The 72,089-nt window shown below is 35.4% G+C and overlaps 1 protein-coding gene and 1 pseudogene across 1 annotated transcript; both read left to right on the top strand.

The window, feature by feature from the left end:
- The first annotated feature begins 30,603 nt into the window (after window positions 1–30,603).
- TLP18.3 (thylakoid lumen 18.3 kDa protein) lies at window positions 30,604–51,770 on the top strand. The gene is made up of 3 exons (XM_089830878.1): window positions 30,604–31,082; window positions 31,156–31,348; window positions 51,165–51,770. Exons 1-3 carry the CDS (start codon window positions 30,624–30,626, stop codon window positions 51,410–51,412), a joined length of 900 nt encoding a protein of 299 aa, XP_089687004.1. The 5' UTR covers window positions 30,604–30,623; the 3' UTR covers window positions 51,413–51,770.
- On the top strand, window positions 42,693–43,653 carry LOC149578662 (fasciclin-like arabinogalactan protein 7; annotated as a pseudogene).
- Window positions 51,771–72,089: the final 20,319 nt, after the last annotated feature.

Here is a 72,089-nt window from a genome sequence, read left to right as displayed (position 1 = left end):
AGGTAAGGAAGGTGAGTCTTGGTTCATAGATTTTTTTGGTTGATAGATAATACTAACATTACACCATATGAGGATTGTTGCATACTAATAGGATCAAGTGAGTTGCACTCTTTTAGAAGCTCTGATGTAGGTTTATAGAGTATCTACACACAAAAAATAACATGCTTTTGTCCATCATGTGCAGAGGAAAATTGGGATGAGTGTGAGTTGACTAAATGGGTGGACAAATAGGATATATGGGTTTTGGACCCAATTGACACCTATCGTCCCCCGCAAGCACTGGAAATGGTAGAGATGGATTCATCCATTGACTTTGACTGCTTGTCTGATCTAGTGCAATTTGGTAATAAATATATGTATATATATATATATATATATATATATATATATATATATATATATATATATATATATATATATATATATATATATATATATATATATATATATATATATATATATATATATATAGATATAGATATAGATATAGATATAGATATAGATATAGATATAGATATAGATATAGATATAGATATAGATATAGATATAGATATAGATATAGATATAGATATAGATATAGATATAGATATAGATATAGATATAGATATAGATATAGATATAGATATAGATATAGATATAGATATAGATATAGATATACATATACATATACATATACATATACATATACATATACATATGTAATTTAATGAATTTGACCTAAGTATTTGTTGAAGTAATGACTACATTTTGTACGTTTATCACTGCAGGACATATTTTTGTTATTATTGCATCTAGAGACAATGAAGAAGGGATAGATTATTAGTTGTATCGTTGTGTCCAAACCGATTTTTTTTTTTGGATTACTCGATTATAGATGGTGAGGGTTTAGAGTACCATATAGGTGCTATGGTTATAACTGGCACATGGCTTAGACATTATTCTATGAAGAACCCTAACTTTGTGGTTATTCGAGGATTGGCAAACAAAGAGGAAGATTCTTCATTATTCAAACCTTGTTTTCACATCAAATGTCCACTTGATAAAATATGGTGGGAAACCACATAATAAAACTCTTTGGAAGGTTCGTGAGTCAAACCATAATGCAATACTTAGAGACATTAAAATGTAAAGCAGATCCAGTTAGTTCATTAGATTGATATAACTACAAAAAGATGGACCTCTCTCACTTTTTGTGATGTAGAGTGCACAACTAGGTAGCTTCAAATGGACTTTCCCACTCTTTGGTGCAGGGCACCTCCCTTCTTTTTGGTTTTTGAAGTTTGTTAAGGGTTAGTTAAGAGGTTGTGTGTGTCTAATAAGTTCCAAGAGTCCTTTGAATGCAACTAGTCTTAATGTGTTTGTAAAAGAGCCAAAATTGCTCATTAGGTCCTAAGTTGGTCAAAAGTTACTCAATGAGCCAAAAGTTGCTCAATAGGTAAAATGTCCTTAGGGTTGGGCAACTAAGGTATTTGGTTACCTAACAGGTCCTAAGAATCCTAACTAGGGTCCTAGAATGGTCCTAGATGGACGCATTTGATCAAAATATGCAAAGTTGCAAAAATTGCTCAAAAGTTGCATTTGATCAAAAGATGGACTCCTTTCCAACCAAGTTGCATTTTTGAGCAACTTTTACAATTAGGCACAAAAGTGCAACTTTTGCAAAGTTCGCTAGATTTCACTTATATGACTTGGAAAAGGTTCCAAATTATTAAAAAACAACTAAAAACACCTAATCTAGGCTATCTTGACCAAAAACTCAATAAGACCCAATTTTGCCTAATTAGCAACTTTTGCTCATATCTTGCACAAAGTGGCCTAGGCATACATATCTTCCTCATATCTCTCTCACCGTTCATCGTGGGATCAAACTTTCTACTCTGTCAGCTCTTAGTGGCTAGGTAAAACCTAGTTCAAAGCTTGTCCTATCCCATTGACTGCTTGAATGTTCTTGGGCATGTCGAACAAAATTGACTTTGAGATTCACTAAATGACATAGGGCATCAATCTTTGACGGGGCATATCTTAGAGCTCATGTGAGGTATGGATGCAATTTTGAGTGCTACAAGATCATGTTGTCGATACCCATAATAACATCTCTCTCTTTTTGGAGATTGGATTTCATTTTGATTTTGTAGCCCTATCTCAGCTAATCCTAAAACTTGTAGTGTTGGCCAGTACAAAGTCACCAATTGGTGAATCTCTCTAACCGTTCATCATGGAATCAAACTATTTGTTCCATTAGCTCTAGGTGGCCAGTTAAACCCTATTCCCAAGCTCATGTTATCCTATTGACCTCTCAAATGTTTTAGGGCATGCCGAACAAAATTGACCTTGAGAGTCACTAAATGTCATAGGGAAGCGATCTTTGATGAGGTATATCTCGGAGCTCGTGTGAGGTATGGATGCAATTATGGGTGCTACAAGATCATGTTGTTGACACCTATATTAACCTCTCTCTCTTTTTGGATATTGGTTTCCATTTTTTTTTTTGGCCCCATCTTTGGTGAGTACAAAGTTACCAACTGGTGAATCTCTCTAACTATTAATCATGGGATCGAATTGTCTATTCTATTAGCTCTGGGTAGCTAAGTAAACCCTATTCATAAGCTCTTCCCATCCTATTGACCACTCAAACATTCTTGGGCATGCCAGCAGAATTGACCCTAAGAGTTACTAAATGTCATAGGGTAACAATCTTTGACAGGGCATATCTCAGAGCTCGTGCGAGGTATGGATGCAATTTTGGGTGCTATAGGATCATGTTTCTAACACCTAAAATTAACTCACTCTCTTTTTGGAGACTGGATTCCATTTTGATTTTTTGGCCCCATCTCGAGTGATGTTGAAACTTGTAGTGTTGGCCAGTACAAAATCACCAACTAGTGAATCTCTCTAACTGTTCACTATGGAATCAAACTATCTATTATGTTAGCTCTAAGTGGCCAGGTAAACCCTAATTCCAAGCTCGTCTCATCCCATTGATCACTTGAGCATTCTTGGGCATGCCGAATGGAATTAACCTTGAGAGTCACTAAATGTCATAGGGCAATGATCTTTGACGGGGCATATCTTGGATCTCTTGCAAGGTATGGATATAATTCTAGGTGTCACAAGATCATGTTCTCGACACCTTCAATAACCTTTCTCACTTTTTGGAGATTGGAGTCTGTTTTGATTTTGCAACCCCATCTTGGGTGATACTAAAACTTGTAGTTTTCGCTAGTACAAAGTCGCCAATTGGTGAATCTCTCTAACCATTCATCGTGGGATCAAACTGTCCATTTTGTTAGCTTTGAGTAGCTAAGTAAACCCTAGTCCCAATCTTGTCCCATCCTATTGACCACTCAAATGTTCTCAAGCACGCCAAACCGAATTGACCCTAAAAGTCACTAAATATTATGTGTCACTACTTGGAAGAATGAAAAAGATACAAGAAGTTGAACACTTAAAGGAAAGTTTAATGAAGTAAAAAGTACTATACAAACATGAACTAACTTAACCCAAGGTAAAACTTCAATGTCTATTGCAATTTCCTCTTTGGCCCCTCTCACGGAGATTGTGTTTGACATTCTTCTAAGTTGTCTGATTAACACTGCTTCTACTCAAGCATTTCACAGATAGTGTTGCATTTCCATTTCCTTTTTATATTACTATAGATAAGAAACTCAACATTGTGATTATTTCTCCATGCAAGAAGCCCCACTTCAACATACATTTTGTGTGCAATATTAGTTTATTGAGGACTTGACATGAAAATAGGTGAACCATCACCAAAAGGCCACTTGGAAATATTTTTCCCTACCACGACTTTCAAAATCAGATTTCTCATTCTATCATTGTCATTACAAAGATATATTTTGAGGAATATTGGAGGCACAACAATTGTAGAAACCCATGACTGCCAATTTGAATCCATGGGCACGAGAATTTATTCCTCCCGTAGTACAATGCATGACTCTCCCTCCATGCCCATCCACTTTCCCAATTGCCCCTCCAATAGTGAATGCAACCTCACTGATATCATATAATATTGTTCTAGCTCTATTCCAACCGCAAATAAATTATGTTCCACACATCATGAATTATATTCTAGAAATCTCTCCATCGAGTTTCCCTCTCATGGGTTGCCCTATTCCTTTTCCTCCTATAAATACTCCCTTTTCTAGTGGAAGAATAGTGGTACCATCTAATTGTCTGCCCAATTTTTCGGTTTACCCTCCTCATCAGCAACAAGGTTTGAAGGGTCCTCCTCCACAACATGATTGTACGAACTTTGATCCACTTTAACCATCTAGCGTCCCTCCTAGTGTTTATTAGCTTGCACATACCTAAACAAGGCTTAATCAAACCAACTTGATCTAAGCACACCAACACACCACGCTGACTTGGCTAGAGTCACAAGAAGTCTCAAAGCAACAACAACACAAACAAAGCCAAAATAAGGGTTGTTAGGTTCCCTGCACCAGGAAAATGATAGAAAAAAAGATATACAAGAAAAAATGCAACAACTATACCTATAGGAACCATAAGAAGAGCATATATAATGTGTTTCCATGAATGAAGCTCTCGAAGAGATGGATAAGCAAGAAATATTGATATCAAATTCCATGAATACATTAAAAACTTTATTTCAAGTCTTCTCGTGTTTTGAAGATAAAGCATATAATATAAATTTCTTTAAATGTTTATGATGCCAATAAGATTCAAGCTCATTCATTTACATAATGCAACCAACTGAAGACTCAAACTTCAATGTTAATTATATGACAATAATAAGAATTCAAGTTTCATTGTTCTCATCCCAACAAAAACTCCAAATAAGTTACTCATAATCAAAAGTACTCATAACTTATACAATTTAAATACAAATTAATATCATAGCTTTATTCACATGTCAAAATGATTTGGGGGATAAAAATTAGTGGAAATTTAAATGTCCCCAATGCTCCAAGAATCAAAATCATTGCAAAGTGTTCAAAATTATTACTCCAATGCAACTTGAACAGGCAAAATTAGAGACCAAATGACCAAGTTATGACTGGTCAAAGTATGGTCAAACTGAGAATATAGGCTATAAAAAAGGTGAAAAATTAATCATCTCAAAAGTGGTCAACGATGGATTTCAAATTAAAGAGCTTGTCAAAAGCCTTCCAACGGTGTTTGTTTCTTCAAAAATGAAGTCCATTTGTTTGAATTTCAGGTAAAAAGGGGTCATTTGGATGACATCAGCATGACATCATCATGCTAATGTGGTGCATTGGAAATGAGGTGGCAAAATTATTTGGGGGAGATTTGAACTCATAACCTCTTTGTTCAAACTGTCCACCTTTGCTGCTACACCATGAATGACACTTGTTAATTATAGGTGGCGCGGTTTTATATATCCTCATTTACACCACCCATGTTGGAAAAAGGAGGCCGGTGGGGGTTGAACCTCAACCACTAGCCTCCCAAAAATATGGTTAGCTATTGCACCATGCACACTTCTTGGGATTTTAGTGGACTATAATTTATTTAAACATTTCTAAGCCTCCAATATTATTAATATGGGTTGTTTGTTTAAATAAATCCCTAAAAATGAAACAAAGAGACATACCCAAAATTGATAGAGGGGTTATTACAAAGACAAAATTAGTTAAAGGGATTATTTTTACAATTAGTGGTTATAACCCATTTATGGCTAATTTTATGTATAAAAAGAGGCATTAGTCCTTTGAAAACCATCTAGGTGATGAGAAGGAGATTATGAACTTGAAGGCTTGTTGATTATTCTTGCACATTAGAGAATGATGTTGCCATTTTGGTTGAAGCGAAAATCTTGTAAACACTTGTAATTGATTTTAGAGCTTATTGGGTCGGTCCCTCTATTGGAGCAGGATCCGGAGACGTAGTCCAACCTGCGGATGAACTCTATTATCAATTGTGTTTTGTCTTCTATCTCTCTTCTCTCTTTCTTTCAATCATTACCTTATTATGCTTTGTTCATGTAAGTAGTTAATTTATGTTAATTCACTAAATAATGCTTTGAATTAACTTTATGTAATTATGTTAAGCATTCCTCTATAATCATCCTAGATCTTAATAAGATCAAAATTGGTATCAGAGCTCTTGTGTGACTAGTATTGTAGATTTGAATGCTAACAAGAACCAGGATCGAGAAAGGTGAAGGAAAGCTTGAGGAATACAATCTTGAGATTAGAAAATGAAGGATTAAACCATCATCAAAAATGGTAGATGAAGGTGGTGGACAAGTTTTTCAAGATAAGAGTATCCAAAAGACTCTTTAGAATTTGTAAATAATGGTAGAAGTTTTGGTATAGGAAAGAGAAGAAAAGATTTGAAGACATGCAGCTCAGAAGGATAGAGGGAAAAAGAAAGGAGATGATTGTGATCCTCCAAATACACCTCCCTCTTCTCCTCCTTCTCCCTCTTCTCCTTCTTCCCCCTCTTCTCCTTCTTCTACCCATTCTAAGTCTTCTAACATTTTTAAGGGTGGACATAAGCCTCAAATCAAGTTGGATGTAAAGTTTGACTTACCAAAGTATTATGGGGAGTTAAATGCAGAGAAATTAGATGACTAGATTCAACAAGTAGAAGTTTGCTATAGAGTTCAAAACCTTTTAGATGATGTTGATAGAATTCAATTAGCCACTCGGTTAGGTGGTGTAGCTCTAACTTGGTGGGAGAGTAGGGCTCGGGATGAAACTTCATAGCATGGTAACTTCAAATTATCTTGGTTAGAATTTGTTAGTGCTTTAAAGAAACAATTCTACTCCCCTAGGCCATATGCAACAATTAATGATGAATTTACAACATTTTAGGCAAGGGAAAGGTCAAACTATCCAAGAGTATACCCATGAATTTCATAAAAAGGCTATTTCATTAAATGTTTCATTGTACACCCAGGATACTTTACTCAAGTACATAGGTGATCTTCATTCTTACCTTCGACATTCTATTTTGGTTTTGAATCCATGTAACTTGGACGAAGTAAGTGTACAAGCAACACGCTTAAAGTCAAGGGGTAAGGGTACTTTCATTGATAGGGTTGAAAAGAAGCCATCTAAGTTTGAAGGTAAATCTAAAGACAAAGGGAAGGGGAAAAAGACAACTATAGTAAAGAAAGAGGGTGAAAACCCACATGCTCACATTGCAAGAAAGAAGGGCATGATGATTTTAAATGTTGGAAGCTACATTCAGAAAAGAGGCCAAAGAAATATGTTGGAGACAAAGGCAAACAAAAGACTACTACTATAATTCAACAAGATCTTGGATCTGACTTCTAAGATGAGACAAAGATTGTTGCTACTAGGATCCAAGGTAAAGGAAAAGGTATATCTCTTTCATCAACTATAAGTTCTTCAAATATAAGTGCAAGTACAAGTAAAGAATCTTCTCCTAAGAATGATAAGCAAAGGAATGAATTATTTCATATTGGGGTTGTTATCAAACATACTAAGGTTGATACTTTGTTTGATACAGGGGATAAAAATCAGTGGAAATTGAAATACTCCAAGAATCAACATCATTACAAAGTGTTCAAAATTATGACTAACACAACTTGAATAGGCAAAATCAGAGTCTAGATGACCAAGTTATGACCGGTCAAAGTTTGGTCAAATTGGAAATAGAGGCTGTAAAAAGGTGAAAAATTAATCATCTCAAAAGTGGTCAACAATATATTTCAAATTAAAGAGCTCATCAAAAGCTTTCCAGCGGTGTTGGTTTTGTAAAAAACGGAGTCCATTTGTGGAAGTTACAATAATTTGAATTTTAGGTAAAAATTAGTCATCTAGATGATGTCATCATGTTGATGTGGCACATTGGAAATGAGGTAAAAATTATTTGGGGGAGATTCAAACTCATAACCTCTTTGTTCAAACTGTCCATCTTTGCCGCTACATCACACATTGCTAATTATAGGTGGTGTGGTTTTATATATCCTCATTTACACTGGCCATGTTGGAAAAAGGAGGCCAGTGGGGGATGAACCTTGACCACTGGCCTCCCAAAAATATGGTCAGTTGTTGCACCATGCACACTTCTTGGGATTTTAGTGGACTATACTTTATTTAAATGTTTATAAGCTGCCAACATTATTAATTTGGGTTGTTTGTTTAAACAAATCCCTAAAAATGAAACAAACCCACATCCCCAAAATTGATAGAGGGATTATTACGAAGACAAAATTAGTTAAAGGGATTATTTTTTCAATTAGTGGTTATAACCCATTTATGGCTAATTTTATGTATAAAAAGAGGCATTAGTCCTTTGAAAATCATCTAGGTGATGAGAAGGAGATTATGAACTTGAAGGCTTGTTGATTATTCTTGCACATTAGAGAATAATGTTGCCATTGTGCTTGAAGGGAAAATCTTGTAAACACTTGTAATTAGTTTTGGAACTTATCAAATCGGTTCCTCTATTGGAGCAGGACCCAAAGACGTAGTTCGACCCATAGACAAACTCCACTATCAATTATGTTTTGTCTTCTATCTCTCTCCTCTCTTTCTTTTAGTCATTACCTTATTATGCTTTGTTCATTTAAGCATTTAATTTATGTTAACTCACTAAAAAATGCTCTGAATTAACTTTATGTAATTATGGTAAGCATTCCTCTATAATCGTCCTAGATCCTAACTAGATCAAATTTGGTATTAGAGCTCTTATGTGACTAGTATTATAGATTTGAATGATAACAAGATCTAGGATTGAGAAAGGTGAAGGAAAGCTCAAGGAATACAATCTTGAGATTAGAAAATGAAGGACTAAACCATCATTACAAATGGTAGACAAAGGTGGTGGACAAGTTTTTCAAGATAAGAGTATCCAAAGACTCTTCAGAATTCACAAACAATGGTAGAAGTTTTGGTACCGAAAAGAGAAGATAAGATGCGAAGACATGCAACTCAGAAGGACAAAGGGAAAAAGAAAGGAGATAATCGTGATCCTCCAAACATGCCTCCCTCTTCTCCTCCTTCTCCCTCTTCTCCTCCTTCTCCCTCTTCTCCTTCTTCCCCCTCTTCTCCTTCTTCTGCCTATTCCAAGTCTTCTAACATTTTTAAGGGTGGACATAAGCCTCGAATCAAGTTGGATGTAAAGTTTGACTTACCAAAGTATTGTGGGGAGTTAAATGCTGAGAAATTAGATGACTGGATTCATCAAGTACAAGTCTACTATAGAGTTCAAAACCTTGTAGATGATGTTGATAGAATTCAATTAGCCACTCTTCGATTAGGTGGTCTAGCTCTAACCTGGTGTGAGAGTAGGGCTCGAGATGAAACTTCACAGCATGGTAAGTTCAAATTGTCTTGGTCATAATTTGTTAGTGCTTTAAAGAAGCAATTCTACCCCCTGGGCCATATGCAATAGTTAATGATGAACTGACAACATTTTAGGCAAGGGAAAGGTCAAACTATCTAGGAGTACACCCATGAATTTCATAAAAAGGCTATTTCATTAAATGTTTCATTGTACACCCAGGATACTTTACTCAAGTACATAGGTGGTCTTCATTCTTACCTTAGACATTCTATTTTGGTTTTGAATCCATGTAACTTGGATGAAGTAAGTGTACAAGCAACACACTTAGAGTCAAGGGGTAAGGGTACTTTCATTGATAGGGTTGAAAAGAAGCCATCTAAGTTTGAAGGTAAATCTAAAGACAAAGGGAAGGGGAAAAAGATAGCTATAGTAAAGAAAGAGGGTTAAAAACCCACATGCTCACATTGCAAGAAAGAAGGGCATGATTATTCTAAATGTTGGAAGCTACATCCAAAAAATAGGCCAAAGTGATATGTTGGAGACAAAGGCAAACAAAAGAATGTTGATGTAATTCAACAAGATCTTGGATCTAACTCCAGAGATGAGACAAAGATTTTTGCTACTGGGATCCAAGGTCAAAGAAAAGGTATATCTCTTTCATCAACTACAAGTTCTTCAAATATAAGTGAAAGTACAAGTAAAGAATCTTCTCCTAAGAATGATAAGCAAAGTAATGAAATATTTCATATTGGGGTTGTTATCAAACATACTAAGGTTGATACTTTGTTTGATATCAGGGGATAAAAATTAGTGGAAATTGAAAAAAAATGAAATGTCCCCAATGCTCCAAGAATCAACATCTTTACAAAGTGTTCAAAGTTATGACTCCAAGGCAATTTGAATGAGCAAAATCAAAGTCCAGATGACCAAGTTATGATCGGTCAAATTTTGGTTAAACTAAGAACAAAGGTTGTAAAAAGGTGAAAAGTTAATCATCTCAAAAGTGGTCAACAATGGATTTCAAATTAAAGATCTCATCAAAAAATTTCAAATGATGTTCCTTTCGTCAAAAATAGAGTCCATTTGTGGAAGTTACAACTAAATTGAAATTTGAATTTTAGGTAAAAAGTGGTCATCTAGATGACATCATCATGTTGATATGGCACATTGGAAATAAAGTGGCAACATTAATTGGGGGAGATTTGAACTCATAACCTCTTTGTTCAAACCATCCACCTTTGTTGCTACACCAAACATTGCTAATTATAGATGATGTGGTTTTATATATCCTCATTTACACCGTCCATGTTGGAAAAAGGAGGCAAATCCTCATTTACACCTCCCATGTTGGAAAAAGGAGGCCAGTGGGGGTTGAACCCCAACCACTAGCCTCCCAAAAATATAGTCAGATGTTGCACCATGCACAATTCTTAGGATTTTAGTGGACTATACTTTATTTAAATGTTTTTAAGCTGCCAACATTATTAATATGGGTAGTCCGTCTCTAGACCCGATTTCTAGATTGGACTTTGCTCCTGTCTTTGTTGATCTGCCCTCTCATGAATTCTTGTCGATGGATCCACTTTTGGCTCCCTCTGTTGTGGCTGCTGGTCTTTCTTCTGGTGTTTCCAAGGCAGTTCCTCCTTTGATACCTTTGCTGGGTGCCACTGTTCTGTCTCAGGTTTCTGCTGTCACTTCCACTTCTTCGTCCTTTTCCCTGGCCTCTAGGGTTTTAGGTTCTGGCTATGATGGTGCTGATTTTCGATGGCAGAAGGCTGCCGGTTTGGTGGAGGATGGATGGACTACAGTAAAAGGAAAAAAGGGAAAGCCACCCATTCCCTCTTTTGGCATGGCACTAAGGTCTAACTTGAAGGGCTCAAAAGAGAAAGTTTGACTCACCTGGCTTTTGGCCAATTGTTCCCTGGCTCTTTTGGCCTTTTGCTCTTGGCAGTGTGTCTCATTTTGGGGTTTTAGGAACCTGTTAAAATCCTATTTTTGTGGTTGTTATTGTCTTGTTTTTTGTTTTGCCACACTGGTCACCTTTTGTTTGGTGACTTGTTTCTCCTTTGTTGACTCATATAGGGTTTCAGGAACCCTTCAAAACTTGGTTGTGTGGCTGATGTGTATTGTTTTATTTGTGATGCCACTCTAGTCACTTTTGTTTTGTGACCCGTTCTTCCTTAGGACTGTAGTTTGTTTGGATTGGGCTTCATTGAAAAATCTTGATTTGTAAAGGGTTTCAGGTTCCCTTCAAAGCATGTTTATCTTATCAAAAACATTATTAATATGGGTTGTTTGTTTAAAAAAATTCCTAAAAATGAAACAAAGCCACATTCCAAAAATTGATAGAGGGGTTATTACAAAGACCAAATTAGTTAAAGGGATTATTTTTGCAATTAGTGGTTATTGTAGGGCCCATTTGCCATTGCACCAAAAGCCATGACTGTTAGTGAACATGGAACACCACATAATTAACCACCTGTGGGTAGGGGAGCGCGTCGCATCACCCAAAAATCTCCCCCTCGACGCGCATACCAAGTGCTTACACGGGTCGGGAAGGCACCGGAGAGATTTGAACCCATGACCAAGCCAAAACTAGGCTCTAATACCAATTGTGGGGCCCATTTGCCGTTGCACCAAAAGTCATGACTTTTAGTGAACATGGAACACCACATAATTAACCACCCGTGGGCAGGGGAGCGCATCGCATCACCCAAAAATCTCCCCCTTGGGGACTGATCAGGCTCCACACTAAACAACAATCTCCCACTTGGAGACTGATCCTGTAGCAATACAACTACCACATGGGGCTCCCACTGGATCAAACCACCCTGGACTCTGCTGTTCTTTTATTCACATTTAGTCTAAAAGACCAACTGAAGCTGAAGAGGAGTTCAGCTTCTCCCTTGTGACAACCTTTGTCAACATATCTGCTGGATTTTCATTGGTATGTATCTTCTCCAGCTTTAACTGTCCATCCTCCAAAACTGACCGAATGAAATGGTACCGCAACTGTATGTGTTTGGTCTTAGAGTGCAGAGCTGAATTCTTAGCAAGATGAATGGCACTCTGACTATCTGTGAACAAATAATTATCCTTCTGAGGATGTCCCAATTCTTCCAAGAAGAACTAAAGCCATATCATCTCTTTGGCTGCCTCTGTAGCAGCAACATACTCTGCCTCTGTAGTGGAGAGAGCATTAATCTTCTGTAGCCTAGAAACCCAGGTCACGGCTGCCCCACCAACAGTAAAGACATACCCTGTAGTACTCCGCCTGGTATCAATATCCCCAGCCAAATCTGAGTCAACATAGCCCTGTAAATCAGTAGTAGAGCTCCCAAAGTGTAAACACTTATTGGATGTTCCTCTCAAATATCTGAGAATCCACTTGACAGCATTCCAATGCTCAAAACTTGGATGACTCATATACCTGCTAATGACTCCCACTGCATGTGCAATATCTGGCCTAGTGCATACCATAGCATACATCAAACTTCTTACAGCTGAAGCATAGGGTACCTTGGACATCTTATCCTCCTCTTCCTGTGTCTTGGGACACATCTCCTTAGTCAATTTCAAATGACCAGGTAAAGGTGTGCTGACAGCTTTAGCATTCTCCATAGAGAAACGTTGTAGCACCTTCTCAACATAATCAGCTTGAGATAGCGTCAATGTTCTGTTCTTCCTATCTCTGCAAATCTTCATACCAAGGATTTGTTTTGCTGCCCCCAAATCCTTCATAGCAAATGCATGTGCTAATTGGCGTTTCAGCCCCTTAATATGGTCCATGTTAGACCCAGCTACAAGCATATCATCAACATATAAACATAAAATAATGTAGCTATCATCATCCAACCTCTTAAAATAAACACAGTAATCTGAATGACACCTATTATATCCATGCTCATGCATAAAACTGCCAAATTTCAGATACCATTGCCGAGGTGCTTGCTTCAAGCCATATAAACTTTTCTTCAATTTGCATACTAAGTTCTCCTTACCTTTGACCTCAAAACCCTGTGGCTGAGCCATATATATTTCTTCATCCAAATCACCATGAAGAAAGGCTATTTTAACATCCATCTGCTCTAAATGCAAATCTTCAGTAGCCACAAGACTTAAAATAGTACGAATAGAAGTCATTTTAACAACAGGAGAAAATATCTCATCAAAATCAATTCCCTTTTTCTATGCAAATCCTTTTACAACTAACCTGGCCTTAAATCTTTTCTTACCTCCTTCCTCTTCTTTCAACCTGTAAACCCATTTATTCTATAAAGCCTTTTTACCTGCAGGCAACTTGCACAAATCCCATGTTTTATTTTTCAGCAAAGAGTCCATTTCATCTTTCATTGCAGACTCCCACTGAATCTTAGTATCCACCTGCACAGCTTCATCATAACTTCCAGGTTCACCAGCATCAGTAAGTAAAATAGAATACAAAGAGGGAGAAAACCTTTGTGGAGGTCTAATTGGCCTTGTTGACCGTCTAACATTCACTGGTGTGTGTGGTATTTGTTGTTGCAGTTGTTGCACATCATGAGGAATGGCTGGAACATCAGCTTTTGGAGTATCATCCAGCAATACATAATCATCTTCTTTCTTCTCATGTTGCTGCAATAGATCTTTGTACAACACTTTTTCATTGAATATGACATCCCGGCTTCTTATAATTTTATGATTTTCAAAATCCCAAAGCCTATAGCCAAATTCATTAATGCCATATCCAACAAAGACACATTTCTTTGATTTAGCTTCTAGCTTGGTTCTATTTTCAGAGTCTATATGAGCAAAAGCTTCACAACCGAAGGTCTTGAGAAAAGAATAACTCACCTTCTTACCAGTCCATGCTTCCTTTGGAATACCACAGCCCAAAGGAGTAGAGGGACCTCTATTAATCAAATATACTGCAGTATTGATAGCCTCCGTCCACATGTGTAAGGGCAACCCAGCATGCAACCTCATGCTCCTTGCGCGCTCCATTATAGTCCTGTTCATGCGTTCAGCCACTCCATTTTCTTGTGGAGTCCTTGGAACAGTTTTTTGTCTACGAATACCATTGGTGGAGCAATAATCTTCAAATTCATGACTGCAATACTCACCACCATTATCAGATCTAAGACATTTTAATTTCTTACCAGTCTCATTTTCAACCAAGCATTTCCATTTCTTAAAAGTTTGAAATACATCAAATTTCTGTCTAAAGAAATAAACCCATACTTTTCTAGTTGCATCATCAATAAATGTAACATAATAATGAGAGCCACCAAGGGAAGATACTTGAGCCGGTCCCCATACATCTGTATGCACAAGCTCTAATTTCTCCTTTTTGTTTTCCTTCCCTGTCTTTACAAAACTCACTCTCTTTTGTTTTCCATACACACAACTTTCACAGAAATCCATATTCACACATTTTAGACCTGGTAAAACTTTCCTTGAATGAAGTACTTTCATACCTTTCTCACTCATGTGCCCAAGTCTATTGTGCCACAGCGCTGTATCAGAATCTACAGCAGCTATTTGTTCTCCCTGCTCAACTGCAGTAATTGTTCCTGAATATTCATTTTTCTCTGAAACAATCAAAGTAGAAGGAACAATATGACCTGTACAAAGATATAAGGTTCCTACTTTCACACCTTTTGCTACTACAAGGGAACCTTTTGAAACCTTCCAATTTTTATCATTAAAAGTAACTACACAACCCTCATCACCGAGTTGCCCTGCTGAAATTAAATTTCTACTTAGTTTTGGAACATGTCTTACCTCATGTAGTAGCCAATGATTCCCATTCTGCAACTTAATCTTAATTTTTCGTTTCCAACAATTTGACAGGGTTCATTATCCCCCAAATAAACAAGCCCAAAATCCCCTTGGACATAATCAATGAAATAACCTCTATGAGGTGTAGCATGAAAAGAGGCACCAGAATCTAAAACCCATGAATCATCAACACTCTCTAAAGACAGAAGCAAAGCATCCTCTTCGGATTTTTTACTTACCACATTTGCCTCTTTGTCTCCATCTAATTTATCTCCTTCATTTTTCTTTCGAGTCCAGCAATCTTTCTTTTTGTGCCCATTTGCCGTTGCACCAAAAGCCATGACTGTTAGTGAACATGGAACACCACATAATTAACCACCTGTGGGCAGGGGAGCGCGTTGCATCACCCAACAGTTATAACCCATTTATGGCTAATTTTATGTATAAAAAGAGGCATTAGTCCTTTGAAAACAATCCAGGTGATTAGAAGGAGATTATGAACTTGAAGGCTTGTTGATTATTCCTTTACATTAGAGAATAATGGTGCCATTGTCTTTGAAGGAAAAATCTTGTCAACACTTGTAATTGATTTTGGAAGTTATTAGATCGGTCCCTCTATTGGAGCAAGACCTGAAGACGTAGTCCGACCCATAGATGAACTCTGTTATCAATTGTGTTTTTTTTTCTATCTCTCTTATCTCTTTCTTTCAATCATTACCTTATTATGCTTTGTTCATTTAAGCATTTAATTTATATTAGTTTGCTAAATAATGCTTTGAATTAACTTTATGTAATTATGTTAAGCATTCCTCTGTAATCATCCTAAATCCTAATAAGATCACAAAAGATACTATCAAAGTTTATTATAATGATTCCCACCCTTATTTTGGATGCAAATTACATTAAAATAAAATACATGAAATACTTAAAAAAATAAACAAGAAAAATAAGATATATATTATGATAACTAGTAATGTCATACATAAACAAACCGACGCATCAAAGTTGTAAATCTAATAATGTCATGTACCAAATATATGTCATACGTCAAATATAAAATGTCATATATACATCAAATGTATGTCGAATATGTCCACTAACATAAAATCCAAGATATATCTCCACTAATGCCTATACATGCATGTCCATCCCTATATCTTCTCCTTCCCATGAGGAGAAGGAAACAAATCCCTAGAGGTCTTTGTTCGTTGTGTGGAGGGAGATGATGGGGATGATAGGGTCTTCTTCACATGCTCACTCATCCTCTTGTTTAGGCTCCTCTGTGCTGCAGTGGCAGAAAAGAGAAACGCTATAGGGGACAACATTGTTGAAAATGTAATAGGAAATTTAATGTTATGTTTTAAATGCTTTTAGTTTTTGAAGTTTGTAATAACATCCTACATGTGGTGGCATACCTAGAGTAGCAGTTCGATAAGCTCTCCAGATATAGCCACCTAGGACCAGGTGTGTGGATCTTAAATTAGAATAGTTTTTTTTTAGTTCGTAAGTGGAGTGTTTAATGATTTTTAGAATCCAATAATAGGTAGTAGGCAGTTCTTGGAATATTCCTGACTTAGAAAACGACTGTCTAATATTGGTAGGAAAAATGTTTCAGATTCTTATCCTTTTTTTGGATAGAAGACGTTCTTCTTTTCTAAAATAAGAAGAAAACATTTCACATCCTTTAATAGGAAAAAGAAAGTCAGTTTTAAGGGGAGCCAGTCGGCTATGTAAGAGACGAATTGAATTTGGAGAGATATGGAATTTTTTTTATCATTTTTTCTTTGTGCAAGTTTTCGATGGTCTGAGTTTTGAATGAATTTTTCTCATCTTCTCACTAGAAACAAGTTGATAGTTTCTGAAGGTTGTAGATGCCCCTTGAAGCAACTTAGTTGAGTGACTGAATCCTCCTGAGTTTTCCAAGGTGTGGCTCTGCATCATTTTTGGTATCAGAGCTCAGCAAAAGGTTTGGGAAAAAGTAGTTGTGTATATGTTTGTGTGATTGTGAAAGATTGAGAGAAATAGTCTGAGAAGAAGTCTAGGAGACTAGATAAGAAGAAAATAACCTAGCTGAGGAATGATGGAACAAGAAGAAGCAACTTTATTGTATCTTTTTAGAAGATATCGGCAGAGAAAGGATTCTAAACAGAAGGAGATAGAGGAAAAAAAGAAAAGAGAGAAAGAAGAAAGGAGAAAACAAAGAGAAGAGCTAAGCAAGATAGAAGAGGAGATAAAAAATTTGAGAAGGAGACTTGAGGAGAATGACGCTAAGTTGAAAGAGAATAAAGCTAAGTTGAAAGAAGTGCAGCAAGAACACAAAGTGCAGCAACAAGAAGTGCAGCAAGTATCTCTTGATGAGAGTAGTAACAAGACAAGCCCTATTGGATTTGAATGCAAACAATCTGTGGTTGGAACAGTAACATGTCCTTTGAAAATAGAGAAGAGCACAATGTTGGAAGGTACTCCTATGGAAAAGATTTTGGAGACAACTGATGAAGCCTTAAATATGCATAATGAAGAAAAATGTCAAGAGGAATGGCATGAAGATGAAGCTAAGAAATGTGTAACAGCAAGTTCTGAAGAAGAATCTAATTTATGGGAAAAATTTGCAGCCATTGTGGGAGAATGGAAAAGGCATGGCGGTAGCACGGAAACTCAGCTTGAAGAAGAAAGGAAAGAGTGCAATACTGTTATTGTTCTTGAGAAAAGTTGTAATAAGAAAGAGATATTTGAAAGTGAGATTACTACAGAAGATCAAGATGATGATAAATGTTTAATAAAGGAAGAAGAGATAAATACGATTCTTAAGATTCAAGATGTGAAACTGGTCGATAGTCAAGAAGCAGATAAGTTTATGGTTACTATTGATGAAGATAGATATGATGCACATTACATGGTGTATAAAGAAGCTCATATTCAAAAACAGAACTCAAATAATCTTAATGCTGATGATATGTTTTCTTCTAATAATGTTTATGCAAGGATGCAGATTTCATGTATACTGAATCATGCTGGAGAATTTTCTATGACATTTACAACATTAAAGAATCAAAGCTACAATGTGGAGAAGTTGAATATTATCTTTGTTTTTCTTGTAGATATGCTCATCCTAGTTCAAAGAAATTGGAAAGTTCGAAAGAAGAATGAGATTAATTTCTACAACACATCATCTCAAGAGGACTTGAGATTCATTCTACAGGGGAGTATGCTGCAGCGGTAGAGAAGAGAAATGCTATAGGAGGCAACATTGTTGAAAATGTAATAGGAAATTTAATGTTATGTTTTAAATGCTTTTAGTTTTTGAAGTTTGTAATAACGTCCTACATGTGGTGGCATACCTAGAGTAGCAGTTCGATAAGCTCTCCAGATATAGCCACCTAGGACCAGGTGTGTGGATCTTAAATTAGAATAGTTTTTTTTTAGTTCGTAGGTGGAGTGTTTAATGATTTTTAGAATCCAATAATAGGTAGTAGGCAGTTCTTGGAATATTCCTGACTTAGAAAACGACTGTCTAATATTGGTAGAAAAAATGTTTCAGATTCTTATCCTTTTTTTGGATAGAAGACGTTCTTCTTTTCTAAAATAAGAAGAAAACGTTTCACATCCTTTAATAGGAAAAAGAAAGTCAGTTTTAAGGGGAGCCAGTCAGCTATGTAAGACACGAATCGAATTTGGAGAGATATGGAATGTTTTTTTTCATTTTTTCTTTGTGCAAGTTTTCGATAGTCTGAGTTTTGAACGGATTTTTCTTATCTTCTCACTAGAAACAAGTTGATAGTTTCTGAAGGTTGTAGATGCCCCTTGAAGCAACTTAGTTGAGTGACTGAATCCTCCTAAGTTTTCCAAGGTGTGGCTCTGCATCACTCTGTAACCGGAGTTGATACAAACAAAGTATATATGAATTAATAATTATTATACATTGAAATCAAATATATTTACACACAAAATTAATTATTTTTTTACCGACATCAAATAGTCATTCTGTACATCCACCTCAAAGGCTCGTAGATGATCGGGAGTAACAAGGCCCTACAAAAGTTCAATCAATATAATCACCCGATCATACTTATAAATACCATTTGAAATTTCAATACTAACTATTATAAATAACAACTAAAACTCTCTCATACCTCGATCAATGGCTCTGAACTAGCCATCACAACAACAACTCCATGATCGATGGACTAGCGAAGATGAGGAGTCTCAGACGTCAACAATTGCAAATCATATAATACAATTAATTTTTTTTTAATAGAATATAATATAATCAAATGAGTTAAATTAACATGAAACAAATGTACCTCTACGAAGCTTGTATCATGCCTAGGCTCAAAGTCCCTTGTGAATGTCGATGGTCCAGTAGAGAATTAATGCACATGGATAGATTTTTTTTGTCAATCCTTCATATGATTACTCAATAAATATATGTATTAATTTAAATGATTAAATCGATACATACCTCTAGACTCGTCGATGGGACATAAAATGGGGTCGGGGAATTTGTACTAGGGCCATCAACACTCTTACCCTAAATTTTGAACAATATCAAGACATGCTAATTAATTATTCATTCACTGTACATACGAAATGTGATCAAATTAGTTTATTATAATTGTAATTTACTTGTGTTTCAATGCTAAATGTGTCACTTAGGAACTCATCAGTAACTAGCCCATCATCCATAGTGTCTCCAACATGACTGCCAGATATGCATAAGGGTCCACATGTCACCATGACGCAAAGAATACTCCTCCTCAACTAATGGACTAGCACAATGAATGAGGGTCTGTGTTAAAGCATTGATAGTCCCTAGAGTACTGGTCTCTACATGTTCCTTCACAACTAAAGGAATAATGACATGCTCACCCTGTGTCTTGACAATAGGCACACTAAATGCATTAGGGTCACGATGTGCCCCTGACCTCTCAAATAACGACCCCCATCTCTACCTTGAGAATCTAATATGTCAAAATAATTGGGGATCTCCCCATGGACAAATTAATGATATAATTTCTTTAAGAAATACATTGGAACCTTGTAATTATTGCAAGGAGGGGCATCAAAGACCATCCACCATCTATCCCAAAAGTTATTTCTAATATCATTGTGTATGCACCACTAGATGAGGAACCTTTTAGTTGTATGTTTAATAATGTATTGTTCTCCAGGATTTTTAAACAATGCACATATGCTACCTTTCGCTATGTCCTTTTTTCTTACATATTTTATAGGATAATTTGTTTGCCTAATATCTTCTTTGTTCTTCTCTCTTAACACACCAAATATCCAACTGGCCATTAACAGAAGCTACATGGTGCATAATGGACTTAAGGGAGGATGCCAATTGCACTCTCATAGGATTAGTTTTCCCACAAGATTTCAACCTACCAATGCTTCTAATTCATTTTTCCCTCTTTCTATTTCATTCATTATATTGTCTTGGGTGCCAAAAGGAGGTCTTTCAATCGGTGGAGGTTGTAGAAGTTTTTTCTCTTCTCATAGAGGGTTTTAATTTTGATCTTGTGGAGGGTTTTCATTTTAATTTTGTTGATTAGGCTAGGGATTTGGTCTTTGATAATTCACATTTCTGGATAAGAAACCAATTGCATTTTAAATAAATAATTTTTTTTGAAGAAAAACTACAAAAACATACAAAACAATGCAAAAAGAGAGAGTAGAAAACATACTTGATGATCTCGATCTTGATCTTTGGCAATGAGGAGGCATTTTGAGGAGGAAAGTGAGCAAATTCCTCAACTTCTACAAACCACGTGCATTTTGTTGAGGGGAAAGAAGACACCAATAGAAAGAAAGAAGAGAAAATGGAATGGGCCGCGAGTTTGCAACCCATATATAGAATTTTTAAAAAGTGTGCACGCGCTTTGTCTTGGTCTTATACGCTTGTGGAGCCCAAGCCTAACTGCTTGCTGGCTTTTGGAATTTTAAAATTTTAGTTGTGTGTCATCTTTTTGGAACCACAACTTGGTACATTCAACCACAAGTTTGAATCCACATAGAAGTTGAGTCATGATTATCTTTATGCAATATTTTGTTAAAAATGTGTTTTCAGTGATAACATTCACAGTAGAAGAAGGATCAACCAAAGTACCACGAGAAGGAATATGAGAAACTCTAGCAGTGATGTAAAGAGGACCATTAGGTGCCTTAAAAATAGTCGATAGACTAAAGCTAATAATAGGAGGTATTTGTTTAGGATCAAGTAGAGAAAAAATTGTAGGTTGAGAGTCTAACTCAACATGATTAACCACATGATTTTCTTTTTTGATCTTCTCATCATAATCAATATGGTGATTGGACAAAGAATGTTGATTGATAACATTCGTTGAGTGTGAAGGTAAAGGATTAGTATAAATCTATAAATTTTGATTAGGTGGTAAAATAGACTAATTTGGGTTATTAACTTGAGCATCAACATAAATAGCTTTAGAATCAATAAGGTCCTAGATAGCATTCTTCAAACTATAACACTTTTGAGTATCATGACCTAGATGATGATATCAACATAAAGAATTAAAATCAAAAGACTTAGGAAAAGGTTTACCATGAGCAATAGGACAAATAGAATGAACATTAAGGACATGAGCACAAATCAACTTAGTCATCACCTCAAACAATTGAGTATATTGATGATAAGGACGAAATATAGAGGAAAAAGTAGTTGTACCTCAGGACATAGTAGCCACTTGATTATCAACTATATTTGGAGACTTGATTTTGATGAAATTGTTAGGTTTAGAAAACTTGTTTGAATTTCCAGTGGCATCGCTCTTATTACTAGGAATAGGAGCCATTAGAGTAGAGCTCTCGAGTTGACTTACTTGTAATTGGTAATGGTGAAGCACTGCACATAGGTGTGAAAATGAGGTATAGTCAGTAAGGAGGATCTTATCCCTAATGCCTTTTTTTTAAATAAGAAATAAAGATGCCTTGAATATCATGATCATACATAGGATAAGAAATCTAAGCATACAAACGTTTAATCTACTAATAAAATTAGTAGCTTTATCTTTAACATTTTGCTTACAATGCATTAAATTAGTTAAAGAAACTTGTGGACCAATATTATTCGAAAACTATTGAATGATAGCATTATCGAGAGTTTGAAAATAAAAAGTAGAATAAGGAGGTAGAAAGAATACCACTGCAAGGCTTTATCCCTAAAAGTATGCAGAAACAACTTAGCCATAAGCCTATAGTCATGAGCAAAATCTCTACATATAGTCTGGAAAGTTTTAACGTGAATTATAAGATCTCCTTTACCATTGTAAGTCTCAAGACAAGGTACCTCAACATGTTGTAGAATAACAACATAGAGAATATCTAAGGAAAGGGGATTAGCAACAACACATAGGAATATTATACTTAGATTGAGTTAAATGTGTGAGTTATTGTTGTAAAGAAGAGACAGTTTGAACCAATGTACTAAGGTAGGATCATAAGCAATACTAGTATCCAAAGGTATGCTAAATGGAATAGGAAAGGTATAAGAAACGGAAGGCATATGTAAAGATGTTATCAAAGGATGAGAAGGAATAGGTAAAGAGTTCACATAGGTAAAAGCAACCACATTACATGAAGATAATGAAGAAGGAATGGAAGTAGGATCCTAGAGGAATACTCACGAGAAGTGAAAGACTAGGAAGACCAATGCTTAAAGGAGTAGACATTTGTGTAGAAGTAATAATCAAAGGTGAAGCATAGATAGGTATGCTCAAAATAGTGACATAAATCAAGATAGAATGTTCAACAATTGTGGGAGGAGGATATTCTAACTCTTGAGCACATTTTGTCAAAGGCTTAGCATGAGTATTAATAAGGTGAGATATACCACACAAGATAGAAAGATTATTGTCATCATTATTAACAAAATTTTTAAGATCTTCAACAATAGGAATGCTATTGGGATTCTGATTTATTTATCAATTTCACTAGAAAGCCTATCAACTTGCGAAGGGGGAATTCTTAAAGCATTGTCATCATTGTGGGATGAGTGTGAAGAGTTATGCTCTAGGACATGATTAAGATCATGAGAAAAGATGTGAGTATCATCATGAGTCCTAGGAAGAAAAGAGGAATCATGATCAAAGGAGCCCACAAGTCTACAATTTTTCCTAACAGAAATGCTATAGGTTGGGCTTTGTGTAGTTAAGCTCATAAAAAGGGAGATCAAAAAATGAAACCCTAATGAGATCTAACCATGAGAATGTAATAAAGAGCATAAAAGAGAGATCTAACCACACACAAGATAGCTAAATCTAACTCTAAGAAGAAAGAGGTTAAGAAGGTTGGGTTCACCAAAGGAAAGGTAAACACCTAATGAAATGAAGAGAAGCAATCTAACACAACAAAAGAAAGCATTGATAGAGTTGGGTTCACCATAATGTTCAGTGGTAAAAAATAAGTACTTTAATAGGACTGCAGACTTCTACTTTACAAGGACACTAAGCCATTCAATTGCAATGTGAAATGGAAAGAGGGGATGCAATGCCCCACCCTGAGATCCTTGGAACAAGGATTCAATACAAGCCAAGATGTTTTTTTTACAAGTATGAATGCACATGACAACATCGTACAGGGATCACAAAGATCACAATGGAAGACTTCACCACAATCCTGGCAACCAACGAATCTCCGAAAACCACTACCAAACTAACACACGCAAATAAAAGCCAACAACGACCACACACAAGATGAGGGCTCGAAGAAACGAACACACATCAAAAAAAACACCAACCTGGAGTAGAATGCAGAATACTAAAATTTGGCTAAGTCTGAAATCCTGAAGCCCTGAAAATTGGCTAAGTTTGGATTTCTGAAGCCTTGAAATCTCCTAGAATCTTTATCTTATCTCTGAGAGGTTTGAAACCTATCTCAAAAGATTCACCGCATATATTAAAATATATCTTAAGTATAAGGTTCTTATACTTAAACAATATATTTTAAACCCCAAGAGACTAACTACAGAAACACACACAATTGAAATCAAAATGCGACACCGTAGGGTTGAAGAACACCGAAGAGGGTATCCAAATCAACTCTCAAAAAATTCGGACCACACTGAAAAGTGCCTACTGCCTGCCCGCACAGGTTTTTACAAAAACTAGGAGATACTTTAATACAGCATAGAAAAGTATCGCCCGACATTTCTAAAGAAGGAGGGCGACACTTTCAGGGATTGGGCGATACTTCTCCCAAAGGTGTGTGACATTTTAAGGGTGTTGTATGACATTTCTTACAAGGAGGTGTGATACTTTCCAGTATCGCACGATATTTCTCCAAGAGGCATGCGATAGAATCAGGGGACACACGATAGAGTTTCAATGGGAGTGCGATACATTTTTGTGTCGCACCATGCTGATAAAATGTCACCCATAGAAACACAAAAACACTTAAGGAAAACACAAAAGGGGAAAAACAGAGAAAAAATGAGTTCAGAACCTCCACACCGGGGAGTACTAGATCCACATCGATCCTGGTAACCACTGGCACAAACCTCAGTGAACCATAAATCACATCATAATCTCATAACTCAGCCATAAGAATAATCAAAGCAACTACTAAAGAAACATGCATCAAATCACCTCAACGGTGTAGACCACTTATGGTCACAATCATGATCCATCGCAACAAAAGATCAGCAAGGTTGCATCCATCAGGACGACTTACAAAAGTCAAATGGGAGAGGCACTACATGGGAATTTACAAATATGATTCCACTTCTAGCCCAAATTAGATTAGCTAGGACCCAAAAGAGAAAGGGTGCTAATAGTAAATTCAGATTATAGAGGAAATACAATACAAGGAAATGTGCTCTTTGGCCCTTTGATAGGATATCGTGAATGTGGAATTGAACTAATTGCTTAGGAAATATAAATCTAGATGCTATGTGAATGCAATCAACCCAATTAAGATGCAAATATAGGATACAGATATGAAAGGAAATTAAATACGAAAAACTCACCTTGAAATGTATAAAGGAAGATGTATTTAAGCTCAAGAACTTTTAGATCCGAATATTTTCAAAACTTTCGACTACAGATCTTGGAATAAAATGATGAAAGGAACAAAACTTGAAAATCATCCCAGAATCTGAGACCGAAGGACTAGGTTGACTTGGGAAGACATCTTTCCACCTGGTTGACATAGTCTATGATTGAAATTGATGACTCTAGAAAGCTTGCGAATTGTAGGTTCCAGATTTGTAATCCTTTTCACTCCCAACATGCAAAGCAACATAGAAAATAAAGGTTTGTGGGTGGTGGTTTGATGAGGGATTTCCCTGGTCAAGCCCTAGGTTAAGGAATTAATTGTAAATGAGAAATGTAAATGTAAATGATTGTAAAGAAAAAGATAAATGCTAGGATTCACATTGCCCGTATGTATGTAATGTAGTTGTATTGTAGATTTTAAATTAGGGATGTAGGGTATCTCCACTCTTTGCAACATATCTACCATAATTCCATCATGGTGCCATTAATATGAATATACATCAATGAAGAAGAAGATGAATGCTTCAATGTGAATCTCCTCCCTTGATGACCAACAATACACTAGATCTTGAAGAGGAAATGCTCACAAAGGATTTTTCAATGCTAGATAGAAATATCTTGCTTGAACTCTTTGAATGCAAAATGCATAAATCTTCACCAAAGAGCAAGAGCTTGAATTAGATGCTTATTGTTATGAAATGAAGCCTCCAAGTCTCCTTATATGAGTTTTTGGGCAGAAAAACATTATAAGCTGATGAGATAACAACCATAAACTAATTAAACCCCTAAGGGCGTTCGGGGCCCGAGATCTAAAACTATTGAAGACTAGGTTGACTTGGGTTGACTTGGTCCATGAGGATATGTCCTGGGTACCACAAAAAGCCAAGGCATTTGCAAGAAAGATAGGGTGGAAAGATAGAAGAGAGAAGAGGAAAAGAGGAAAGAGCATATGCATATCCATGGTTTGAAGAAGGAATCATGAAGAGGAGGGAGCTAAAAGGTTTTAAAAGGCAATTGCGTCCATTTTAAGTCAGTACATGTTCATGTGCTTATACTTTCACTTCTTGGAGGTAACAAAATTAAGGGCATTATTATAGGAGACTTTCAAATATATCAATTAATTAGGAAGACAAACACATTTTGGGTAATCATTCACTATTTATCTCTACATATCATATTAAGTATACAAAAAATACTTGATTAAGATGTATAAAAATGTTACTAATGTTCTCAATCTATAATTACTAGTTTGTAATTTCTTTCTTCCACTCTCTTTTAGTTACCAATATTTACTTCTTTCAAATATATTTCTTAGAAATATTTTAATTATTATTTAAAATATGTTTACTCACATTATATATTAGCTAGCTCTTCCAATAGAATTGGTGGGTGAAGATAAAAAAGGAGGCGACTGTTGCTAATGACGACAGGTGGTCTTTATTTGACATCACCCCTAATCCTACTAATGTATGATGCAAATTGAACCAAAAAGATCGTATGCTACTACCTATCAATATCATTCTTTTCACTTAAGTGATTTTTATTTATACAATTTAATCTAGATACTTTACAAATACTTCCAATATGATGTAAATTAGATCGTATGCTACTACCTACCAATATCATTTTTTTCACTTAAGTGATTTTTATTTATATAATTTACTCTAGATACTTTACAAATAGATAGATATTTTATTCTATTTTCAAATTAATAAATAGATTACTCAAAGCAAACAAATTTCCACAATCCATGAATATTGTATTAATTTCTGGGGAAGATTGTGTGAGAGTTTTTTCATCAACGTTTCGGATCATACTGTATGATCCATCATCAGGATGCCACTGAGTCACTGAGAGCAAAAAATTGGAATGCAAATCTAAGAGAGGGGATAAAAAGAGGATGGAGAGATGGAAAGGGCACAGAGACTGAGGAGGCACGGAGGACGGAGAGGGTGAGAAGTCAAAAGAAGAAATTTTTGAGGAAGAAAGGATTAGAAATGAAAATGATAGGAAAACAAAAATAAAATATAAAAGTATAAATACGTAAATAAATAAATAAATAAATAAATAAATAAATAAATAAATAAATAAATAAATAAATATATATATATATATATATATATATATATATATATATATATATATATATATATATATATATATAATGTCCCCTCTTTAGTTCGACATGGCATTGATCATGGATTTGCCTATTCCAGACTCTCGTAGGCAAATGGTGTGGAAAGAGAGTCAATTCTGCGGATCAGATAGTCATATCTTGCTCTTGAAGAAGTGTTAAGAGGTTATATTTTATCATTATGTGATATTGGGGCCCACATGTTATAATTTTAATTTGAGTTGCACTTTTTATTTTATAAAATTACTTTATTATAAAAAAGTGCATTATAATGAGAAATTATAAAGGATGTTTCTAGAAGTTCTAGCAACTTCTTAGAAAAGTGAATAAATAAAGGGCTGGGCCTCTCATTTGGACATGCTTGGATTGGAGAACTCTTCTACTTCTTCATTGTGAAGACATTTGTGGACTTTGGATCTGCAAATTATTCGATCTTTGGGAACGAATCACTCCCTTGGATTGGCGACTTTGAGGGTGTGAAATATCACCTGAATTGTTGCATAATTGGAGTTGGTATTCAGCCATCTCATTGGAGCTTATTGAGAATTTGTTGTTAGGGTTTGTTTTTGGTTGGAATAAGGATTTCAGATTTGCCCTATCATTGGAGAAGCATTTGACAAGAGTTTGAAGACAGAATAAGTGCATTTTCAGAATTGGCAAAGCAGGGTTCAGAACCACAAAATTGCTCATATCTCCTCAACCCCTTGGAGTTATTTTTTATGGTTTTACAAGGTTACTACCTAACCCTAGGCACCCATTTTTCTTACATTTGGGGGTCCCAAAACCCTAATATTATTTTATTTCAGCAGCTGTACAGGTACGGCCTGGTACGACCCTGCTAGTTTGGGCAGCAGCAGCAAATTAAGGATAGTTTGGGGGTGCGGTTGGAGGTCTTCATCAACGATCTGCAGCAAAACGTGGTGTTCTTCCATAGTTCTTCAAACCAGGTTCTTGCATTCTGAAATATATATCAATTTTTGGGTAAATTTGCTGTCATACGGTCATTGTAATAATAAGACCAGAATTGGGAATAAAATAATTTCAGAATTTATGGCATTGTAATTGAAATATAGTTCAATGACTTTATATATATTGTAATTCTGTGATTATATTCTGAAAGTATCAAATCTGAAATTTCCATATTCTGAATATTGTTACTGTTACATGCCAAGTGTTTGACAAAATTCCTAAGTTCAGTTTGAGGTTTTCTGTGACCTTTATAGAGAGGGTCATTACAATATATATGTATATATATATATGTATATATATATATATGTATACACACACACACACACACACACACACACACACACACACACACACACACACACACACACACACACACATATACACACATATAAAATCAAAAAATCCAAATCAATCAACAAGAACAAACAATCAATAAATTAAATTTATATATATTTATATATAAATACCCAAGCCGGTTAATCAAGCAAAAAGAACAACAAAAAACAAAAAATTATATATATATCTATATGAATAAATATATATCTATATGAATATATATATATATATATATATATATATATATATATATATATATATATATATATATATATATATATATATATATATATATATATATATACACACACACACACGAATGTATATCTATATGAATGTATCAATATGAATATATTCGTATCGATATATATACGAATATATATATATATATATATATATATATATATATATATATATATATATATATATATATATATATATCAAAAATACCAGAAGCGAAAGAACACAAGTGTAAAAACTAAAAAATAAAAAGAACAAGAGAAATAAAAAATAAAAATGATAAAAAGAAAAAGAAAATGGGGTGAGGCAATAAAAACATAAGAGCCTATATTAAAAAATAAAAAATAAAATAAAAATAAAAAATAAAAATAAATAAATAAATAAATAAATGGAATGCGAATAACAAGTAATAATAAATAAATAAGTATAAAAAATCAGAAAAACAAAAATAAAACAACAAGAAAAAATTATACCCACAAATATATAAAAATAAAAATATAAAAACCAAAAATATGTAAAACAAAAATAAAAATAAAAATAAATAAATAAATAAAAACAATAAAAACTAATCAAATAAAATAAAAATTAAAAATAAAAATCAACCAAAATAAATTAATAAATAATAAAAAGATAAAAAGGAAAGAAGACAGCGAAACGAAAAGAAATATAAAAATTGGAAGAGAGAAATTAGAAAAGGAAAAATGAAAAATAAAGAGCATTAAAATTTAAAAAATAAAAATAAAAATAAAAAATAAAAAATAAAGAAAATAAAAAATGAGAGATTAAAAAGAAGAAGAAAAAATGGAAAGTAAAAAGAATTCAAAATAAAAAATAAAAATAAAAATAAACGGAAAGGAATACAAAAATAAATAAAGGTAAAAATAAGTGCAGACCACAAAAACTTAAGGAAATCAACAAAGAGAAGAACAAAGGAACCCGGAGGAGAGAAACATGAACTAGGGTGACGAAGGGGGAGGGAGAGGGAGAAAAGAGGGAGAGAGAGGGAGAGAGAGAGAGCGAGAGTGGAGGAGACGAGGACAGGCATCCACCCAGAGTTGGAAAGCGAGGGGGAAGGGGGAGAGACGGTGGGGTGTAGCGGGGAGCCAAGAGAGAGAAAAGTGGAAGAAAAAGGGAGGGAAGAAACCCGAGCTAGGAGGGAAGAACGCGAGGCGAAAGAGGAGGGAGGGAAGACAACAGAGGATGCCAAGAGGTGTTCAAGTTCCAGCCGCCATCGCGATTGAGGTTAGAAGGGTTGTTGAAGATTTCAATAGCCTCTTTGAGTTTCCTCTTGAAGAAGTTGTCTTCCCTGCACACAACATGAGTGTTTTCTAGGAAGACATGATGCTTAGTGGAGGTGGAGTGTTCTGCCAAGGCTGATTTGGCCACTCGTTCATGCCTAATGTCAGTAGCATGTTCTTTGATCCTCATGTGAATAGAGCGACCTGTTTTACTTATATAAGGAGTGCCACAAGAGCACTGGATCTTATAGACGCCCGATTCCAAGAAGACATCCCTGGGGTCTTTAAGCGAGGGGATGCAAATATATTACTTCCTATTTATCCCATTTTTCAATTAATAGATATGTTAATTAAAATTGATATTTTAATAGATTTTGTAAATTTAGATGAATCTATGAACAACTAGAAAAAAACTTCACTTTTGTTTTTCATCTCACATGTAATAATAGGGTTTTATACGAGTCAATATCTCTCCATTAGGTAATGTTTTCTTTTTGAGAAACACTCTTGCACAACGGAAGGAAATTTATTCCAGTTCCAAAAATTCCAAATGGGCGCGGAGTGGACAAGCTTATGCTGAGTCCACCAATCCAAAGCGCACTCCGTTATCCACATCCCAAACAAAATGCCACCCATTACTTTTCTCTCTCCCGTCCTTCCTCAAACTCATCCATGGACATCTCCCGCCACTCTCTTTTCACATTCAACACCAATTCCACTTCAGCTCTCTGCCCACTAAACAGAACTTCTTCCCTCTGTTCGCTAAACAGAACTTCATGCTCCTACTTACCCTCCTTGTCTCTTCAGAGGAAGAGAAGTAGAACAGTGTCATGTAGATTCAGTGGCTATGACAATGACAATGGCAATGGCAATGGGGGATGGACGAATTGGAAGGGTGTGCGTGTGGGAGCCCTGGCTGTTGCAGCCGCGCTTCAATTACTCTGCGGGAGTAGCAGTGCGAGTGAATTTGACATATTGAATTCTGCCCCTCCCAAAGAAGGGGAAACATATGTTGTAGATGACGCAGGGGTTTTGAATCGCGTGACCAAGTCCGATATCAAACGCCTTCTTTCTGACTTGGAGTCTCGCAAGGGCTATCACATCAACTGCGTGACGCTGCGCAAACTCACTGTAAGTCAATGCCAATGTTGAGGTTCATGTTTCCTTTTTGAGTATTTAAGTTAACGGAAAGAGGGTATTGCAGAGCAAAGCAGATGCATATGAGTTTGCGGACACAGTGTTGGAGAGATGGTACCCGAGCGTGGAAGAAGGGAACAAAAAGGGCATTGTGATGCTGCTCACCAGTCAGAAAGAGGGAGCTGTAACGGGCGGCCCCGCCTTTCTTCAAGCTGTTGGAGACCAAGTTCTTGAGGGTGTCGTTTCACAAAATCTCCCTGGTATTTCCTTTGCCTAATCAGTTGTAATGATTGATGGCTTGATCAGAAAGTAGGGGAGCTAATCGTAGATTCATACATTGCCCTACTGGGTATCGCTAGATTGACAAAGGCATTGCTGCTATATTCTTTAGCTGTAGTAATAGCCAAGAGCTAAACATCAAACTGTATGTACAGCATTAGCTTCACGTTTAAAATAGCAAGAACTGGGCATCACTAGAAAAGACGAAATATCTCATTTCAATCACTAATTTATGCCCAATAATACTCCATATATTTCCTTAACTATAAGAGCTTAGCAGAAATCCATGTACCCAAATCATTTTAACATACAAAAATCCATCCTATTCCCTTCATATGTGGCCTTACGTCTCCCTTTCCCCAAGAAGAAAATAAGAGATAGCACATCATACATTATAAGAACTGTTGATGTGTGTTTTATGACCCACCAAATAGTAGAACAAAATATCCTCTCTTGAATAAAGTCTCGTGTATGCTAAGATTGCTAGAAGATCATACAATGACTTCAAGGTTCCTTTAATGCCAGGTCTTGACTATGGATAAGATCAGTGGTTGATGTGATTTGCTGATGATCACAAGGGGCCTTACGTGTTTATTTAGATTCATTTCAAGCCATATTGGATGTGGGAGCTATCTTAAGGTTTTGTGATGAAGTACTTTTTGGAGTTCTCACAAAATATGCAGAAATTAAATAGGATAGGGTTTAGGAATTCTATTCTAATTCGAAGGGTAGCGATGACATTAAATAGTACTCTAGTGGACAAATTCCTCAAATTACCAAGCTTCGCTTTGCCAAGTTATACTACAAATATACATGAACTGGCAATCTTCAAAGGTTATGCCAAAGATTTTTATACCACTGCATATGCCATCATAAAGAACAATGTATACTAATGATAGAAGTTAAGCATATGCATGAAAGGGGTTCAGGTTAACTTTGCACAACGAGTTAGAATCACTAAAACGTCAAAATTGTGAACCAGAGGAATTCATCAATACACCATCATAATGTGGCTTTGAGAATGGAAATTGTTTGCTTGTTTGAGAATTGAATGTCTTGACTTACTATTTTTAGTAAGTTTCACTGCCTCTTAGATTGACTTTGTTTTGACTTTGGGACAACTTACTATTTTTAAAAAGTCTAATTTTTGCAGGTTCTGTTTTGGCAACCAGTGACCTTTGGTTGATAAAGAGCCAAAAGGGTACCTGTTTCTATATCAAAAAGAATGAGCAAGCATGATAGTCAATCAAAAAAATGGTTAAAGTTTGGAATCACCCTTGAAAAATCCAAAAGTGGAAAGGCATGAAAACATTACGAAAAATGGTTGTTGTGGAATTCTTCCATCATGGACAAAATCCATGATCACTCAAAAAATCCTACCATGGAGAAAAATGGTTGTTTCAGAATTCTTCCATCATGGACAAAATCCATGATCACTCAAAAAATCCTGCCATGGAGAAAAATGGTTGTTGCGGAATTCTTCAATCATAGACAAAATTCATGATCACTCAAAAAATCTCGCCTTGGAAAAAAAAATGGTTGTTGCGGAATTCTTTAATCATGGACAAAATCCATGACCACTCAGAAAATCTTGCCATGGAGAAAAATGGTTGTTGCGGAATCCTTCCATCATGGATAAAATCCATGATCTCTCATAAAATCCCACCTTGGAGAAAAATGGTTGCTGCGGAATTCTTTCATCATGGACAAAATCCATGACCACTCAAAATTTCTGCCTACAAGAAAATTAGAAATCTTGGAAAGAATGGCCAAGTGTTGGAAATTCCTCCTTCATGGAAGAAAAATTCCAAGTGTTGGAAATTTTTCCTTCATGGAAGAAAAAATGGCTGAGTGTTGGAAATTCCTCCTTCATTGAAGGAAAAATTCTAAGTGTTGGAAACTTTCTCCTTCACGGAAGAAAAATGATAAGTGTTGGAAGTTTATCCTTCATGGAAGAAAAAATGGCTAAGTGTTGGAAACTTTCTCCTCCATGGAAGAAAAAATGGCCAAGTTTCAGAAAATTTTGCCTTCGTGGAAGAGAAATGACTAAGTGTTTGAAATTTCTCCTTCATGAAAAATGAAAAGGGATTAAGTGTTGGAAATTCCTCCTCCAAATCTCAAAATTCACCCTCTTCAAGTGTGCATCCAAGGCTGGAAAAATGATTGACGATGTTAAACAAAAAGGGGGAATTCTCCAAAAATGTAAGAAAAGACGTAACAATGAATTTAAAGCATTTGAAGAGAAAGGAGGAGAAAGGCTCTAGTTCTAGAAATTCAAGAAAGACGCTCAAATCCAAAATTCTAGTACCAAGATCAAAGTACTAAGTGATCCGGTCCTAGACATTCAAGGTTCAAAGATGAAAGTTCAAATCTAAGAATCCAAGAACATGGCGAAGGAAGTTCAATATGAAGAAATTCTAGAGTAACATAATCATTAGCAAGGGATTTCTATCCATTTTAGGGAGATAAATTTCCAAGCAAGTACATGGAAGACGAGAATGTTCAAGGAGAGATTTTCAAAAAAGTCAGTCAAAGTTGGATCTTAGATAAATTATGTAGTTGGAAAAGACTCGAACTTACATGGTCTCTATCATCATTTCATGGCATCCAATTATTTTTGATGAAGAACTAAGGTCTCCAAGTCAAACTTCTATGCATTCAGGGAATGGAATCAAGAATAATTTATTCAAGGAAGACAGAGCATTTATGGAGTAACGAACATGCATAGTGGATATTTATTGCACCCCACTCTCTTTCTGTGCAAGCATGCATAGTGGGAATTCATTACCCACTATGGTAGTGGATTTCTTATTGCATTAATGTAGATTCCTTTTCTTTGCCCTAACCCTAATTAGGGCTGATGTGGCACGATCTTGGCCAGCGGTTACTGTGATCATTCGGGCCACCTGTTGTAATTGAGGACCTATATAAAGGCCTCACCTCTCATTTGTAAAGGGGGGATTTTTATGAGATTGTTGGTATGAGCTACGGAGATAATAAAGTTTTCATTGGAGCTTGGTGAATACTTGATGTGTCTTAGTGCTTGCTTGTTCTCTTAAATTCCTTCAATTAGATTAAGTTTAGCCTAGTTAATGTGTGGTGATTACAATGAAAAATATGATGGTGTATTGATGAATTCCCATAGTTCATACTTTTGACATTTTAGTCATTCTAACTTGTTGTGCAACGTTAGCCTGAACTCCTTTCATGCATATTCTTAACTTCTATCATTCATATACATTGTTCTTTATGATGGTGTATGCTGTGGTATAAAAATATTTGGCATAGCCTTTGAAGATTGCACCAATTCATGCGTAGTTGTAGTATAACTTGGTGAAGCGGAGCTTGGTAATTTGAAAAATTTGTCCACTAGAGTACTATTTATTGTCATCGCTACCCTTAGAAGTAGAATAGAATTCTTGAACCCTATCCTATTTAATTTATGCAGATTTTGTGAAAACTCCAAAAAGTACATCATCGCAAAACCTTAAGTAGCTCCCACATCCAGTATGGCTTGAAATGAATCTGAATAAACACGTAAGGCCCCTTGTGATCATCAGCAAATCACATCAACCACTGATCTTATACACAGTCAAGACCTGGCATTAAAGGAACCCTGAAGTCATCATATGATCTTCTAGCAATCTTTAGCGTACACGAGACTTTATTCAAGAGAGGATAAGATATTTCGGTATTTTGTTCTACTGTTTGGTGGGTCATAAACACACATCAACAAGAACCATGTGGACTGTCAATTAGACCAGAGGTATATGAAGATTTCAGTTTTGGAGATCTGTTGATTGCTAGAAAGCTACAAACTTTTAACAAATTGCTAAAATTTGAATTTGTTGCCTTTTTGCAAAATATACGCTAGTGACTCTCCCAATGGACAATGGCAAATTTCGTTACAGACATGGGAAGATCACCTTGAACATAGTTACTTCTTCTTATGTTATAAATGACCAGCTCTTTCGTACAATGGGTGGTTTGTATATTTGTACATGTTTTACCAAATAACACAAAAGGAGCAGGAAAATGAAAGAAATTTAGAAAAACTGAAACCTTGTGGTGGACTGAATATGCAGAGGAAAACTCAAAAAAGAGGGAAAAAAAAGGATTAGAAGCTCCTCTCCTCAATGGTGATGAACATACGGATCCGCACAATAGGCCAATTGATTTCTTATAGAAATATATTGTTTTTATCAGGTTCCCGTAATATACAGGCGAGACAGATATCCACCTTTCAAAACCAAGCATTGCTAAGAATAAGCGAGGGAAGTACATAAATGGGAAAATCACAAAGAAAATTGCATAATCCTGCTGATTCCAATTGGTGAGAGTAGAAGAGCCTGGCCGCATATGGACACACACTTCTAATCCCTAGCAGCATTTGTAGATTCTTCTTGCTTCCATAAAATTAATGAAATTACTAACCTGTGACTTTTACAAGTTACTCTATAAAACTTATTTTTAGAACCCAAACTACCCTACCCTTTGTGAGGAATGCTGCCTACTGATCCCAATTGGGGCTTTGCTCCAAAATTCCCACAAGGTTCACTACCTTTCAAACCCGTTATGCACTTTGGTTTAAAAAATTTTAAAACATCAAATTATTTTTCATGCTCCCCTTAAATTATATATTGCCACCCATTAGGTTCTAACCTGGGTGATTCAGATTTAGTAAAGATGGTAGTGATTTCTAAAATAACAAAAAACATTTAAAATTAAATTAAGAGCTTTTTATGGCAGCAATTAGAGATGAAGGGTTGTAACTCTTCCAAGGGCAGTGGCAGTGACAGGTGGTGGCTCTTTCACTGATATGGTATAAAGGAGAGATCATTCTATGAGAAAAGGATATTAAGAAAGGAAGCAAATGACCAGTCAATCAATTTGAATGGCAAATTTGAAGCGTGGTGACTCCTCCAAGAAATGGATATTGTTGGTGTAAATAAGTATTTACTTATTACACTTACTTAAGTTTTACTTAGGTTAATGCATCATTTAATTATTTTGCATTATTTTTTTATTATTTTAGATGAGACACTTAGGAGTTTGTGAACTCTCATTGAGTTACACAACTCTAATTATGCATATGGTGTCTACAACACAGGAGTGTGCATCATTCACTAAGTTGTCATGATGACAACACAGTTTTCCGCACTCATTTAGCACATGTTGTCTACTCCACTGATTCGCATGCTACACCATTGTAGGCTTATCCCCACATCATCGCACTTAATCTCGTGCTTAATGGAGGATAATCCATATCTGGTGGACATGTGCCTGGTTGTATGACATATCATGATGCTGACTTCTATGCATTCTAGAAGCTCTCCTGAGGCCTTTATATTCAGGCACTCCTAGTGTACTCTGGTATCCAATTATTGAATGAATATCGTCATTCTGATCATGCTCTGCCTATTTTGGTCTACTGTGTGCTTGTGTTGAGTTCTTTAGTTCTTGGGTGAATTCTGGCCTAAGCCAAATTCTTACATGGTATCAGAGCTCAGGAAGATTCTCATCACGTAGCCGTTCGAGACCGTTCATGCTTCAGTACCTTGATTCCGGAGGATCCGTAGAAATTGGGAGCGTCTAGAGCCAGATCTGACCTCTCCGTTGCGTCTGGAGCGTCGATTTGGTGAAGATTGACTATAAATTTGCCTATATTAGGTGAAAGTTGATCGTGAGGCAAATTTTTTTTGCAAACCGGCACCTGAAGGCACCGATTTGCAATTGGGTATGATCATTTTTATTTGATCTGATTATTTAATGTTCAGATCTGCATTTAATTTCATCTTTGCAATACTACTGGACAATTTTCGAATTTTATTTTCGGAATAATTTTTTTGTTCAAACAGAGGGAAATTTTTTTGCTGAACCGGACCACCACACCCCGGCTCGGCTCTATATTTTGGTGTATATTTATTTATCATAGGGTTTAAATCTGCGGGCATTGTCTCTAGTCGGGCCGTACCATTAAATTTCCCGCGACAGAGATCCACCAGCGGCCTCGCACCAAACTAAGCGGCACAGTATACATCGGTCGGCAACATCACCGGCCACCATTGTAATTTTTGGCAACGCCTTCTTTTCTTTAACTCTGTGGGCGTTCTGTTTATACATAGCGTATACACCTATGATCCCACGCATGTGGGACTAAACACCTACAATCCCTGACGGCGCAGTCCATTCTCCGGCAGACTATTTTCGGCACCGCTACTCACCGATTCGACGGCAACCACGGCTGCGTCCAGTCACTCGCCACGTGATCCTGGACAGCCACTCCGCACAGGACACGTGGAGTACCTGCCACTCTGCGCCACGCCGCCAGCACTGCGTCAGCCTGCTCGATAGGCCCAGTCACCCTCCACGGGGGTGAATCCGCTCCTGCCATGCGTCAATCATATCATTGACTGTACAGTCAGCTGCCACGCATTTTTTCGTACAATTTCGTACATTTCCGTACGGTACGGACATCCCAGTCAGCCGCCACATCATCCAGTGGGACCATTTTTTGCTGACATCATCAATTTCATGCGCCTAAAATTGACGCCCGTCTAGACGTCATCACAGGCCATTTTATAGCTGCTGCAACAGCCGTATGACCGTCAAATTTAACCCCCTCTTTTGTTGGTGCAACCCCTCACCAAATTGATTTTGGTTTTTGCAGTCCGACTTCAAGAGGCTATAACTTGCACATCCGAACTCCAAATCAGGGGCAATTTCTTTTGAAATTGGGTAAAAATTTTTAAATTTTTCAGTGGTGCAACTATTTTTTGGTTTTGGTGTACGGATTGTTCAGAAATTGCGTTTTTTGACAACTGTACCTGGATAATCTTGCATTTTGCAACTTCAAATGCTCCGTATGGGCACATCTAGAGTCGAAAACAGGGTTCGTTTTTTTTGAAAGTGCGTTATTTTTCATCTACTTTCCAGATCTAGCATTAGATTGTAGTGTTGTGTGGACAAAATTGTCACTTTCAGCAATAGGGCCTTTCTTTGCTTTGTAATGCTTCAGAATTGTAGCACATTGTAAAGTTTCAGATTTGTACTCCATCAAGAGGTTGTAACAAGCAAAATCAGAAGTCCACGAAGGCCAAAATTGGCAAGTGGCCCATTGTAATCGCACTACTGATAAAGTGCCCAAAGCATCTATTTTGGGGGGGTTTCTTGATTTAGTGAAAAGGGGGGGTGTTCTTGGTGTTGTGTTCTCTCTTTTCTGCACTATTTCTTTCATTTTCTGCATTATGGGCAACTTTAAGTTTCCTAAATTAACTCCTCATAACTATGCTACGTGGTCCATACAAATGTTGTATCACTTAATGCATAATGGAGTTTCACAATATGTAGATGGTACTCTTCCTAAACCAGCAGGTGATCATGTATCAATAAGTGAAATTTCAAATTGGGTAGCCATGGATAGGAAAGCCCTAGGTGATATATGTTTCGGGGTAGATGATAAAATCATGTATCAAATTAATAAATGTACTACATCCAAGGAAGCTTGGGATACGCTCGAAAGCCTTTATGGTAAAGTGTCTGAAGAGGATGTGTTCAAAATTGAAGATGAGCTTGTATCCTTAGATCCTAAGTCGTATGACTCAATACAGGACTTCATCATTAAGGTGAATGAATTAAGGACAAAGCTTACAGATTGTGGAAATTCTATCAAAGATGACAGACTAATCTATCTCATCCATAACAAGCTGCCATCTGAATATTCCACATTTGTATCTTCCTTTAACACCTCAAAGACTACCTTAGGGTCTGCCTACAAGAAAGTCACTTTTGATGAATATGCAAAACTGTTGGATGATGAAGAAAAGAAGTTGAAAACAATGGGGATTCTCAAATCACCTCAGTCCAAAGCATTGGTGGCCAATGAGGGTTCTCAACATTCAGCTGGACAGTCTTCTAATAAAGGAAAGGGTAAGAAGAAAATGGAAGAGCAAATCTGAGGATGCAGAAAAGACAACACCTCAATCAAATCAACAAGACAAGTCCTCGAATTCCAACAAGAAAGGGGACAATAATAAGGAGAAGAAGAAGTGTGCTTATTGCAAGAAATCGGGTCATAAAGAGCATGAGTGTTATCTCAAACAGATTGATGAATTAACCAACATCATGAAGAAACATAATGTTCCATTGCCTAATGCTTACAAGGAGAAGGGATCTTCTTCAGATTCAAAGGGCAAAGGGCAAGCACTCATGGCTAATTCAAACTCTTCAAAAGAATGGATATTTGACTTGGGTGCCTCATATCACATGGGTTCTTCAAGAGAGGATTTTTCTTCATTGAATCACTCAAAGGTACCGCACATCTTCATGGGGAATGATAGTAAAATGGAAGTTGAAGGAAAAGGAAACGTGGAGATGGAAAATGGAGAGTTTCAAGAGGTTCTCTATGTTCCAAACCTAAGTTTGAATCTCCTCTCAATCTACCAAGTCACTCACTTTGGAGATGGACATAGAGTTGAGTTCCTTCCTGACTCAGTAAAAGTGCACAATCTTAAAGATGATTCCTTGGTTGCAGTAGGGAAAGTGAATGATCACAAGAGGTTGTACTCTCTCGCATTTTGTACCCAAGTCTCCTTCAAAGGCCTTGTTAACTCAATCAAATTCAAACATGCAATTATGGCATGAGCGGTATGGTCATTTTGACTACCGCTATCTTCAGCAACTTTGCACATACCACATGGTGAAAGGTCTACCTCAAATCAACTTTTCTAAGGGCGAATGTTCATCAGATTCAGTGGATATGCATCTAGAGGGTAAGTTACAAAGAGGGAAGTCTTCTAGAGCAACAAGTGTTCTTCAAATGGTTCACATGGTATTAGCAGGTCCTTTTGCATTCAAACAGGGTCGCTACATACTCACCTTAGTTGATGACTTTTCAAGGTTCACTTGGGTCTACTTTTTGCATAGTAAGGGTGAAGTGTTGGACGCATTTCTAGCCTTCAAGGCTCATGTAGAACAGAAATCCAGAAAGGCCATCAAAGTACTCCGCATGGACAATGGAAACATGGATGTGAACAGAAGACTTAAGGATTTTTGCAGACATGAGGGAATTGATCTTCAGACTCCTTCAGCATTTATTTTGCATAAGATAGATGTTGCAGCTTTGAGGATCCGAACTCTTAAGTCTATGGCAAGTTGCATGATTCATGCCAAGTCTCTTGATCCATCATTAGAAGTCGAAGCAATCTTTAGTGCCACTCACATTCTTAATCGTTCTCCTCATCCAGTCTTAGATGGCAAAACTCCTTTTGAGGCATGGTGCGGCAGAAAACCTATTGTGACACACTTCAGAGTCTTCGGTTGTCCTGCATGGGCAAATAGATCTTCCAAGGGATGCAAGGCACAGACATCTCGGCCTTGTACCTTCATTGGTTATGAAGACAGTGTGAAGGCATACAGACTTCTAGATCCTGAGACACATCAGATATTTGTGGAGAAGGATGTATACTTTGAGGAAAGTTCACCAAGCTTGTCCTCTACTCCTCTTCGCACATCATACAGTGTGGATATTGATAGTGACACCAGCGATAGTGCTTCAACAGATTCAAACATGTGGAGTTTTGTCGACAGATACAGTGAGAGGTCACTTCATCAGTTCAATCCACATGCATACATTGCCACAGTGATAGGTCCAGAACAGCAAGGTACATCCAGTCTTCCAGATACAGGTTCAGTGACAGATTTGGGGGACAATATTGATGATTTGTCTCTTCTTCTTGATGCAGAATTACCTTCTTCAGTTGTCACAAGGGTTCCATTAGACTCTCTTGTTCATTCTCTACATGATCAATCCTCACAGATTGAAGTGATTGTGGATACTTATGATCAGCAGTTGTAGTAGGGTTCTTCATCAGTTGCAGGGACATACAGTTCTTTGGGACAGGTTCTTCAGCCAGTTGAGCAGGTTTCAGAGACATCACTTATCGATGGGATTCTTTCCACACACAGCGGAAGCGTCTCATTTGTACCCTTGGCATCGTTTCTTCCTAAGGGGAGGAACACCATTCTATAGTCTTGGATCAGCTTCTTCATTGGAGCATTCACTGTTCGACATTTTTCTTTGGGGGGGGGAGCCCATCCTGTCTCTCTTCCTCTTCTCATCATTCTCTTATGTATATATTGGATGTATGTCATAATGGGGGGGGGTCTTGATTACTCCATCCATCAATGCATCCTTCTTTATCTCTCTTTTTGGTTGAGGGTTTTTCCTATGAGGTTTTCCCTCTTTCCCCACTTTATAGGAGATTGCATATCATTATGTACATGGGTACCTAACATGGCCTAGTAGCCGGGACCCATATTGCATTTCATCCTAGATTGCGTAAGCTTAAGGGCATTCCCCTAACTTGCACTTAAGGTGGGGTGTTGGTGTAAATAAGTATTTACTTATTACACTTACTTAAGTTTTACTTAGGTTAATGCATTATTTAATTATTTTGCATTATTTTATTATTATTTTAGATGAGACACTTAGGAGTTTGTGAACTCTTATTCAGTTACGCAACTCTAATTATGCACATGGTGTCTACAATACAGGAGTGTGCATCATTCACTAAGTTGTCATGATGACAACATAGTTTTCCGCACTCCTCATTTAGCACATGTTGTCTACTCCACTGATTTGCGTGCTACACCATTGTAGGCTTATCCCCACATCATCGCACTTAATCCCGTGCTTAATGGAGGATAATCCATATCTGGTGGACGTGTGCTTGGTTGTATGACATATCATGATGCTGACTTCTATGCATTCTAGAAGCTCTCTTGAGGCCTTTATATTCAGGCACTCCTAGTGTACTCTGGTATCCAATTATTGAATGAATATCGTCATTCTGATCATGCTCTGCCTATTTTGGTCTACTGTGTGCTTGTGTTGAGTTCTTTAGTTCTTGGGTGAATTTTGGCCTAAGGCAAATTCTTACAGATATAAAAGGCAAATCAGTTCACTGACAATCAATCTATCAAGGAATCAAGTAAACAGACCACTCAGAAAGTAATCAATCAATCACTCAGCAATTCCAAGCAATCAATCCTGAATTTGATAAAGTAACTTGCAAATAGGCTGGATGAAACCCCACTCAAGCTCATTAAAAGAAGTTAAGGAAAAAAACCCTTATCTTCCCTTACAAGTTTAGATGAAAACCCAATTCTTGATGAGCCAAGGAGGACAGACACCCTCAAAGAGTGAACTAAGGAATAAGAATTGGGAATAGGAATTTGTTAATACGGAATTTGTTATTCTTGATCCTTTTGGTTTGACAAAACTAAAATTGGAATTTTTGTTCATGCTGCCATATCTCTGTGAGACGTATTGTCAAACACTTTCCTTGCATCCCTCCTGCTCCTGGATTTCACTACCATTTGAAGACCATTGACCACATCAGGTTCAAGCTTCCATGTGTGGGCAAACGGAGGAAAGCAGGGGTAAAGCTCAAAGCCAACACAGGGGGCATAAAGCAAATCAAATTTGACAATAAAACTTCAATTCTTTTGCTTCCTCTCATCATCTTGAATGTTGAATCAGAGGTATTTATCGAAAATCTTGATGCTTTCAAAATGTGCTCTCCCAATTACGAAGTTAAAAAATTAACACAATACGCCCAATTTATGAGCAATCTGATGCATAACAAGAAGGCCTTGTTAATGGTGCCACTAGTTGCAGTGGCCATGGCAGCAGACGAGAAGGCAAGGGTGAAATTGTCGTCGACACATGCACCTGCACCTGAAGCAACCCCTGTGAATTTGACAGATCTGCTTCTTGTTGCAGGGCCTCTCCAGACCTTTCAACTACCTGAACAACGAGGACTTGATGAAGACTGTTGAAGGCCAGGCCAACTCTACTGATAAAGTCAGTCTGTTTGCACCCACCAGTGCTGCATTTGCTTCCCTCAACAAGGCCATGCTCGCAAATCTCACAGGTGACCAAATGAAAGCTCTGGTGTTTTGCCATGTTATACCCAAGTTCTACACACTATCAGATTTCCAAAATTTCAGCAACCCTACGAACACAATGGCCACAGGTAAAATACAATTTGAATATCACTGCAAAGAGTGGGACCGTCTCTTTGTCTTTTGGTTATGTGACTTCACCAATCGCAAGCACTGTGCATGTTACATAATACAAATCCCCTGCAAGCACACAGATGCGTGACCAGATCCTTGATTCTTGTCAGCAGATCTCAAATTTTAATCAAATAGTCAAAAGCAAAACAGGAATAGGAATTGCAATTCCAATAACAGTTTTTTTGGTGGAATCAATAAATGCTTGTTTTGGGTCAAATGGGAATACATATTCCAATTCCCAATTCCCAATTTGACACAACCAAATTGAGAATTATTTTTTTAGGAATTTGCCGATTCCTATTCCACTTCAATTCTAGCAACCAAATGGGCACTAGGAGTTTCAAGGATTAAAACCCTTAATTTCTCGTGGTGAGTGAAGGATGAGGATGAACCCCCTTGATCTTGCCACTGCTGAGTCAGGTAAAAAACCTTTGATTCGGCAAATTTGAAAGCACTTAGAAAATTTCAAGATTTGATTATTTTTCAGAATGATGTCATGAATTATTTCTCAATATGATCATAAATTGATAATATTTGTTGAAACCATTATTGTCATGGTTTGAAGGGGAATTAGCACAGAAAAATTAAGTTCTATTTTCAGAATTAGAAAGTTATAAATCTAAATATCTCAATAAAAAACATCATTTTAAGTAAAGTTGTATTTATAAAATTATAAATATAATCCAATTTTCATTTGAAGCTGGAATTTATTGTTTCAGTGGAAAAATCAGAAATATCCCAGAAAGGGAAATTTACATTGTATTGGATTCCTGCTTTCTATCAATGTATTTGTAAGCTTATTAAAATGTATTTGTAATTTATAAACATCGTAGCATGTGACACTACAATGTTTATTGAATTTTTTTTTTGATCTATAAAAGAAGAAACTCTTCCTTACATGCACTTGTTGCTTAATTATTTGTATGTTATGCGAGGATAGTCCTACAGTGGTTGTGTGGTAGGAAAAGAAGTTGTTAATAGGAAATGACATCGATATGAGATAATGTCTTCATATGAAAACACTTCCATGCATGTGTGTGTGCATTAGACAAGCCCATTAACATATAGCATATGTATTCTTTGTTAAGTATTGTGTACCATTTAGACCAAGTATGTCAAATGTAATTTTGAGTCCATATTGCACAAGGTGTGGATAGCATGCATTGTTGTGCACTTAATTGGTTAACTAAAATGATTCTATTTACTAAAGTGTGTGCCAGGGAATTCTTATATATTATCCAAACTCTTTTAGCACTTTATTCCAAACAAAAGAAAGATGCCAATGATTCTCATAAAAGAGTCATTTCTTTCAATGGAGATCATATGTCATCAGAGAAATGAGGTATCCATAGCTTCCAATATGTTGCCATTGTAACTGTAGAAAGTATTCACAAAACGATGACTAGACCTTTGAAGAATCGCAAGGAAGAATGTGAAATGGAGTCCAAAGTGATGCCAATATTAGGAAAGGAGTCCCTAATTGCTGTAAGGAAAGTAGGGGCACAAATTGCTATAGCTGAAAAGAAAGAAGTTGTGACATAGGAAGAGTTACAACATGAAGTTTGCTAAAGGAAATTGATGGTATAGACTTAAAAGAATTGCTTGAAGGGTTTCATTTCAGTAGAGAAGAATCAGTCACTCCATTTACTTGATACTTGGAGCAGGCTTTCTTAAAAAGATTGCATATTGACTCATGCTGAAAGAGATGTGATGGACTACCAAGTGCAAGAGCTATGTAGAGGGGATTCATTAAGGAGGGTTTGATACCATGTACAATATCGACAATTCTAGTATCAAAGAAGGGATGTGAGTTAAGGATGCGCATCAATTCTAAATCCATAAATAAGATTAATGAATTTCCATTGGTTAGAGTGGATATTTTAATGCATTGTTTAAGTAGAGAGTTATGCATTACAAGGATTGATTTGAAGAATGTCTATCATCAAATCCACATTAGAAAGGGAGATGAGTGGAAGACAACTTTTAAGACAAAGGAAGGGTTGTAAGATTGGGTGGTCATGCCATTTGGGCTGACCAATGTACCATTTACATTCAGGAGGATCACAAATGAGAAGTTGAAGCTATTCATTGGAAGTTCATGATTGTATCTCTCAGTGATATACCAATTTTCAGAAAGACTAAGGAAGAGCATTTGAGGCATTTGCATCAAGTGATGTAGAGGGTACAGGGAGTATGGTTGTTGATCAAGCTTAAGAAGTGCAACACCATGGAAGAGTCACTCTGTTTGGAATTTGTGATTGCCAAGGATGGGTTGAAGATTGATCCTAAGTAGATGATAATTTCGGAGTGGATAATACTGCAAAGCTCATTCAAAGCTAGAAGCCCATGAATTGGTTGGCTTCTTTTTGAAGCTTATTAGGGATTAGTGGTATCCATGTGCCAATAACAAAGACCATGAGAGGTGACGAGGAGTTTAGATGGTCACATGCTACATTAAAGAAATTTGAGTTCCTCAAGCATATAGTAGTAGATCAACTAATGTTTGCTTTGCTAGATTTTGATGAAGCATTTTAGGTGCACTATGATGCTAGTGGCACCACAATTGAAGCAATATTGAGTTAAGAAGGGAGACCATTTGCATACTTTACTGAGAAGTTGGATGATGGAAAGTACAAATATTTTGTGCATGGTTAGGAGTCCTATGCCATTATGAATGCATTGGAGAAATGGAAGTTCTATTTGTTGTCACAGGAGTTTGTGTTGTGTATTGATCATCAAGTGCTTCAATTTATCAACAATCAAGGTCAATTGATTTATAGAGACTTGTGAAATGGGTGGAGTTCATGCAAAGTTATCCATTTGTACAAAACATAGAAGTAGTAAGTCCAATTGTGTAGCAAATGCATTGAACAAGGGGAGTGCGTTCACAAAGACGAGACTGGAGGTTACTTGGTTTGCAGAAATGGAGTTGTATCTTGAAGATACTGATTTAGAAAAAGCATGGAATACACTGTTAGACCCCAATGGGAAAAGATAGAATGTTCTTTTGGGTTATCTCATCTAGGATGGGTTTTTTGTATAGAAAAACAACCGTCATGCATATGATGTGGATTAACACAAGATATCTTACTTGGATAGAAGCATGTTGGTCTCGTGGGTGATAATTATTATTGGGAAGAACACAGTGAATATGCAGAAGTATTTGCAAAGATGTAAGGTGCCAGTTTACAAAATGGAGTCATCAGAACATAGGAAGCTATCATCCCCTACTAATATTATAGCAGCCTTGAAAGGTTGCAAGCCCCACTGCAGTTACAATTCTGTGTTTGTAGTAGTGGATAGATTATGCAAGATAGCATATTTCATCCTATGTCAAAAGAAAAATGTTGCATAATATGTGGGAAGCCATTTTTTAATGAAGTTGTTAGATTGCATGGACTACCTAGGATTATTTTATGAGAGTATGAAACCAATTTTGTGAATCACCGATGGAGAAAGATTGATGCTAAAATGGTTTCTGATTCATCCTATCATCCACAGACTGAAGTGGAAACAGAGGTTGATAGGAGTTCGAGAAATTTGATGAAATGTTTGGTGGGGACAAACCCAAATATTGGGACTTAGTATTAGTGCAAGCAAATTCTGCCAATAACAATTTAGTTTGTAGAATTGGAAAAATGCCTTTTGTGTTGTGTATGGACACAACAGTAAAGGAGTGCTGAATTGAAGGGTAACAAGGGCACTCTAATTAGACTATTGAAGTGGTAGAGTTTTCAGCACACATACAATATGTGCACAAAGTGGTCAGAGAGTTTCTATCCAACATCCATCTAAAATAGGAGCAGGTAGATAAGAAGAAGACAGAAAAGGAGTTTGCAGCAGTAGATTTGGTCTTATTGCATCTCAGAAAGAAAATGTTGCCAAGAGGAACATACAATGAGTTACGCTGGAAAAAGATAGGCCAGTTTAAGGTGCCGAAGAAGATAGCATCAAATGCTTACAAAATAGTGTTGCTTGGATATTTGATCTATTTTATTGTTGTTGATTTGTATAATTATCATCTAAGATAAATTAACAACCAATGAAAAGGATGTAAAGGTAAGGTACAAGATCCTCAAACTAGAAAAGTAAGATTCTAGTAGGATAAGGGGAAGAGATAGAGATGATATTGCAAAATAGGGACAATAATATTGGAATAGGCGTGCCATGCATCTTGCAATCCTATCAGTTAATTTATAAATTATGCATTGATTAATTGTGATCCTGAAAAGAGCATCTCACTATGTCTTAGTCATTTTTCCAAGTGTATGCATTGGTCTGATGTATGTAAGAGATCTCTTGTATGTAAGATGTGTAAGAGCATCTATGACAATGCAAGAGTGTGTAAGAGCATCTTTGACAATGTAAAAGTGTCAGATATGTAAGAGAATCTATGACATGCATAAGAGCATATAAAAGGGGAGTTACTTTAATAACTTAGAATATCGACCACAAGTAATGACACACATTGCATGTTATGATGTGTTGAAGACCAACTTTGAACATAGATTTATCTTTCCCAATTCAGAAAGCTTTTTGACAAAATATTGTTTTGACAGATGATCATGCACCATAATTTTGTGACAAAAACATTTAATAATAGGTGCCCAAATAGAAACAGATGAGAACACTGCCCTTTTAATAGCCAGCACTTTTGGTTACCCATCAAACTCATTTAACAGTTGTGGGAAATATACCAATTGAATTGACTTAGTTGAAGAAGATGTGATACATTGCTCAATGTCTTGGAGAATTTGTTAAGAAATACAAAAAAACCCCAGCATAATTGAGGCTAGCAATTTTTTTCCTGGATACATTGGGCAATTCTGTGAACACACCATAAACATATGTTGGTTTGAACTTTGATGGAATCCCTACTCCTAAATCTTCACAATCAGTCAATAAAATTTGGGTGTATCCCCCTTGTCAAGTGGAAGATAATCACTTCTCTAAGAACTTATGTTTGCCATAAAAAAGAGCTAGGAGAACTGTGGTGCATTGCTTTGCAAGGAGTGAAGATTGATCTAGGTGGAATTTCAGGACAAGAAATTGGAAAAATACCAAAAAGCTAGTCGGTTTTATAGTCGGGGGTGCATCTCCTTCACACTTGTCAAGGTTCAATTTTTTTTAATATGCTGCGAAGCTTGTCATGCTTTCAAACAATCTAAGATTCTAAACAGTTGTTTTAGCAATATGGTTCAGGAGGGAAAAGTTGATTCCTCTAAAAATATTTTGAAATGCTCTAATATCACTGAGTAATTTAAGGAAATAATAAATATCGAATTTTTTTGCTAAACCAAAATTATGCCTTTTATGAGTTTCATGTCACAATTAATTATTTATGATTGTTTAGGGATTGGTTATCACATAACATTTTAGATTCTATTGGATTTAGTTTGTCTGCTTATGAATTGCAGTTACACAACCTGGTTGCCCTATGAAGGCCATGGAACTGCCATGAGTGGGCAGATGCCTGGAACTGGCATATTAATTAACTGCAGAGCACGAGCTCTCATCTATGGCACACATAACATAGAGAACTAGTCAGGGTGCTCGGTGCAGCTAGAGTGTTCTTCCTGGTCTATTTTAATTTCATGAACATAGATCCATGATGCATAAAGAAAAGTAGTATCATCTCAACAGACAGTTACATGACAAAAATATACACGAAAAAAATTGTATTCGAGTCATGGTGGTGTACACTATACTCAGGTGAAGGTGACAATATTAGCTTATAAATCATAAATCTCTATGACAGGTTTCAAATCTACCAGTACAGTTACTCTCTCTCTCTCTCTCTCTCTCTCTCTCTCTCTCTCTCCCCCTTCTGAGGACTGGGTTACATCTATTTATAGGTCATAAGTCTAGTTAGGGCTGAGGCAAGATTTGTACCCCTGGTTGCAATGCATGTTTCATGCAAGTTAACAGGTGTTCCATGGTGTCCACTTTTTTGTTATTCTTGGCATTGACTTTTGGATGTTCACCTTTCTTATACTCTTGCATGTGCCCTCCTGCCTTTGGTCTGTAGCAATCTGCTTGGTGCAGTCTCTTTTGTCTTTTGTGCACTTCAACCTAGTCATCATTTTTGGAAGATTGACACCCTTGTATCCTCACATGGATTTGGCTCTGTTTGGCTCATAAGCTGTGTCCAACAGATTTAGAGTTGAATCATTTGATTTTCATTAGTAGGCTCTTCATCTTGCTGAAAGAAGCTAAAAAGAATTACCATCAAAATGTAAAAATTAGAAGAGTTGTTTCACATCTGGGGTAAATTACCACCTTAAGACTATTATCTTCTTATGAATTACTCTTGGTGAGCATAGAGCTTCAGTTACATTGCAGTTTCACAAGCATTTTATCATCTTCATTTTCATTCTTCAGTTTATTGGTTCTTTCACACGTTTAAGGTTTCGCAATTGAATTTGTTGTACACCAGTTTTCTAAACCTGTATCAGTAGGGTGACAACTCCAAATCGAGGGATAGAAAACTAGAAGATAGATAAGGAGAATTAGGGAATCATCAAAACAAGGGACATTCGACAAGATTATTGGCTTGGTTTATGTCAAATGTTAATCCTTTATGAGTTTTACAAAGAAGGGGCTCAGCACAAATATCTTGAACATAGAGTATGTCTATCAAAACAGGAAAGATAACTTGGGTTAGCCTGGATCAATGTCATGGAGTAAAACCATCATGGGTGCTGGTAATTTTTTGTGTTGAACTCGTTATTTTTTATTATAAATTTGTATGCCAGGATGCAAGGCAGGAAAAGTATGATCAACTAATTTGCTGTTACCATAGAAGGGAGCCAGGGTGGCTTTTAGTACTGTTATTGTTGGTCCACAAAATATATGACAGAAGAAAATATAAAACTTAAATTTCCTTTTTAAAAGAAGCATGGGGGATTTTGACTCTTGGAATGGTTCAGCTTGATTAGATTTGAAATATTGGACACAAATATTGTGCTAGGAGGCTCTGAGAATTTGCAATTGATTTGTTTGTTAAATCTACTTGTTGCAATTCCATGATAATAATTCATCTTGAAGTCAATTTGTCTTGGGAGTCTGATCAGGCAATTGCTCATTCAATTTGATCTAATTTGCAACTTTATTTTCTTTGTAATATTCCTTTGCTAGGAGGATGTTATTTCCTCTTACATGCATTCCATAATCACGTCCCTAAATTGGGTGTTTGTTCTAGTATTCTGTGGTGTGATTATAGTAAACCCCTAGATTGAAATTTCTGCCCTTTGTCATTATTGGCTTGATATCTATAGCAGAAGGTCATATGATATATGCTAGTAAAGATGAATGTAGAATGGCATTTAAAATTTATATTGGATTGGAATCTGTTACAAGAGAGTTGCACTTCTAGAGATTATGTTGCATGTTAAGGAATAGTCCATCTTATGAAAGCGGCATCTATGTTGTGACATCTTGTCTTGGCATACTTAGTGAGATAAATTGGGGACATATTTTAGGCGTCATAGCAAATCATAAGGGTGACAATTGGATTCCAATAACATCCAAGACCAATTCTTCTTCAAGTAAATTGATAATTTGATCCCCTACTAGCACGTGAAGTGTTTTTTCATATATTGACATTAATTTATTCAAACTTTTAGAAAAACCTGTTTGCAGAAAGGAACACGTAAAACCATAGTCTAGCATGATTATCATAACATAATGCAGTTTTTCTTGATGTCACTTATGCAGTTCTTGCCACTGATGAAAAATATAACGAGGCTATGTTTAGCACTGCCAAACGCCTTGTGGGAGCAATTGACGGATTGCCAGATCCTGGCGGTCCCACATTCCAAGATAAAAAGAGAGAGTCAAACTTTAAGACACGAGAAGAAACAGAAGAGAAGAGAGGGCAGTTTATAACTGTCGTTGGTGGCTTGCTTGTAATTGCTTTTGTTGTACCCATGGCACAATATTATGCATATGTCTCTAAAAAATAATTGTGGAAAATTTTACATACCTTGTGATCCTTCCTTCCAGTTTCTTAGATATATAAATTGCTTCAGGGAGGATGAAGTATGGACAACAGGACTAATTTGCCCACAAACATCTGAACTAACTATGGTTTTGGATAAATGATATATGGGGTCATATTTGTTAGAGTTCTAATGCAATTGGGTTCCTGTACCTTTCATAGAGACTTGGAGTATTTTTTATTGTCTGATCTCATTTCCAATCCTTAAATACAGATACATTTTCTCGCTACAGTAATATGATGCATAAATTGAATATTACAGGAGAGAGAATAATTCCTCCAATTGTAATTGCTAGTAATAATGCAAGTAAATTTTTTAAAAATGTCTCTGTTCCTTGAATAATTTCATATTGTCTCTTCTCAAGTTCTATTCCTGATGTGCATTTCTTTGCTCTCTGGTAAAATGATGTACAAATACAAGTAACATTTTCTCATTACGTTTATTTTTAATACATGGAAAACTGAACATGCCCTCCTCATTCTGACTTCTAGTTGCTACAAGTATTGCTTTTACTGGTAATGCTGAACTCCAAGAGTGAGTTGATAGCTCTTTCAGCATGCTATACTTGAAAGTTGACGGTTATCTTTGACACTAACTTAATTGAGATAATATGCTCTAGAGCTAGGGTGTTGAATCGTTAATTACTGCATATGATTTTATAATGTTATGGGAGTTGTTTTGACTTGGGCAATCATTCATCTAGCGTCATTGCCAATGAAAACAACACGTCACTATTTGCAAGCCCTGATAAGACACCCTTGAGAGTGTAAGAAGATATATAGCAACAGCTAGTCAATGCTATAAGATAGAGGGTAGCACCAAAACTAATAAGGACACAATTAACTTTGACTAGGAGGCAATCCAAAAGACATTTGATGTTTGAGAGTTCAAAAAATGAAACCATTGTTCGAGAATAAGATCAGCTTTGTTGGGTGTATTGATAGGGTTGTATGCCTTTTGGTTCTACAGATTTATGTTTGGGTTTGTGTCTTTCTGGGTTGGCCCAGTTTTATAACGCATCAACATTTTCATAGATAAAGGTCATGTTTCCTGCCTTTTTGATCTGATAGCTACAAATTCCTTCCTATTTGTGATTTCATTTAGCATTTCATTGGGTCTCTTAATGCTGCCATGCATCATTCTCATTTCTTTATTTTATGTAGTATATTATTCATTCAATAATACACTTGTTTTCTTTAATCTCATAATGTGATAGAGATTGGCACTTGAAATTCCATTGGTTTTAGATCTATGAAACCACGCGATGGTGAAGAATTATTAAATATTCCACGTGGTGGATATTTCCTTATTTAATGTTAGATTTTCTTAAATACAGAAGATCCAGCAATGTTGTAGACATATGAGCCAATGACAATAGAAATGGGTTTCATTCAAAAGTTAAAATAATAACTTGTTCTAAGAGAATTATTTTATGTATTCTCAATTGGTGTAAGCTTTTGCTTCCATTGGAGATTTAGGTTTTATAAAGGAACTCTTACTTAAAAATTGCTCCATTTTTCATTAATTAAATACTTGTTTATGAAGTCATTATATTTGTGTCAAAAGCTGGCTCAAGGTTATTAATAGGTGGTGTAGGAGTGTGGATTAGGGATAGATGAAGTGAGAATTATGAATTCCATTAACAACATGCAGCTTGTAGTGGGTGCTCATGAATGTTGGGATAGGTGTTTTAAATATTGCTCCTAATGTTGGGATTACAGTAAGTATGATTTTTTAATATAAAATTGATAATTTTAGTGATCAGAATTAACAAAACTCAGAATATGAACAAAATGCACACACACAAACCCAAGGATACCTTGGGAAAACCTCACTCTTGGAGGAAAAACCCAGTAACAAAGTTCAGATCATATATTATTAATATCAGCAGTAGCACAATTACAAATTCACCCACTTAGGGCATGAAAAGAAGGCTGACTTATCTGATTGCAATTACTGATCTGAACCTTTGAGCACTAGAAGAATAGATTATAATGATGTAACTTCGCCCAACAAGACTCAGAACTGATGAATGTAGACCTTCCATGATTGATTTGCTGATAGTTCAAATTCGCTGGTTCCTAATTGAAGTTCGCAGGTTGTTAGGATTATATTGCTGAACTCAGTAGAGGAATTTGCTGAATGAATTCATGTTGAAAGGCAATACAGTGCCTTGTTTATATACCAATTACATTCCTTGAGACCCTAGGTCGGCCTTTTGTATTTTGCTGCCAAAATACAAATATGAATTTATAAATTACAAGTTACAATTTCCCTGAGTACCCAAATAGGGCCTGATCTTCTAATATTTACAAGTTACATCAAGCTCAATTAGGGCCCAACTCAATTACATGATGTAATATAAGTTGCATTATTTTGGGCCCAACCTAATTACAAAGGGTGATTGAATTATCACAATATAATTTCAAATTTTAATTGCCAAAGGCAACATGAAAATTTATTATGCTAGATTCTGATCTAGCTAATTTCAACACTCCCTCTTAGACGAGGGTTCTAAAAATAATCAAGTTATATTGTGATCCTCACCATGACACTCTCAAAGGGCGATGAAGAATTTCATGGACTCCTTCCATGATATCCTTCTTGCATACTTGCAGAGGATGGATTTATCTTGCATTGCCGGTCGAGGATGGAAGAGGTCTTTCACTCAAATGTTCTCCCTTAGAAGAATACAACAACACCTTGCATTGCCCACAGAGGGTGGTTCCACCTTGCATTGCCGGTCGAGGATGGAAGAGGTCTTTCACTCAAATGTTCTCCCTTAGAAGAGGGTGGTTCCACCTTGCATTGCCCATAGAGGGTGGTTCCACCTTGCATTGCCTGCAGAGGGTGGAAGAACAACTTATTGTATGAAGGAAGCCAAGACTCCCTCTCAGCTAGAGCTATGTTCCCCACAACACCAAGCTTATCTCTAAAGTATTCAAACTTCACTTGAGCAAGAGGCTTTGTGAGAACCTCTCTGTACCATGTCTCAAACAAAATGATAATGAGTCTCCACATATTTTGATCTATCATGAAACACTGAATTGACAGTCATCTTTATACAATTTTTTTTCATCACAATGAATAATTGTGGGTTCCCAAGGTTGTCCAAATAACCCAACAAGAAGCTTGCAAAGCCACACTAATTTACTTGCACTTGATGCAATATATTTTTCTTTAGCAATACTTGAGGCAATTGTGGACTATTTTCCGCTGCCCCAAGAAATCATGGTAGATCCCAAACTAAAACATACTCGTGAAGTGCTATTTTCCAAGGTGATGCGAGTATTAAGGGAGTACATTAAGCCATAGCCAACTCTACCACATATATCTCAAGATATGCTTGGCTGCAACAAGATGAACATGCTTTTTTTTTATCATGAATTCGTTGAGAGCACTATCTGCATAAGAAATGTCTGGTCTAGTATTAACTATATACATCAAGAAGCTAATCAATCGCTTCTACTCAGTTGGATCTGCACAATCAAAATTAGCAATAGATACACTTAACTTTTTCAAGTAAGTTTCCATAGGAGTAAACATAGGTTTGTAATCCATCATTCCAGATCTTTTCAAAATATAAATAGTATATTTTCCTTGGCTTAGAATGATTTCATTAGGTCTTTGCCACACTTTCATCGCTAGAAAGTAATGCATTAGGCCTAGGTCTTCCATTTCAAATTTCAAAGCTAATGCTTTCTTGATAATGAGACAATCTTCACCAGTTAGAAATAAATCATCCACTTATAAAACTAGATTTATCATTTAACTATCAAACACTTTGAAATAAAGATTAGGATCAACATCCTTCTTTAAAAATCCTAAGCTTACAAAATATTTGTCAATTCATACCAAGCACGAGAGGCCTGGTTAAGACCATATAGTGCTTTCTTCAATATGCAAACGAGAGATTTCCTTTCATGATTCTCACAACCTCCCGGTTGTTCAATATAGATGTCTTCCTCAATTATGCCATTTACAAATTCAATCTTTAGATCTGTCTGATGTAACTTTCAGTCTTTAGCTACAACAATAGCTTTTATAGTTCTAATGGAACTATATCTAGCAATAGAGAAAATGTTTCCTCATAATCTATGCCTTCCTTTTGAGAGAATCCATGTGCTACAAATCTATATTTATTATTCTCAATACTTTTGTCTAAAATATGTTTAATTTTGAACAACCATTTACAGGATACACTAGACTTACCTTTGGGTCTAGGCATGATCTCCCACACATCATTCTTGATAATGGGCTCGCATCCTTCATCCATAATGTTCTCCATGCTTGTTGGTTCATAACCTCTTTAGCGCTAGAAGATTCTGTCTCAATGAGGTTGTACATCATTGCAACATAGTTGGAGAACTTTTGAGGTCTCCTACTTTCTTTGAAGGTTCTTTTGGGAACCACAAACTTTTCAGCTTTCTTAGTGATGTTCCTTACCCAAAGAGGTCTTTTCCTGCTCATTGAAATGTCTCTCGGCCCATCAGTGGGATCCATGGGCTCAATTTGATCATTATGATTTGAAGGTTCTGAAGACTCCCTTTGAATCTTAACACCATGACCAATATGCATATATCAGTTTTCATTAACTTCATTATTAGTTTCTATTTATGAACCTTTAGATTTCTTCAATGCAACATTTTCTTCAAAGGTAACATCTTTACTAACCTCAATGTATTTCTGACTTGGAATGTAAATTTTGAAGGCTTCAGAGGTCTCACTATAGCCCACAAGAACATCCTCCTTGCTCGAAGGTTTCAGTTTGGTTCTCTTCTATTTAGGAACATGAACATAAACCAAACTTCCAAAAATCCCCAAGTTGTTGATATCTGGTTTAGTTCCTATCAAGGCTTCTTTTAGATCCATATCCTTCAAGACATGGCAAGGCCACCTATTCTGAATATAGACATGAGTCCTAGCTGCTTCAACCCATATATGCATTTGCAAGTCTTGATCATGAATCATTGCCTTTTCTGCCTCAATTATGAAACTTTTTTTTTTTTTTTTTTTGTCTTTTTCTTTTGCAACCCCATTTTGTCGAGGGTTGTAGGGGATACAAAACTTCCTCTTAACCCTAACTCTACATAGAAATCACAAAATCCACTCGAGGTGTACTCACCTCCATATTCATATCTTAGGGCTTTAATTTTTTTCCCAAATTAGTTTTCAACTAAAGCCTTAAATTCTTTAAATCTACTCAAGGCTTCATCAAATTCTCTTGTTCTTAGAAAGTATATCTATGTTTTCCTAGAGTAGTCATCCTTAAAGGTTACATAATACAAGAATCCACTTGGAGATGCAATAGACCTAGATTCACTTTTATGAAATGGACTCTTAGTGTTTTCACCAATATAACTGTTGTTTTCTAGGATTGTTGCAAATGTACTAACAATGCCATTTTTATTGATTGTGTTCCAAATGCAAATGAAGGCTTATAAATATGAGAGAATGAGAAATGTCTCATGAAGAGACATGTCTCTATGGATTAATCATCACTAGTTAACATATTAATATAAATAACCATATATATAATATATTATTATATAACAATATATTATTATATAATAATATACACTATATATAATATATTATTATATAATAATATACACTATATATAATATATATTATAAGATATTTATCTTAAAGATGATTTACCATCAACAAGGAATCTCTTGTTTAAAATCAATATGATTGAAGCTACAATCTTAACACTCCCTCTTAGTTAGGGAGGATTTGCAGAACACATTACGCTCTCAAGTATATGAAGAGATCATCTCAATATGATATTCGATTCACTAAGAGGCTAAATTTCTCACCTTTAATAACACACAATTGAAACAATTTCCACCTTAAGTGTGGTCTACAGTAGTAACTATGTCATGGTGTCCAACAAGATTCGGCCCAAAGAACCATACCAAGTTGGTTATCATGGTGTTCAACAAAATCCGACCCAAAAAACCATGACGAGTTGGTTATCATGGTGTCTGACAAAATCCGACCCAAAGAACCAGGATGCGTTGGTTATCACGGTGTTGGCAAAATTTGGCCCAAAGAGCCATTATAACACTTGCTCCTAGACATCCAACACATTTAGGTGCTACACGTTAATGTAGCATATCTAGGAGATAGGTCAAACTCTGATAAGGTTGTCACCTTACAATAGTGACCTTACACACATGAAAGATTGTCACTTTTCATTGCATATCATATGCGAAATAGTAACCACCATGAACCAAGTCAGAGGGTGGTACACAGGCTTTCACCTCAATTCTCTCTCTTAGAGAAGCATGCATTACAAAAAAATTCACATAGAACTTCTCCTCATAGAGAAGATATCATTTACAAAGGGTTGCACCCCAAAATTCTCCCTTTGAACATTGATCCTAGGAAGTCAGGTCCTCTAGTTACTTCCTTAGAAGCTCTCTTCACCCAAGGATCCTTGCCAAACTCACTTTGAATTTGATATCAATCTTTTGATTTTCTAATGATAAGTGAATACTTCTTCATGATGCACTCAAGAGTAGGCCCATCAAAATCATGCAGTCACACACATGAATTTTTAGACTCCCTCTGAGTATTAATCTTCTAAGCTCCTGCATTGCCTTCAAAGAAGTGTCAGATTCTCTCTTAATGTATAAGGATACTCATAATCTCAATAATAAAAAAAAATGCTTCAAGAGCCTTACTTTATCCAGCCTGATCATAACATCTTTTAAGCTATTGTCATAAGTTGCCTAATGTGTCATTCTTCTTTTCCTAGAAGATCAACTTTAGATACAAAGAAAAAGATCAAGGCAAATAACTCTTATAGTATGTATGGAATTACAAATAAGAATGGGAATACAATAAGCAAGTAAATATAATACTCAAGGATGATAAATACTTATCTGCATATTGATGTCCTTGATACAAGTTGCTCCAGTGAAGGTCCATATGTATCAAATAAGATGATGTCTGTGTATAAACATTTGTTAACCAATGGGAATGAAACATTGGTTATTATTCCCCCCCACAATGTAAAATTCCTAGTCATTTCATCAACATTGTTGGCTGATAGTATTTATTTAGTGATACTTAGTTCTTATGAAGGATCATTTCGTTTTATGCAATTTGTATCTTAAGGAATGTAATGAAGTTCTGCTTCCATGAATGATCCTTGTAATTTCCTTGTAGAATGAATATATATATATATATATATATATATAATATTATTATATAATAATATATTAGGGTTTGCCTTGGTTTTAAGGAGATCGTATATGTTTTACTCTTCGGAATACATGTTTCCACTATTTGCTCCCTCTCTTTCAAGATTGCCTCTAATGAAATGTTAGGCTCCCTCTGAATCTCAATCTCCTTCTTCCTGCACTAAAATTCTCAGAGGAAAAGATCAAGGCACATAGTTCTTATAATATGTATTGAAATTAGAAATAATAATAATTCTACATACCAATAAATATTATAGTAATAAAATATAGATAAATATATATTTTGAACATATATACATATATTCAATCCTCTATACATATTTTGCTCTATATTTTCAACTAATTTTACCTAAAATGATCACAAAAATAAATTAAAATAATGTTAGACATTACAAAAATACTTATCTTTCCTATGCATCAATTCATAAACTATCTCAATATGCCTCAAACTAGAGAAATGCCAATAGTATCCTTTGGTATTCCTACAAACTCCACCTTTGCTCGACCACCAAATCAATCTCCAAATCCTATTAATGCCCATCCTTTATTAATTTGTCCATTAATTGTGTCATCGGTGTTATATATTGCTTCGAATCTGCTGCGATAGACAACCATTTCGATCTCCCATTCCATGATTACATTGCATTTTCCATATGCTCTTTAATTTGGGTTCATCTTGTCAATATCTACTAATTTTTAACTTTATACTATCTATTGGTAATTGTTGGCCTATCGAATTGTATAGAGTACTCTTATTTTTCCTTGAATATACACATCACTTGGTAATAGGTGATATATTTATTCCTTTGTGGTAATGTATGAATATGCATTTGAGCTTTCTTTCATTCCCATGATAATGCGCTAAATCCAGTTGTATGTCGTTTCTAATCTGATATTTTTCTAAAGTCAATGTATTCAAATCACTATTTAATAGCCCATGATCAAATTGTTGTATCCACGAGACAATTACATTGCAAATTCTTTTTCATCAATGACTGCATAGAAGGTTATTTTGATGATTTGTACCGACTTAGATATATGATGACATAGATGCAAACCATCCACTAATTTCTATATGTGTTATTGCTTTCTCTGTATAAATTGTGATGTTGATCTTTCAAGCCTTTCTCTTTATGAGGCTTACTATACATACATCAATCTATTGATCATGTTTTCTTAAAATGCTCTACCATAATTCACATCTTGATTTTCTACGCTATTCTTTCTTGGTGGCAAGTAACAATAACGTTTTGATAATAAAATGATTATATACGTTCTGAAAAAATGACATTGCCCGGTTTCCTTCTTATTGCTGTTGCCTTTTCATTTGATCTGCTTCTCTTATTTTGAAACTTCGTTTCTAAATTATTCTCTATTCCCATTTATAATATTTTTCAGTCTTCTTTTCTTCCAATGTGCCCTACTGGATGTATAGAAGATACCGTAAATATGCAGCAACATAGTTTTCCTTTGTTGTTTTCTGTTATTGGGTATTTTTTCATGATGAAAGGAAGCAATTGATGATTTCCTCTAACACGCCACCATTTATCTCTATTTCACTATGTTTTTGCATATGTTTTAATTTTAAAAATTAACCTGTCAACTAGTGGCTTGCTTTTGTGCGCTTTCAAATACTTTTTGATAGGAAATGGAGGAAAGAGGATACTATTCTTGTGAGGCTACCCTTGGGATCTATCCAATGATTTACATCAACATGTTGCAACCTTTAATAAACCAAGGTTTCTATTATTTTCATCATTGAAGATCACTATAACATGATCTGAGTGTCATGATTCTGTCCATATTATTTTCGTACTCCTCGAGCAGTGAAGTTCAAATATTTTCATATGGATCTCTGAGTTGTGCTGATCTAGACCAAGATGGCACATTTTCATCCATACATATCCTAACTTCAAGGCTGAAAATTTTCTCCACACAATATTTGTGAAGCTTCTAAACTTGAATGCATTTAATTACTTTCTTACATTTGCAGTTGGCTCTGATACCATGTTGTTTTCTAGGATCACTACAAATGTACTAACAATGCCATTTTTATTGATTGTGTTCCAAATGCAAATGAAGGCTTATAAATATGAGAGGAAGAGACATATCTATACAGGTTAATCATCACTAGTTAACATATTAATCTAATAGTAATATATATATATATATGATTTACCATCAACAAGGTATCTCATGTTTAAAATCAATTCTATAGAAGCTACAACCTTAATGATAACAACCTTTACATGTATCATCATGAACATGACTGAGTTAGGCATACCTTTAACCATCTTCTCAAGTATGGGAAGAGCACGAAAGTGAAGATGTCCAAGTCTTCTATGCCATAGGTTGCTAGACTTGGTGCTTCGTGGATGAGAGCGTGAATAGGATGAGTTGAATGTTTGTAGAGGCTCTCAAATCCATTTCCAATGACATGATTTGATTTGATGCTAGATTTTTTAGGCCATGCAATAACTCCGCCTTCGAAAAATGCAATTTGATAACCTTTATCTTCTAGGGCATTTATTGAGTTTAGATTCCTTCCAGTTCTTGACACAATCAAAAGATCACCCAATTGAAGGGAAATTCCCGATTCTAAGTTAAGTAGCACCAAAGCCTCTTACATGATATGGAGCATCATTACCAATAACAACATGAAGGTTTGACTCCTCTACCAAATTTGAGAGTTTCTCTTAGTAGCCTATGATGTGCCTAGATGCTCCATGATCGTGTGTAGGAATATTGTCTGACAAGGCAAAAATGAAGAGAAAGTCTTTATTATTATTTTTCTTTGAAGCTTCATTTAGGTTTGCCTCTTGCTGCTTGGATTGAGATTGCCACTCCTACATGTAGTGACCAAACTTGTCACATCTAAAACATCAAATACGAAACAGATCCTTCGACTTATTTCTTGAGCCAGGAGCAATAAAGGGTTTGAAATCATTATCCCTCTTCACGTTTTTCTTCTTCTAATAGCCACATTTCTTCTTGATTGATTGGGAAACACGAGCATGGTTTTCTTCTCAATGGGAGCTCTTAATCATTCCTCTTGTAGCTAGGCAAGATTCCTCTTGAATGAAGTCATCTCAGAGATGATCAAATGTGGGGAGTTCACCTTGCCCACATATGCTTTGAATGAATGGCTTCCAAGAGTAAGGAAGACCATTTAATACAAGCATAACAATGTCTTTGTCTACAACTTTTCTATCAATGGCATTAAGATGATCTTTTAATTCTAAAATCTCCATGAAGAAAGCCATGGTTGATTCTCCCTTTGTTATCTTGACTTGATGTAGTTGTTTCATTAATGCAAGTGTCTGCTTATGTTGTTGATCTCATACATTCTTCCAACTATTTGAACATCTCCTTGGCTGAAGTCATCTTGGAGATGATAGGAACAAGATGGTCTTTTTCACAGAATCAATTAGAACGTTCTTGGCTTTGATGTCATTCTTCTTGCACTGACGTAACTTCTTTTGATTTGTAGGTTCAGTTTGATCTTGTCCTTGTAGAAACTGAAGTAGATCATTTTCCTCAAGTGCAAGGACATGAATGAGGTGAAATTCAATGCTCCTTCAAGTCTTTCCTCTACCTTCAGCTCTGTCACTATCTTGACTAAAATTAGAACAACAAACTAATAATTTACTATTATTTTGATCACAATTAGTATGAACTTGGCTTTTATACCATGTTAATTATAGTGATTAGAATCAACAAAACTAAGAATATAAACAAAATGCACACACACAAACACAAAGATTCCTCGAAAAACCTCCATCTTGTAGGAAACACCCAAGAAAAAATTTCATAACATATATAATTAATATCAATAGTAGTACAATTACAAATTCACCCAAGGCATAAGAAAAAGTTGACTTATTTGATTACAGTTACTAATCTAAACCTTTGATCACTAGAAGAGCAGACTATAATGATGTAACTATGCACAACAAAATTCATAATCGATGACTGAAGACCTTCAATATTGATTCATTAATAATTAAAGTTCATTGGTTCCTAATTGAAGTTTGCATGCAGTTAGATTAGATTGCTAAATTTAGCAAAGGAATTCACTGATTGAATTCATGTTGAAAGGCAACACAATGCCTTGTTTATATACCAATTACATTCCTTGGAACCCTAGGTCAGCCTTTTGTATCTTGCCACCAAAATACAATTATATATATATTAATTACAAGTTACAATTGCCTTGAGTGCACAAATAGGGCCCAATCTTCCAACATATACAAGTTACATCAAACTTAATTAGGATCCAATCCAATTACACGATATAATATAAGTTACATTATTTTGGACCTAACTCAATTATAATGGGTGATTGAATTATCAAAATATAATTTTAATTGCCAAAGGGAACATCAAAATTTAACATGCTAGAATCCAATGCGAATTTCAACAACAATGAAAATGCTCAAATTTTTGGACCTTAAAGGTGACTTTTAGAAAATAAATATTCTCAATTATTCAATATTCCCTATAATAGTGCTTGTTGTGTGTATTTTTCCAAGCTCTTAATCTTATTAAATAGGCCTAATAGGCTAATTAGCTCAAAAGTTATGTCCTCCAAAAGCTCACTTAAGGTAAGTAAAAAATTGTTGGACATATAAAAAGGTTGCAAATGGGATTTACAACACATGAATAATTTAATATGCACGTTAAGACACATTTAAGGCATATCAGATTGGGGCATAATCTAGGGCCATTGTTTGGAGGGTTCAGCTCATGTATTATTTACCATTTAATGGTTCTATTTTATGCATCTCATATATACTAGGTGCATCAAATGAAGGTTGAATATGGACTTTTAAAAATATTGTTAAGTTATAAGAATTCTTATAGATCTCTGGTTGGTGATATTGGACTATGCAAGCTTGCTTTCTAAATTTATTATAATTGTGGTTTATTGAATAATGCTTTGGGTTATTTTGGAGTGTGGAGCTTTTATCACATAAATTTGTGTTATGGTATTTTCTTATTTAATGTTTAAATGTGTTTGAAATTTTTGCATTTGTTAAATTATTATAATTTGTACAATACTTTTCCTAAATAAGAGTGCAAAAATCATTTCCATGTATCTTTCTTCCTTTCATTTGGCATTAGGCCCTAGTGATATCACATTCTAAGTGTTAGGTAGATGATTTTTACATTAATCGTAGATAAGTGAGAGCTTGAGTACAAAGTGTTTTTGATCTTATTGCAAGAAGAGATGGCAAGCACATCAATGATATAAATAAAGTTTCCAATTTTAAATTTTGAGTTGTTGAAGCTCAGGATAGAGGATGTGCATGTAGACAGAGATCTATGGGATGTAGTATGTAATGTCCGCAAATAAATAGAGAGAAAAGTAATTAAATTAACTAATTATGTGGTCCCAAAATTCAAATAATAAAAAAAAGGAAATCTTTAAATAAATAATTTAGTTATAAAATAAAAAGGGGCCCAAATTATAAAATAGTAAATAAAATGATGTTGACACATTATAACCTTCCAGATACTTATTAGAGCTCTTTATAAGGAGGTGGTTGATATTGTAGGAAATTACTGTGGAGTTTATATTTCTTCCTTATTTGTGATTCTAGTTGGAATTGAGTCTTTGTAGTTTCAGAGGTACGAAAACCTCCCTATTCAATATTACAATTTCGGTGAGAGACATTCTTTGCCCTAGTTTACAAATGAGATATTGCTTCATATATTTTGCCTTGTATTCCATCGCCAAATTTGTGTAATCAAATATCTATCTATTTATCATTATTGTTGCACAATATGTACAAATGCAATCTACATATCAACAATGCTCATTTGTGTTGTGTTGAAGAACATAGTTGGTAATAGATTATGAAGGTTTGGAGAAGAAATAATCTTATTTCAATTGGCGAATGTAGAAGGGTGGCAAAAGTTAATTGTCAAAGGGAGTTGAAGGGTGTTGAGTTTCGAAGTAGTTTTCTAGTTGGACACATGTTGTCCAATAAAGGGTGTTTTTTATACCATTTTGTAACTTGTTGAGATGGCTTAGGGAACCTTTAAAAATCCTCTTGTTATGTTCCCCCTATCTAAGTGTGTGTTGTTTTTTGCAGTGACCTCTTTGGCCATTGTACTATAAGTGACTAGTCTTGGCCCTTTTTGTATAAAATGCCTTTCAAAATAATATGTGTAATTTATTGATAGTGTGCCCTTTATGCTCTTGACTTATAACAACTAACACCTTTTGTAAACTGTTGATCTTTCGACAACCCTCAAATTGTGGTTGTGTAAAGATTAGCCCCCTTGTTCTGGGTGGTGAATAACATCAAAGCATTCATTACTAATTATTATTTTTAAATTTAAACAAACTTTTTTGAAGAACTATTTTACTTTTTAATAATAAAAAATCATAGGTAATTTTTTTTAAAATCACAGGTAAAATTCTTAGGTTTTAAAATTAGATCAAATAAATTATTTACTTTTTTATTTCACAACTTAGTTTAATTTATTTTTATATAAATAGTATTTATAATATTTACATTTCATTTTTTTGTATGTAATTTCTTTTCAAATACATATTGTTCATTACACTCTATCACTTGACACCCATCACCTATTGTAACATGAGGTAGACCTCTATAATAAATTTAATAATAATGTCAATACAATACAATAAATTATATTACACATTTTTAAAGATTTAACTATTGAGTACAAATCAAGTCCACTTGACATCCATTGTTTATTATGGTTACACTTCTTGATAACTTTAATATTAATTTTAAAAAATCTAAATATAATTTTTATCAATTATATTGATATAGGAAAACAAAATAAGTAACTTATGTTTTCATCCATCTTTAAAATAGTTTTATTAATGATTTATTATTATAAAAGATAAAATACCTTAACAAACTCAATAATAAAAATTATTTTTTAAGTAAAAAGTAAAATAAGTAACAAATAAGAAATGTAATAATATAAATGTGGCATCGACATATGTTCAACCACTTTGACGATTCTCTCCTTGGATTCAATGATTTTTTGTAGCGAACTGAAATAGAGAAAACACACATAGTTTGAAGCTTTTAAGTAAAAATAAATAAGTAATTAGATAATAACATAATAATAGAAACGTGGTGTCAAAATTTATGGATCCAAGTCTAATGAATCTCTCCTCGAAGTTGATGATTATCAACAACAAATGGGAATACAGGAAATAGAGGAAATTTAATTCTAGGGTGGGGGAAATATTTCAAATATATTAGTATATTATATTTCAAGCTTTTAATATTTATAAGGGTTACATTTTGCACATGCAATATTATTTATATGAATATGAAATTTCTATTTAAGATTTAATAGTACACTATTTGAAAAAAAGGTAGGAGATATAAATTATTTTTAAAAAGTCATTTAGACAACACTCACAAAACCAATATCAACAAAAACATAAACAAAGCCAGGAATAAAAATAAAACAAACCAGTTGCTAAGTAGCTAAAATAGTGGTCGGTGGATATGACACATCTTTTTCATCTTTTTTATCCCATATATTAGTAGGGTCAGGATTGGGGTTTGAGTACTATATATACACATTTACTTGTTTTTTTGTATGGACATATCAAACTAATCCCTACAATTCATTCCTTCTATATTGGAAATCATATTAGTTCACCATATATGTTCCCATCACCAATTTTAGTTTGATTGCTTGGTTTTCAAGTAAAATATGAATATAATTTAGGTGGCATGCCCTCATTCTTCAATAATCTAATGTCTACATGTATGATCCAATGGATTTTGACCTAGGTCTTTGTATGTTGCACATTCTTTTAGCACCTCATATCGTATAATTATTCATATTAAAAATAGAGTTAAGGTCTTTGTATGTTGCACATTCTTTTAGCACCTCATATCGTATAATTATTCATATTAAAAATAGAGTTAAGTATTAATAAGAGATTGTTGTATTGTAAATGCAAATTGAGCTATTCACAAAAATGTATAATATAGTGGGTACTTGACGAGTGAAGTATTAAAAATATTTTTCTTCTTTTTCTTACGGTCTCGTATGAGTGTGATGATAGGAACTTAATTAAGGAAAGTATGTTCATGTAGTCATCTCACTTCTAATGACACTTCTCACATTTTTCTTATATTTTTGGTTGTAGCTTTCTATTCTAGGATGAATCCTATTGGAAGACTTGTTTTAATGGAAGGGCTACAAAAAAAAAAAGAATGAATGCTATTTTTGTAGGATAATAGTATCAAAGAGAATTTGTTGTTGTCAATTTAGTATTATCGTGTTTGGCTAGAAAAAACTTTAAACAATAGTCTATAATCATCAACCTAACCAATATGCACCTTAGTTCAAGTTTGCAATCAATTGTGTTTATGCTATATATTTTAAATAACAAGAACAATAAGATTTATGTTTCATTATTGTTCATCAAAGACATCATGTTATTTTATGCATGGTTAAAGATTTGACGAAAACTAGATTAAGATGAGACCTAGATTGATGGACTGCAACAACAGTCTAGAACCTACATCTTAGGTGTCACGGGTTGCTTGTGAACCACTTAGAAGTTCAAATTCAAATTTTGAGTTCACTGGCTTTGAGTGGGACAATGGTCTAAGGTTTTGACGCCCTTAGATAAAAAGGAATTTCACATGCCCTAATAAGGTGTGGTTGACAAAAAGGGGAATTTGGTAAATGATGAAGAGAGAAGCGTAAGAAGAAAGAGAGGTTGACTAAGCTAGTAAAAAGGTGAGCTAGAATAATAGACAAAAGCCATCAGGAAGGAGGTAGACATGCGGAGTTATATCTAACCAGAAGTAGTAGTGCCCACTATAGACAGGGATAGGCAAAGAAGGAAAACCCAAAGGTAACGCCGTAGGATATCACCAAGTGATCTCGAGTAACAAGGAGATTACGACATCTGATAAGGTAGAAAAAGGAGGCCTTCCAGGCAAGACAGTGCTATACATTTTTTAATCACATCTTGATTGCATTCTAACAAATGTAACCTTTTTGTAAGATCTTACATGGGCATGCTTCATCAGTAAGCATTTATTAAACCCTCTAACGAGGTGCCTCTTAGAAGGAGTGGTGAATCTTGTAGCTAGGTAGTTTTAATAAGCTAATGGTAATCCTAACAAATTACTAACATTCTTAATAGAATGAGTTCTCATAAGGAACATGATGTAGCTCTTAACGGGGAAACCTTTTATCTACACTAAAAGGCTAGTAGATATATTATCCTCATCATGGTTTTCATCCTCTCATCGAGGGTTTCCACATACAAAATACTTGTGTCAATTTGATGAATGCCTTGGTGTATGACTTTATTTGGTTTACTTTATTTCCCTCATATCTCTTTTAGTTATCAAGTGACTGTTTGTTAGTGTATTAAGATAAGAAAATAAAGTAACCAATTTTAGATACATTACTACTTCACCCCCCTCTCAGTACCAGTTGGGACCAACAATTGGTATTAGAGCTTGGATCCTGACAATAGAAATCTTCATAGCTTGAGGGAATATCAAATAGAAGTCTTGAAGTACAAGAAGTTATATGAAGAAGCTCTTGACACTATAGCAGATTTGACGGATAAGTTGAACAAGTCACTTGTAAAAAGAAAGAAGCTAGTAAAGAAGCTAAGTGAAATTCATGTGATCATAGAGAAAATGGAAGATCAAAGAAGCTTAGATGGATTCGAAGAAACCATCTTTGATCTCACGATGGACAACAAAAGGTTGAACAAATTAGTCTGAAAGTTGAAGAGAGAGTTGGAGGAAGCATCAAATAAATTGAAGCAAGCACAAAGGGAGAAAGATGATGCAACATAGGCAATTGAGAGAGATGAGAAGGAACTAAGTGAAGCCATGTAAGAAAAGAAAGTAGATGAAGAGAATGCCAAATAAAAGGACAAGGAAATTTAGAAGCTAACTAAGGAACTAAGAAGAAAAAATGAAAGAAATGAGAAGCCAAGAAGGTTCAATGAAAACTCTATGAAGATAGATGAGAAACTCAAAGCTTAGAGAAGGATCAAGAACACAACTAGCCTTGGATATCAAGGAGTCAACAAAATTGAGATTGGTGAAACACCTAAGCAGACCAAAAAAAGACAAGGGAAAACATCGTCTAAAGGTAAGAAACCCAAGAACCAACTGGTCATTGTTGTGGTAAAGTAGATCACACATTAAATGTGTGTTGGCACAAAAGGGCTACATCCAATGTACAACACACCTCTTATGGGTAGTGTAAAACATGCCATTAGTATGGTCACCTTGTCTCAAGAATGCATATCTTATACTCATGAGAAAAGGTTTGATGGGTAGTGCTACTATTGTAACAAATACACACACAAGGTTGGGGTATGTAGATCAAGACAATGGGAAACTCACCAGTCTCAAAGAACTTCCAATGTGGGCTGAAAGAACATGCCCAACACACCTACATGCTCAACCTATGAGAACAAAGGACATATTGGTGGACATTGTTAAACCAAAACTGGTCAATGGAACCACCTAGGACCATGGAGAGGTATAGGCATGACATATTACTACTGTAGCAAGATATGACATCTTGCTAAAGACTGCAAATAAAGAAAAGCACCTCGACTGTACAACTTGGATCATAAAGAAAAGAGAAAGGTAGTGAAAAAGGAGGAAGTCATAAAGGACTTTAAAAAGATATGGGCAAAGAAGGCAGACAAGAACAAAAAATTCAAGTTTGAAGAGGTAGAAAACTTACTAGTTGTTGGTGAGACCTCTACGAAAAACTAAGATAATTCAAAGCTTTGAAGAGGTTACGCGATAAAGAACATGCTACATATTGGTCCCCTATTCAAAATAAGTGGAAATAAGCACAAAGTAAGCATAAGAATCTTGTATTGAGGATAGAGAATGTTGAGAATGCGACCATTGTCATATAGATCACTCATATTTAATACAAAAAGATAGGTAGGTAATCATTTTGTTTAGAATTGATTACAATTATAAACCTAACAAAAACACATCAAAAGACATAAATTAGATAAATAAGGGTTTGATTAATCACTTATGAACTTTAAACTCTCGACATAAGAAAATCAAAGAAAAGCCCAACTGAGTAATTGAGGGCCATTCTACCATAAAAAAAATCTTTGATCTTGCAAGCGCACTAGATCATATCTAGAAGAGATAAGTGTCTCAGATAAGCTAAGAGAATCATGAAAAAAGCTATGCCCAAAATTGAGCTTATTAGCAATGAAGAAATTTCAGAACTAGAATACATGGTTAGCTCACTGGAGGGAGACACAAAAAACTAGGTAGCCACATTATACTCATTGCCTATAGATGACTTACTTGTAGAAGATGTAAGTACATATATGAAGGTGAACATATTGGAACTAGGTGCAAACAAGGTGTATGAGGTATTCTCTACTTTTTTAGAAGGTGATGTTCTAGAGAAAGAATGACTACATTTTTAAAATACAACAATGCACCACATAGTAAAAATCCCTGATTTCATTCATGAGGACTAGGTGAGACTAGTACTGATAAGAGTGCATGGAAAATTTGCATGGCTTAATAAACCTTATGAAATCACCAAGTGAGCCATCCTTAGGGTAACATGACTTAGAAGAATAGGAGCATGGCTAAACATAGGGAAAATCACAATTGAAGAAGTTGCAAGGCTAACTAGAGAAAATAAGGTTGGGTGAACCTTAGCTATTGATGAAATTCCTAACCTTGATATGAAATTTTTTGCAATGAAAATTGCATATAGACTCTACTTCTCAAGCAAGGCCAACAATGTACCCTATGGTGTGGTACACACAACATATTCAAATCATTCATGAAATTGCACCACTTGACCTAGGTGGGTGGTTATATGAGCAACTGATACTGAACCTAACAAAGATTGAAGAGAATCCAAAGGTACACATGTTCAAGTTCGAAGCTCTCCTAGTATGTATATTTTTCTACTTTCTAGGGAAATGTATTGGACAAGGCTTCATCAATTGGCTAAAGGATAAGCCTATCTATGAATAGGTATGTAGATCATATGTGAAGTTAGGAGACAATATGGATAATCTATTCAAAAGATATTTTGACACTTTAAGGGACATAATGAGGAAAAGGGAAAGTATACCCTTTACCCTAGTAGTAGAGTACAAAAATAATGTAAATCTTCTAGCATGGACAGACACATGCATGATTAAGACCATGAAGCCCATAACCCGTTGGCTCACTCAATTTTAGTATGAGATGATAGAAGAGGAGGCAAGGATGACTATTGAGATAATATTGTCAATTCATGTGGACAAAATGCTACCCATTTGTGGTACCAACTCAATGAAAAGAAGCATAGTAGCAATAATATAAAAATATTAGGAGGAAAATAGGAAGAAAGTCAAGAAAGAAAATTGGAAGAAGAAGAAAACTGGTACCATGGCCACAAGCCATATGAGGTAGGAAAGAGAAGAAATAAATATTGACTTAGGAAAAGTGAATACCTCACCAATACTAGAGTCAAGTGAGGAAGATGAAAGAAAAAAGAAGAAGACTGAAGTAGTAGCCAAAAAGAAACCCACAATAGTATAGAAAAGAGAAATCTCATCCATGGGTACATCATCATCAAGAACAATAAGACTTGTAAGAGAGCGGTAATCCCACTCCTATAACCTCAATTGAGGATATACTCAATGACATTGTTCAAAATGGGAATTACAACATAATAAGATACATGTACACACTAATGAGTGAAAAAGAAAAAGAACAGTGTTATAAGTGTAGTATCAGTTAGCATGAGAACCTTCTGTAGAACAGGCAATATGGTAAAGAGGATACTGCCAAAGGAGTTGATAGAGGTCATTATCAAGAAATGGAAAAATGGACCAACACAACTCAAAGGAATTATCAATGATGCATTATCAAAGGTCAAGATGGACTTCACACAAGCATAGAAGGAAATTACATATATAGAAGCATATGTCTCAGATTTTTCAACTCAAGAGAATGTTGCACTAATAATAACTGGTAGAGAAAGAGAATTATTTGAAAGAACAATATGAGATTGGATAGAAATAGCAAATTAGATGGAGCTCATGTATGCTCTAAATCCTGTAAGGTAAAACAAAACTTTAATTGGAGCTGATTTGAATGGAAAAGGAAAAGTGAAGAGAATTGCATCCATTGGCACCAACAAATCAGTAGAATATAAGGGATATATTGAGGGATTGGATGAAGAGCCAGTCATCTTCAATCTCCTAACTTCACCAAGGAAAGAAATTTTTTCAACAACCAGTGGAACAATGGCTACAACAAGTGTCAAGGCACCATGACTCATAAAACCCCATGACACTCTGACAACAACAAGATTAGTTGATCATCCTAAAACATATGCAATAAAACCAATAATACAAACAAATAAATCATGTGTAATTTTGG

The sequence above is a fragment of the Cupressus sempervirens genome, chromosome 1 (assembly GCF_028749045.1).
Source record: "Cupressus sempervirens isolate cs-2001-9-10 chromosome 1, ASM2874904v1, whole genome shotgun sequence".
In the NCBI taxonomy this organism is placed as follows: Eukaryota; Viridiplantae; Streptophyta; class Pinopsida; order Cupressales; family Cupressaceae; genus Cupressus; species Cupressus sempervirens.
Note: the sequence above shows the minus strand (reverse complement) of the source record. Positions and strands in the feature narration are given on the sequence as shown.

What these genes read in the sequence shown, in the direction of transcription:
- TLP18.3 (XM_089830878.1), top strand. Translation starts at nt 30,624, where the DNA reads ATGGACATCTCCCGCCACTCTCTTTTCACATTCAACACCAATTCCACT. An exon ending in TGACGCTGCGCAAACTCACT is followed by an intron (nt 31,083 to 31,155) that starts GTAAGTCAATGC and finishes AGGGTATTGCAG; the next exon opens with AGCAAAGCAGATGCATATGA. An exon ending in CGTTTCACAAAATCTCCCTG is followed by an intron (nt 31,349 to 51,164) that starts GTATTTCCTTTG and finishes TCACTTATGCAG; the next exon opens with TTCTTGCCACTGATGAAAAA.